This window comes from Lepidochelys kempii, chromosome 9, assembly GCF_965140285.1.
Source record: "Lepidochelys kempii isolate rLepKem1 chromosome 9, rLepKem1.hap1, whole genome shotgun sequence".
Taxonomy (NCBI): Eukaryota; Metazoa; Chordata; order Testudines; family Cheloniidae; genus Lepidochelys; species Lepidochelys kempii.
Genome location: NC_136388.1, coordinates 76,275,625 through 76,343,390, shown reverse-complemented (window position 1 = coordinate 76,343,390; position 67,766 = coordinate 76,275,625). Strand labels below are relative to the sequence as shown.

At 41.7% G+C, this 67,766-nt stretch overlaps 1 protein-coding gene across 2 annotated transcripts; it reads right to left on the bottom strand.

The window, feature by feature from the left end:
• Nucleotides 1-8,375: 8,375 nt before the first annotated feature.
• On the bottom strand, nt 8,376-25,333 carry ITM2A (integral membrane protein 2A). 2 transcript variants are annotated; one of them, XM_073360937.2, is made up of 6 exons: nt 25,152-25,333; nt 19,949-20,080; nt 19,451-19,639; nt 16,100-16,210; nt 13,961-14,111; nt 8,376-10,612 (listed from the first exon to the last, which is right to left on the bottom strand). In XM_073360937.2, exons 1-6 carry the CDS (start codon nt 25,221-25,223, stop codon nt 10,524-10,526), a joined length of 744 nt encoding a protein of 247 aa, XP_073217038.1. In that variant the 5' UTR covers nt 25,224-25,333; the 3' UTR covers nt 8,376-10,523. The 2 variants fall into 2 exon arrangements, with proteins under 2 accessions (XP_073217038.1, XP_073217037.1); XM_073360936.2 differs by having other exon boundaries at nt 25,140-25,332.
• Nucleotides 25,334-67,766: the final 42,433 nt, after the last annotated feature.

Below are 67,766 nucleotides of genomic sequence, written 5' to 3'. Positions count from 1 at the left end.
ACATCAGTGATTGCATTGGCTACTTGGATCACAGCAGTCCCCACAGTAGATTTGCCCACTCCAAATTGATTCCTGACTGACCGGTAGCAGTCAGGCGTTGCAAGTTTCCACAGGGCTCTCACCACTCACTTCTCAACTGTCAGGGCAGCTCTCATCTTGGTATTCCTGTGCTTCAGGGCGGGGGAAAGCAACTCACAAAGTTCAAGGAAAGTGGCCTTACGCATGCGAAAGTTTTGCAGCCACTGGGAATTATCTCATACCTGCAACACTGAGCGGTCCCATCAGTCTGTGCTTGTTTGCTGGGCCCAGAATCAGCGTTCCACTCTATCAACCAGCCCACTGCTGCCATGATGTTCCAATTATCACAGCCCATGCTTTCAGGAACATCTGTGTCCATGTCCTCCTCCCAATCATCCTCATGCTGGTGTCTCTTAGCCACGTTCTGCACATACTGCAGGATAATGCACGAGGTGTTTACAATGTTCACAACAGCAGCGGTGAACTGAGCAGGCTCCATGCTTGCCGTCTGCACGGGTAACCCAGGAAAAAAGGCGCAAAACAATTGTCTGCCGTTGCTTTCATGGAGGGAGGGAGGAAGGGGAGATTGACGACATATACCCAAAACTACCCACAACAATGTTTTTGCCCCATCATGCATTGGGAGCTTAACCCAGAATTCCAATAGGAAGTGGAGACTGTAGGGACTGTGGGATAGCTACCCACAGTGCACTGCTCCATGAGTTGATGCTAGCCACGGCATTGAGGACACACTCCACCGACTAAATGCGCTTAGTGGGGACATACACAATCAACTGTATAAAATCGATTTCTAAAGATTGATTTCTATAAAATCAACCAAATTTTGTAGTGTAGACATACCCTAAGTCAGTTTTGCTCTGCAAAAGAATGATTTTCATTTATTCAATGTTTGAGAAGATTTTTATAGGAAATTTCCAGTCTAGAATATTTTCCCCCAATTTGCTACTGAATGGGAGGGAGGAAAATAGGAGAGGAAAGTTAGAGGTCAGGGGGAAGATTTTTTTTTAAAATAGACAAATTTAGAACCATTTTTTCATGAAAATGTCTGAGTTTGAATAAAAGGTCTTTTTTCAACAAAAACCTTTTTCATTCAAAAATCTTTTGATCAGCTCAACCCGGTCTTGTGAACTTAATGAGAGGAATCTCCCATCAAATCTATTTATGGGTTTCCCATTTCTCTCATCACCATGGTCTCCCCGAGGGCTTGATCCTGCAAAGTGCTGAGTACTCTAGTCTTGATCCAGCAAATCACTTAAGCATGGGAGTAGTTCCATTGAAGTTAATAGGACAGTAGGCGTATGAAATAAGCATATTGAACATTAAACACATCAGTAGATTAAGGGCTTGGCTACACTTGCGAGTTAGAGTGCATTAAAGTAGCCCTGGGTGCCCTAGCTCGCTACCAGTCCACACTGGCAAGGCACGTAGAGCGCTCTGACTCCACGGCTAGAGCGCTCCTGGTACTCCACCTCGGTGAGAAGATTAATGCTTGCTGCAACTTGGCTGAAATGCCTGGGTGTCAGTGTGAAGGAGGTGTTGCTTTACTGTGCTCTGATCAGCCTCCGGAAATGTCCCATAATCCCCTTAAGTCAAGTGGCCCCTCTTGTTATTGTTTTGGAATCGCTGCAGGAATGCGGATATGCCCTTTGAAAGCTCCCTTTCTGACAGCCAGCTGCTTATCTGCTCCGAGACAAAGCAACCATTAGTGTGGAATGCTGTGTGTGAGAGAGGGAGGCGGGGGAAGGGAGGAGGAGGGTCTGCTGCTGTCTGAACTTACAAGACAGCATGCTGACATGCTCTCAGCCCCCCAAAAACCCAGTCTCTCCCCCCCATACATACAATACATTCCCTGTCACACTCCACCCCACCCCAATTTGAAAAGCACATTGCAGTCACTTGCATGCTGGGATAGCTGCCCATAATGCACCACTCCCAATGCATATTTAAAAAAAAACCAATATTTTAATAAACAAAGTAAGCTCCTTGGGCCAAGGGTTGTGATTTCTATAGGTTTGTGCAGCATCTAATGCAATCAGGACCCATCCTTGATTGGTTCCTGAGAGTACAATTGTCCTGCTCATAAAACATCCAAATTTGCGAGTAGAACCAAATATCAGTTTTCTCTTGGTAGGTTAAAGATATGGAAGTGATACTAGATAAACATGAGATGATCATACTGAGATACTACCCTAGTGAAAGCTCTTATTCAAGTAAGTTTTATCTTCAACCCAGAATTGTAACATTACTCTCCTCTGTTCAAAACAACATTCCAGATACTGTTCTTAACTAAGCCTGACCTTCTAGCACTTCCCTGACGCATCTGACAATGTTCTTTACTCACTGATTTTTTTTTATGTGCATTGTACAAAGGTTAGCCCATTTTTATCTTTTGAGCATACTCTGTAAGTGGTTTAAATAGGAACATAGAGTCTTTATTTAAAAGCAATAACATGCCCGAGTTTCATAACTTCAGCTAGTTCCTCTTAAACATCTTTCCAAACAACCTCTCTCTCTTACATAGTACTTTATCTTAAGCTTAATTATGATGAAAAGAAATTCTTTAAAGAGGCTGCCGCTTGCAGGTGAGGAATTTTCATCTTTTTGGGGGTGATCTGTGTGAAATTATCCAGTGTGACAGTCGTCTTCATTAAAACACCACTTATTAAAAAGAGAGAGAGCGCATGGTGGTAAAACAGAACAAATGCTTGGCATAACATACCTCATCAGAATACTCTGCAAAACCCAGTGAGGTTAGATCCCTTCGCTTAATCACAAAGAAAAGCAGTAAAATATTACGTCTCAAAAATTAAGACCCCTCTGGCCATACTGATCTCATCTTCACTAGGAAAAAAGTTGTGTTTTTAACATGTGTTAACTTCCTAGTGTAGACAAGGCAGTTGTAGGCACTGTATCCAGAGGTACAGACACTCTTTTCTTAACCTGTGTATTATATAAATTTTATATTGGCTTTAATAATTTTAAATCTATTAACATGTGTTAGTTGGGCAAGGTAAACTCTAGGCCTCCCCCGCCCCCACTCCCCAGTCTGTGTCTTCACTAAAAAAAAAAAGCAGAGTTAATTAACTCAAGGCAAAATCCTAGTGAAGACATAGTGGTTTGTAGTTTAAACACATTAGCAGGTTGAATTAAAGACTATGGGGGAGTTTATGGTTTAACCTTGATTTGCTAACTCATGAAAATTACTGACTGCTTTATCTTCACTAGGGTTTTACCTTGAGTTAAGAACACACCTTATTTTGCTGAGTGAAGACAAGGCCATAGGGTTTAACTAGGCCAGCTAATTACAACCTTTTGTCTGGATGAGGATTTTAGCCCATTAGTTAACATGTAAGCAACACTATGTTTAAAAATCCACCTTTTTCCAACTGTAGACCGTGTTCAGCCTGATAGTGTCTCTTTGCTATTAAGAAGTCCCCCTATCCTTCACCCAACGTGCTTATGAACAAGTCTCAGTTCCTAGAATTCATTATCCTACCAGGGTGAAGTTACGTCACCATTTCCGCCAAGGGTATTTTATCAGGAGTAACATGTAAAGGCCAGTCTGTCCCCTATGCAAGTACTATTGTCACTCCCATTATTTCAGAGAGGTTCCTGCATCTAGCATTTCATCAGCTACTTTGATCTTCCCGTTGCTATACATTACTCACTTGTCAAGATCACTGATTTTAGTTGTGTCCCCATTGTTCTTGGCTATAGGAGTTAGAAACTGAACATATCTTGCAAGAGAGTGTGATCTATCTGATCACAGAGGTAGCATGGATTCATCAATTTTCCTTTACTAAGGCAATTTACTTTTTAAAAATATGATAATTATGACAGGTTTCAGAGTGGTAGCCATGTTAGTCTCTATCAGCAAAAACAATGAGGAGTCCTTGCGGCACCTTAGAGACGAACAAATTTATTTGGGCACAAGCTTTTGTGGGCTAAAACCCACTTCATCAGATGCATGGAGTGATGAAGTGAGTTTTAGCTCACGAAAGCTTATGATAATTATGTTATCTGTAACCCCCACTATTGCCTACATGGTATTGAGGTTAAAACTCATGCTGATGAAGGTACAGATTCACACACGTAACTTTAACAAGTGCTACTAATAGCACATGCCTGCCATGGCCATTTACAAGTAGATGTTAAGTGGAGACTTATTAGAGGCTTCACAAAGGTCAGTAGTACCTCAGCTACATAAACTATTTTAAGTTTGCCACAAGCAGCAGCTTTCTTTCCTTTAGTATACACAGAATAGTGCAAAAGTAGGTTTCGAGATCATGAGTCATCTACTACATGGGATTTATGAGCACATGAGGTAGTTTTCTTGTCAATTTCATAATATTTTCCTCTCTTGCACATAGATTTTCAAAACTTAGCACTAGTTGAAGATATTTTTAAGGGGTCAGGCATGTAGCCTGCATATTAGCTTCAAGACAACTTGTCAACAAGCAAGTATCCCAGCCTATCCCCTGGACAGTGGTTTCACACTGACAGTAGATGTTTTGGTGGACACAGATCTACAATATAAAATAATGACCGTGACCAGGAGTAGAGTTTTCATTTCAGTTATAAGCTTCACTTACTACACTGATTTTTGAAGAATGTCTCAACCACTGAAGTAAGTTATATTGTAGTTTACATTCACTCTACAAAATATTCTTTAACAGGGATAAAAGACTAAACACTGCTAAAACACTGTGTAAATGTTAGATACAAGCAATTTTCTTTTAAAAACCAACAGTGTACCAAATGGTTTATATTATGAGAGATCACTATACTTTCAGTATATAAATAGGGGTGTTCATGTTATTTCTTTTGCTAGATGGTTTGTAAAGCAGAATGTCTGCACTGAGACATTATATAAAGTACTTGAGGTTTGGGAAACCTTGAAGTACATAAAACTAGACTATTACTTTCACTGTTATTTTAATAGAAGACTTCAAAATACAAAAATTAGCTTAAAGAGCCATCTACTGGTCAAATGTTTACTTACTACTACATAAAAGTTTAGTGCACACTTTAAAGTAAAGCAAAACTGATGCATTGGTTGCAAACAAGAAATCCTGAGAGAAGGTTTATCGAGACTAGAGATAGACAATTAGACATTTCAGTGCCTAACATTTAGGCTTTTTGTCACCTAGTGGAACTGACAATTCCCAGTTATTTGCTGTGTTGTTGTAGCTGTGCTGGTCCCAGGAGACCAGAGAGACAAGAGAGGTGAGGTAATATCTTTTATTGGACCAACTTCTGCTAGTGAGACAAGTTTCAAGCTGTAGAGCTTTTCTACACAAGCTCAGACCTAAAGAAGAGGTCTGTGTAGCTTGAAAGCTTCTCTCTTTCACTGGCAGAAGTTGGTTCAACAGAAGATATTACCTCACCCACATTGACACTCTGAACCCAAGGTTAGGTGCCCAAGCTCCTGGTACAATGCAAGGGGAGCATTGGTACCTAAAACAGGGATTCCCAAAAGCCAACAAAATAACTGAGAAATCCCCTAAGCTAGCCAACAGGAAGTGCCTTAAGCCCACACCTCACACAGTGTTAGACATCTATTGTCACTTGGGATGCCTAGCTGGCAATCCTCTCCTGGAGTTAGGAGTCTTACTCAAGATCAGTCTTCCCAAGAAAATTGGGGTGCTGCCAGTACCTTACCGTTCAAACGTTCACCCAGGATGTAGGAGACCCTGCTTAAAATCTCTCCTCTGCCCAATTCAGAGCAGAGACCTCAATCCCTGTACTACCCATTGGGTATAGTCTCTCTCTCTGGCTCAGTGACTATTAAGTATTTCACACAAAATGGAACAGTTCAACAGGAGAGTGCTCTAACCGCCTGAGTTGTTGGTAATAAGGAGGCCACCCCCCCTTCCTGTCTTCGGGGTGGGGGTTAGGTGGGCTCTGAGTACACCTACCAGGTCAGGCCCCACAGGGGAGGTTAGGGGGTTCACAAACTAGGCATTCCTCCTAGGTGGCTTTGTCCCTGCCCACCACCAGAAACTGAAGTGCCTAGGGGATTTTACCAATGGAAAATTAGGTGCTTAAGGCGCCTACAGGGTTAGCTTAGCAGCTGAGCAGTGGTTTTGTGAATGCCAGTGGCTTGATGCTGAATTGAGGCACCTCAAGGGACAGTTAGACATTAAATTCCCTTTGTGAATCTAGGCCATAGAGCCTAATCCTCCCATCCTTATACCTGTCAATACAAAATGGGCAAGAGTTGTCAAACATTAGGATAAGCTCCAGCCTCATTTTGAAGTGTACAGCTGAAATGTCAATTAATCCTGCAAAACAAAAAAAGGGTTAGATAATCCAGGAACTTGGCTGTAGAGGACTATCAGCACCATCTGCTGCACTGCACGTGCTGCAAGCTGGCAGCCCAAAACAAAGCAAGAAGTCTGCCTAGATCTGTAGTTCGCTCCATTCCAAGCATGAGGAAGCTTTAGCTGCCTGGGTATTTTGAGACACTCATCTGCTCTATTATCCTTGCTATGCATTCTAGGTTAGGTGACAAGTCTAATGGATTCAGTGCTAGCATTGTACAACAGCTGTGGGTTTCCATGCTGCTTAAAGCCGGGTTGGAAGAATGTGGGTTATTGGAAATGTACTTAGAATGTTTAATACCAGTCAAGTGGTTACGCAGTACTTAAGTCTCATCTTGCTCTCTGATCAAGATCTTGGTGAAACAGCAATCTACTCCTCTACATTTCTAAGTCCTTCCACACAAGCATGTCAAAGCAAATTAAGAAAATCCATCCTCAGAGGTATTAGTCCCCCACCTCCCTACCCATGAGGAAAAATCAAGGCAGAGATGGAGTGACTTGCCCTAGCAAGTCTGGGCTAGGGACAAATAGAATCCCCATCTTTTGACTCTGTCCTACAGACTTCTTCCCCACTTCAGCAAAGCACATGCTTGAAGTAAGAGCATGATCTCTCTCTCTTCAAAGCACTTTGAAGCACGTGCTTATTGCTTTACTGAATATTAGAGCCATACAGGGCCACATACTCCTCCTCCCTATTGAATGATATGAAGACCTAACACCTGCAGAAGAGAGCTGTGACTCTGTAGCATAGCCTCTGCTTCCAGAGACAGTGATACTTACACCTCAACTCTGGGAGAGTCAATCTGGACAAAGTCACACTGCCCCTTGTCACCACCCCGTGATAGGACCATTATCGCCAGCTCCATGGAACCTGACGGATAAGTCTGCACAACTCATATCCTGTCCCTGCAGAAAGTTATCCCCCTCCTCCCCAGGATCAGTTATTCCATTGCTTAAGCAGCAGCTAAATTCTGCTGATATATGGCTGCAACATCCATCCTAAAAAAGTGCATACTGGAACCACCAATTCAGAATGATTTTCTGAATCACGGCTCTGTCTGCAGAACGGTAACCATTTCATTTTCCAAACAAAGTGAAATGTTAAGTGTTATAGAGGTGTGCTACATTAATCCGTGTTGGTAAATCTTTTTCTAAAGAAGTCAATACCAGGATTGAGTGACAAGGACAGGTTACAAAGCCACCATAAAGTGGCTCTTACCTATTTCTGTACAGCGGAGTGTCATATGTTGTGGCACATGTAACCTCATTTATAGTTTTGGGTTTTGTTAAACTTATCGTAAAAATTCAGGGATGCCATGCTGATCCTCATGCTCAACTGTTAGCAAAAGTTTCTATTTACAAGATAAAAATGAAATTCTGCAGTAACAGTTAAGTGAACTTTCTATTTTGCGCACACACACCTCAATTCAAAGTGAAAACACAAAGTCTACATGATCATCATCAGTACTCATTTACAGTGCTGTTAATTTCAGTAGTATTTGCATTGCCTCCTTGAGGAGCGTGGAATTTAATTACTGAATACAACTTTGTATGTCTCAATGTACCCACCAACATTTTTTAAAAAAAACAAAGTATCTTTATTAACCGTGCTCTCAAAGAGCCTTGTGAAAGGATTTTTATGCTTTAGTTGCACTGGAGCTGTCAACTACAGCCCAAAAAGTTTTCTTCACTACCGAATTGCAGGACACTCACAAAAAAAACACGAGAATCCCTCTTCCCCTACATCCTCCAAAAAACAAAACAAAAACTCGCACCTTTAAGGGAAAAAACAACTTGTAAAGAGCTGGAAACTTCCAAATTGAGTTTAGATACCCGCTAGTACATTAGAGGAACAAGAATGATTAGGCAGATAAAGGAGTTTCCCTCATAAGGCTGCATCCATATTTACTATTTTTTAAGAACTATGCTATGACAGTACACAATCTCCCCTCCTCCATTCATTATGGTATACGCACCTGCCACTTTAAGTGTCAATTAAGACCAACACCACAGTTCTAGAGAAACATTTATTATAAGGTTGCAGGAATAATGCCAATATAAAGTTCCTTATTAAAACAGACTCAAGTTTTGAATCTGCAGCACTCTAGCAACACTTTACCATCTTTATACTGTAGTTCTCAACAGGGAACAATACTCTGACCGCAGTAATAATGCTACTTGCTCATAAAAAGTTCTGATCTAAAAAGTTCGTGGTACAGGCCAAAGTAGTTAAATTTACAGCTACAGTCACATCCACAAGTGGGCCATACCAAGAGAGGTTTAATGAAACAGGCAGTTACAAGATAAACCAATTTATAACCAAAATACTGACACAAACTTTAGAGATTAACAGCAACTAAATCTATGACAACTAAATACCACAAAAATCAAACAAAAGAATTTAAATGTAAACTTAGGGAAGATTCCAAATATACATACGAGTTCAATACAGTAATTGCACAAAATGAAAAAAGCAATGTTAGAGGTTTATAATCACGGAGGTTAGATTTTACATGCTTCACACGTGGAAGTTAAAACAAAACCTTTAACGATAAATGTTGAAAGGTGGAGGTTGTTTGTTTTTTTAAAACCAGAAAATGGAGTGCAGAGCAATTCTATAGAACTACACTAAATGTGCAAACCACAGATTATTAATGTATTAATTTAATCATTCTGTGAAAAATCAAAAGGTGTATAAGGTGATTCTGGCTATTCCTGAGGGCATTCTGGGCCAAAAATTAAGCGCCAAAAAATTAAAAATTCTGTGCACTCTTTATCAAATGAATGTGGAGGCTCCAGCATGGCACTGGGGAGCACAGGCCACTGGCTGCACAGAGGTGGGAGATCACTGTGCAGCTCCCCTTTCCCGGACACAGACTCAGTGGTGAGGTTGCACACAACCCTGACACAGTACAAGGATCGGGCCTGCCCAAAAAATACCCCAGAGCCCTGCCCCTCCATGCACCAGGTGTGGGAAGGCAGGCTCAGAAAGGCAGGATCCAAGTGTGGAGGGAATCCACGTGTGGGTTGAGAGGGTTCTGTGTGGGGCAATCTGGTGCCGGTATCTCAGTGGGGGATCCGAGTGTGTGTGTGTGTGGGGGAGGGGGGGCAGGATCTGAATGCACAGGGACTTGTTGTGGGGTTCTGAGTACAACAGTAATGGGACTCTGCGGGGGGGGGGGGGGGGGGGGCGCGTTCAGGAGAAGGTGGTTGGGGCTCAGCAGAGGAGGTCCGAGTGTGGGGGGGGGGCGGGATAGAGCTCAGCAGAGGGTCTGGGTGTATGTGGGGGGTCCAGATGCTGGGGGAGTGGGGCTCAGTGGGGTTGCAAGCCAGGTGCAGCTGACTGGGGCTTGGTAGGGTGGGGATCCGGGTGGCTCATTGGGGAGGTGCAGGGGGAATGGGGCTTGTCTGGGGGGGGGTAGAGGGGTGAGGCTTGGTGGGAGGGTCTGGGTGTGAGGGGTTCTGGATGCACAGGGGTTGGATGGATGGGAATTTGTAGAGCTTCCTACAGCCCGGGGAGAAATCTGGGGGTGGGTCTGACACAGCCCTGGATGCAGTGCAGGGGAAGAGGAAGTCCCGTCCTCCCCAGCCCAGCCGGGACTAGCAGCTGAGCCTGGCATGATGGTAGGAGCCATCAGCCGGGTCTTCCCCAGTCCCGCCTCACAGCCGGCTGCCCTGGGCAGCCAAAACGTACTGCTCGGGAGGGTTGCATGACCATTTTTGTGGCTTCCCTTTGCATCCCTGTCAAAGTCATTTTTCTGTGGGGAAACAAAGAACTCTGCAGGGGACATAAATTCTATACATGCACAGTGGTGCAGAATTCCCCCAGGAGTAATTCCGACCAAGGAATCAATTAACATTATATATGTATTTTTTTTCTGCCTTTCCCAGAAAAATTCTAAGTCAGACGCAGTCAATGGATAAGTTGATAACACATTTCTTCTAAACATCTCAAATTTCAGTTTTACGTAAGACAACTAAAAATACTGTTATACCAAGGATCAAAGAAAGCTGAAATGGTGGTTTTGTAATAGAAGCAATACACAGGAGATGCATAATAAGGCTTTTGATTATCACTGCACATTTTAATTTAGAAGTCAAACTGTAAAGCTCAGACTTCTTAATGAAGATGTGAAATAGTCACTTTCCATCCAGTGTCTTTCACTGTTGACAGATCTTTGTTTCAATGACAAAAGAATTTTCAAAGTGTCTGATTGTACGACAGTTCTCAGCTGAGCGCTTCTGGAGACCTGGGTGGAAGAAAAAAGTAAATTAGCAAGCTACAACATTGTGTTCTTTACAGATATCTAGAAGTATCTGTATATTTCTTAGGAGATAGCAGTTTATGACTAGCTTAGTCTGGCAATATACAATTAAGTACTCAATAATAGTGTAAGGTCATTCAGTTAGTTATCACTATGATTGTACACAAGCTTGTTTCTACTGTTTAATTATAAAAAGCCCACTATTCTCAGAGCTGTGTTGACATTATACTAGGGCTAAACAAACAGGTGTTAAATACCTCTTATGAATAAACGTAAATTTCTTTCTTTCTGTTTCCAGTATCCCCTCAGCCCTTCAGACTGTAAGCTGCTGTCTCTAAACTAATTAAGGTCATGCCATAAGCCTCTCTACTAAACCATAGCCCCTCTTAACCCTTCCATGCTCCTGAAGGCAATTCTCCCTTTGGCTCCTCTTTCCCTTCCTGGGTTCAGAGAATTCTGAAGTGGCTGCAGAGAGGGTGTTGCAGAACACAATCCTTTTTTGTTCAGCCAGATACATTTACACCAAAACACTGCAGAGATTACTCCTCTGGGGCCCAATCTTGGTCCCAGTGAAATAAATAGCAAAGCTTCCACTCACTGATAGGAATAGGATCGTGCCCTTGATTGCCACTCTGCTGACAATGGATAAAATACATTAAAAACTTGACAGAGCATTCTCAGTACATGTCAGCAGCAGACCCCTACCATACCCAAATTGATTCTCCCACATGGTTTTAATGAAAACAGATTAGACAGAAGGACAAGCGAAATACTGTAATCAAAATGGCAATACTGTAATCAAATCAATAGTTGATCAAATTCAGTCTCCCTAGTGGAGTGCTCTCAGTGATGTCAGATACCTCATGAAAGCTAAGAAGCTGACTATTAGCATTAGTTTTGTTTGGGTAGTTTAACAGAACACACAGAACAAGAGTTTCCAATGAAAGTCTCTTCCAGAGTAAGAGGAAAAGGAGTACTTGTGGCACCTTAGAGACTAACAAATTTATTTGAGCATAAGCTTTCGATGAAGTGAACTGTAGCTCACGAAAGCTTATGCTCAAATAAATTTGTTAGTCTCTAAGGTGCCACAAGTACTCCTTTTCTTTTTGCAAATACAGACTAACATGGCTGCTACTCTGAAATCTGTCTTCCAGAGTACTAGCTGCTAACAGTCTGTTTATACTGTTATGATAAACTGACGAGAATGTTGGCCTTCACTTTGAATTTTTGCTTATTTTAAAATAGCTTTTGTAGAAAGTTTATAAAGTCAGTGGGAAGTTCTGTAACTGGGTATAAAACTGCCCTGTATATGGAGTCTCAGTTAAAAATTTACTACATGTAAACAAAAACAAGCCACACACTACTGTCCTTCCTCCTCTGTTCCTCAAGCCCAAAAAACTTCCTGTGAAACAACTTGTCTGAAGTGTCCACAAATTAGTGGTGAAAAAATCCAGGACATAAACTCCAGAGTCGAGGACCTCTAACTAAAGGTACCGTGTCTTCAACCCCCAATATCAGTTGCCTCTTCCTATTATTTTCTCTTCTCTTCCCCCAGAAGAAGTGTTTGCAAAATGAGAATATACCATTTAATTTTCATCAGTTTTAGTGTCACTGGTTATATAGGGCATGGAGGCATTTACTACATATTAACAACAAGACGTTATCTTTTAGACTAGGATTTTCTATGGAGAGTTTTAGACCCAAGCAATTCTCTTAACAGTATAATTACAAAACCCTTAAAAAAAAAAGTAAGGAAAAAACAGCTTAATTACAGCAACATACTGTAGCACAGTAAAGTATTTTTACTTATTTCCTGGAAAAGACTTACATGCAACCAACTCATGTAAATGGCAGATTTGAACTCCTGCTGTCAGTGCTAATGCATTAGCATGGCATGTCAGCGACACAAATGGAGGGTTAATACACTAGAGCAAACAAAACTGATTACTTCGTATTTAGGCAAGTGCAGTACACTACTCAAAGTCTTCAGTGCATTGACCACTCACTGGAACAGAGCATCTATCTGAACTAAAAAAGTGTGTGCCTACCAAGGGAGTCAATATTAACAACCTCCCCATCACTGCTGTAAGCTTCTCAGGGGGACTGAGAGATTCCCGTTTCTGCATATAAAAGCTTCCCTTCTGCTGTCAGAAGGACAGAAGCAGAAACAAATCAACTGATCCTTCAAAGTTTTATTCTGCCAATAGCAACAATATCAAAGAAACACGCAAAATCCCAGTGGATTTGGAGCAGGAAGACGACAAACATAAATGTTGAGACAACAAGGTGGAGTTGTACCAGTTACCTAACAGCAACACACATTAGTAGGGTCCCTTACTCCCTGGCAAGCCCAGGCTAGAAGCACCTGCAAATTTAAGATACAAAGAGCAGCACCAACAGGCTGTGAAGGAATATCCTGTCAGATCACTTCAGACAAGAGGATCACTGTAAAATGGAGCAGGGAGGAAAAATTGGATAAGTTCACTGTTTGGCAAACAACTTCCTCTAACCAACCCCTATATATTAGGGTGCAAAGGTTTAATTTCTAGAAGGGACTGACTTAACTATACTGTGAACTACATACAGTAATTCTAGTATTAAAAAACCCCTTGAGTGCTTTAAAGAGCTGTGATGACCAGAAAGCACCCAGTATCATTAGTGCTTTGGCAGCATATTTGTGTATTCAGACCCACTTCAAACAGCTTAGATACCAAATTCATTCCTGAATAGACGGCAGTGCTCTAGTTTGGTTGCAACTGAATCTTGCATCAAAATGTTTAGGATTAAAGTATGGAAGTCAACTGGTATCACATGCAGATCTAGGCATCTGTATTTCAGATTTCCTTTTAAGATTCCCTTGAAGCATTCATTACTTGTGACAACAAGTCTCTAAAATAGATTCTACAATTTGTCAAAGTGTAACTAATAAAAGAGAAATCCCCTATTATCTGAAGACCAATTATCCAAACATTAGACTGTTAAATTTGGATGTCCCTCCCACCCTGCAAACAAGATTTCTATGTAAGCTAGTTTCTCAAATTCCAAATACTCTACTGCCTCAGGATCTCTGACTAAAATGAAAGAGTGAAAGTGAACTCATGTTCAGGTTGGTGTTTTGGGCATATCATTGAGGGTTTTGTAAGTGGTAATAGACTATGTCTCATTGGAGAAGAAAAACTTCAGACTCAAAGAATCTAAAGGGGAACAAAACTACATTAAAATAAAAATGTAGGTAAATGTAGTAACAGCCTGTTTAGTGGGGCATTAACACCTACGTGTTTCTGGAGTGAAGTTTTTAAGTTTCCTATTTCCCATACTGGAAGAAACACTCACCTGCTCTCTGATCTCTGCGCTGCAGTCTGAAGGTCTCTTTTCCTACACAAAGCTGGTAAATGAAGATGCCCAAATCAGACACATTATCTATTTCTTCTGTTACCACCATTTCTTCACGAACTAGATAAGTCTGAGGCAAGTAAGAACCAGTCTAAAAAAAGAGACAAGGGAGTTAAATTCCTTCATTAATGTTCTGTTAAGAAATGATACTAGTCTTCTGGATGGTCACATAAAGAATAAATAATTTTGACCCCCTACTGGATTCTATTCATTAGATTGTTAAAGCAAAAACAGGATTCATTTTTAACATTACCTACCCATCATTAAGGGTCACACTCAAGTTGTTAATTCAAGCTAGTTGGGGTACTATATTAGGAAAGTTGTAGTTAGAAGCTAGACCCACTCACACAACCCAAGCACATGAAGAAACTAAATCTAACAGTCTAAGTAGACGATTCAACCCCCACCATTATTCAAAAGTGGTATTTCTGTATTTTCCTTATTTGAGACAAACTATCTCCAATACCATGAATACACAAAAGAGTGCAGCTACTGCTTCCAAATATATTAATGATATGGCAAATATGAAGCTGCTGCTTCTGCAGCTAAGTTATATGCCCACTATAGCATATGGCAGCGTTTCCCAAACTTGGGACGCCGCTTGTTCAGGGAAAGCCCCTGGTGGGCGAGGCCAGTTTGTTTGCCAATGGGGGCTGCGGGAACTGGAGGCCGGTATGCCCCTCGGCCCGCGCCACTTCTCGCAGCCCCCATTGGCCTGCGGCAGCAAACCGCAGCCAGTGGGAGCCGCAATCGGCCAAACCTGCGGACGCAGCTGGTAAACAAACCAGCCTGGCCCACCAGGGGCGTTCCCTGAACAAGTGGCATCTCAAGTTTGGGAAACACTGCCATATGGTATTGTAATGTTCATGACAGGAAGAGCAGTGTGCATTATGCTAAAACATGATCCTCTTCCTTCAGTTCAGCTATTAGACACTATCATGCCTGCTCCTTTTCAAAACGCACATACACTACATAGGAAAGGATTATAAAGTCTGCTTCCATGGAGATATGGGCACTTCCTAGCAAAAGTTATTACTGTTTCCAACACAAGTAACTAAACCTAGAAACCATCAGCCTTTAAGTTTCTCTCTCTGGTCAGAAGTGATAACTACATTCTATTGATTTCAATGCTTTGTCATGACACATTGTTTTTCTTTAGTTTATAGGGAGCCTGAATAATATTAGACATTTTAAATAGCTTCAAAAGGCCATCTGATTTTCCGGGTTTTGAGTAAAAAACCCTAAAATTTAAGATCAAGTCAAATAATTTAATAGCGGTTTCCTATTTGGGTTAAAAATGTTTATTTTTAAAATATAAAATTTAGGTTATTTGAAAGTTTAATGTCTTCATGAAGCTGAAAAATTATTATATTGCTCTATTTAACAAGCTGATGTATGGATCAAATTTCACAAGTCTACATTGGCTTTGAAAAAATATTTACGTAAAAACACAGCCAGGGAAAGTTTAAACCCAGTTTTAAAATCTCATTTGGAGGCAGAAATCAGGTTTTTCTTACTTTAACTCTAAAAAAGTAGAGTCCCTTGAAAGTGCCAATTCGTTTCAGAATTTAACAGTTGCCAAGCCACTGGTTTTGAGTCTGTATCATGAAAAGCTCACAACTGCACTTCAGTGAATGATTTGAGGTCAACAATTGGAAAAGCAAGTGAATACAGTTCGTTTGTGAAGTGTTGATTTCATAGAAACCAACACAAACCGTTACAGTAACTTCCAGTTTCAGACCTTTGTTTTCCGAAGTCTGCTGCACGTTTCTCCATAGTGGCCAGATCTGATGTTATTTGCAAGTACTTAGCTTTCTTAAAGCTAGATATTTAGTATTTGAGAGCTGCTATCCTGAAAACTCAAGTTCGTTATCCATTCAACAGGTACAAAATGTACTGAAGAATGACCATGAAGCTTTACCACAACAACACAGTAAACTGAGGAACAATACCCTTGGGAGCAAAAAGGTTCACTGTGGGAAGGTTACTGCTACTGAACTTTTTACTTGCAGTTTCATTTATTAACAGAAATCACTCCTTTAGCTGTACTATTGAAAGTAGTGAAGAAGTTGTACATACCGCCAGTTTTGCGAACAGGTCCATCAGATTCCTTGGTGGCATAACAATGGATGTGTTCAGAGGGATCACATAGCAGTTACCCAGTTGTAAGTCAAGATAAGCAGTCAGAAGCTATTATGGAAAGAAGTTTAACAGCTGTTCTCAATAAATCAAGTGTTATCTTAATTTGTGATGATTACAACTGACTGTTAGATTCTGTGAAACAGAAAACTCATTAAGTATCTAGCAGGCCAAGATCAGTGAATATTAAAAACATCAAAACAGAATTAGTGTTTTTAGACCAAGCAGTGATGGAACTAAAAAAGTTTATTGTAGGTAATTTCAGAACATGAAAAAGGCTATAGCTCTACCTCATGTAAGAGAGCCTCCTAACAGGAAGTGAAAGACAGACCACAGGAGTATAAGCCTTCAAACTTTAAAAAGAGAGTCTTCCTACCAGGAAGGAGCATCTTATGACAGTTAATATCAAGGAGAGGGCTTGGTATACTGAAGATGTGTTCTTGTAATTATAGGAGCCAAATTAAAATGTGGCTCTAGTCAGAAATAGCACATCCATGTTCTGGCTTTGTTTTCTGGAAACATACCCTGATTTGTTTCCACCATCAAATTAGGCCTGAATAAAGACTGTGAGTGGATAGGTCACTACAAAAAGTAATTTCCCCTCTGCTGATACTCACACCTTCTGTCAACTATTAGAAATGGGCGACGTCTACCTTGATTGCACTGGTGTTGTTAGCACTACAAAAGTAATTTTCCCTCTTGATATTCGCCCCTTCTTGTCAACTGTTGAGAATAGGCCACTTCCACCTTAATTGAATTGGCCTCATTAGCACTGACTCCGCACTTGGTAAGGCAACTCGCACCTTTTCATGTGCTGTAATATTTATACTGCTTAATGTATTTTTTACTCCATGCATCTGATGAAGTGGGTTTTAGCCCATGAAAGCTTAGGTCCAAATAAATTGGTTAGTCTCTAAGATGCCACAAGGACTCCTCGTTGTTTATACCCCGATTTGTCACTTTCCAGGTACTTTCCTTTAGCTAGAAGATAGAGAATCCTCATGGGACAGTGTAGGTACCAATATAAACAGCTAGACTAGAGTATTTGTATGAACTATAATTTAGCAAAATACTTTGCAGAACCTCACTAAAAAGTTACCATAACCCACTTAGTCTCTTCAACTGATGGCAAGGTTCTGTCAAATTAATTAATTTTAAAACAAAATCTATCCTTAACTGTAGATGCCAACTCTTAGTACTCAAAGTAATTTCTGTTTATCGACGTGATATGTTTATACATAAACAATAGTGAGAGTTTCAGTACTGGTTAGAAGAGAAAAAAAGTGTATTAAGTTTTTAGTAAGTAGTAATTCCCTAGGCATTTCAACATGAGTTTTTTGCACTCAATAAAGGTTCAGCAGTAGTCCAGGTAGACTTCAATCATTACACAGAAACCCCAGTTGTAGCCTTTTTCAGTCTCTCTTTTGACATATGACTACGAAAGACTCCCTCAAATCCAGACAGAAGAGGCAAACTGTCTCATATTATCAGAAAGTCCTTTTTATAGCCAGTTCTTGGAAAAAAAGTGTTTGGCTTGAAAGCACTAAACTGGCCTGCTAAACCTAGCAGGTCATGAAACATCTTTAAAACACCCACATCATTCTGATTATCTTTCTCCTTCCCTCCCCAACCCTAACATGATTTTAGCAGCCAATAGCTGCTAACTTCATGGGATTAAAGAGGGGGAGAGAACAAAGTTAACCAAATTGTCAGTTAAAATGACATTTCAAATTATAGTAAGGAAGGAAAAAGGCTTCATTACTCTCCAGCACAAGTGATTTCTGCTTCAGGACTCTGGAAATATATTGTTTCCAGTGAGCAGGGGCTGATTTATAGCTTCACAGCCAAGGAAAACTAAGGGAAGGTTTTTAAAAAGAATTGCCTTACAGCAATGAATAACTGCGGGTAGATAGGCAGAAGCATGCACATGCTCTACATGTGGGGAGGAGTGTGGTAAGAACACAACTTAGGAAAAAGAAAAGTACACAAAGGGCATACAGGAGGGTGAAGAAAACAAGAAGTAAAAAGGAGTCAGCAGAAACTTGAAATGTTAAACATTAAGAAGAATACACATTTTGATGTTCCGTTTATTTTATATGTAGGCAGTAGACTTTGAAAAAAAGGACACGCACACCAGTTTCCATTCCAGAGATGCCCTCCCCAAAATAAATTGAAATTTAATCTGTAGAAGTCTTGGACTGTCCAAAGATAAAAACAAACTTCAGTATACACTTCTGAAAAGCAATTTAATGTTTGTTGTTGTTTTTAACTTCTGAAATCCACCTTGAGAAAAATATTTGAAAATGCCTACAATTTAGTGTAATACTCTCAGAGTTGCTTTCCTTCTTAGGAGGTCTTTATTTCCCACACCCTATCCTTGCAAAATTAGGGTTAATCTTCAAAAATGCCAATTTTGATTGATGTCTGAATAGCTGACAAGACGACCAGTTTTGGAGAAGACTGACTGGGATACAAACTTTGAGGGCGGTTGTTCTCAAACTAAGTACCTAGGCTTATTTTGTTATGTTTTTTGAAAAAGAGACTTTCATCTCTAAGTGATCTTTATATTTGAGGTTAAATATAAGTTTTGGTTACTTTTGCAGCAATGTTTTTACACCCCAGCCCACCCCACCGAATTCTGGCTCTCGGACGTCATATATGACTAGCCCAACAATGCTGTCAGTTCCTTGTTTTCAACTACTTTTAAATACATTTAAAAATAGGAGTTTGTCAGAAACTTCCTTTCTGCCACACCCACAAAATAAATAGAAGTTGATATTTGTTTTGCAAACTTCCCTCAGTTTGCATTTTACTGTAGTATGCAACTAAAAAAGATCTTGTACAAAAGATTTTATTTTTATTGGCAATTTTTACTCTCCTGTCCCAATTCAGGTTCAAAACTCTCATTCCTTTCCCCAGTTCAAATTGCACAATTCATTCCCAGGAGTTACGAAATCTACCATGGGCAACATTGTCAAATCACACAACAACTGATGGATCCATTCTGTTAAATGAACCGGTTTCATTTAATTTATGGTTGAAAAGACTTCCAGTTTTGAGAGAGAGTAGTGTAGCTAGAGTTTACATCTAGACTAGTAAGCTTTGTTAACACAAAGAGACAGATTATCAACAGACATTTCATTACTAGAAGTGTGAGATGCATAATTGTTGGTGCCACACTGAAAAACAAAGTCACAGAAAGCTGACATTTAAAGCTATCACCCAGAGAACACATCAGTAGTAAAAGCCATCCATTTTTTAAAAGCATTAAAACGCCCCTTTTAAACTCACCCTGTCAAAATCATGGACAATAGCTGCTGGGTCACTATCTGAGAACTTTGGAACTGGAACATCAATGATTGCTATGTTATCATCTTCCCGAATATCAGCTTCTTCTGCAATGGGCAGGAAGTACGGTTCTACAGCACGATCCTGATTTTCATTTTCAAAGTAACACATTTCCCCACGGTACACCTTATGCTAAAAACAAAAAAAGCCAGCTGTGTTATTTTTTGGTGTTGCACTTTATTTTTAAATTTTAATCTAACACTAAATCAGAAGTTTAGTTTGTAGTTTAGTTTAGTTCTTTTCCATCCAAGCTTCAAGGGTCAAGGCCTGTAACACATTTCAGTTGTTAAGCCTGAATTTTTTATCAATACCATGACAGAAATCCTGTAATAAATCTATTGCTTACAATTAGTTAATATTTTGATTTTGGGGTTGTCAAAATAGGAAAGTTAACAAAAGCAAACATTTATTCTGAACAAAACAAATAAATATTCACATTACCTTAGGCATGAAGTACTTGTAGATGCAGGCTCCACCAACTACAACCCCTGCTAAGATGAACGCAAGACCCAAAAGGGTCAATAAACATCTTCCAGATGAATTTTCATTTCCATGTGTTGCAATTTCTGGATCCTTTATAGAAAAAGGAATGAAAGATTTGACACAATTTGACTGGAATTTACAGTCATCGTTCTTCTGCTACCTGTCTAAGTGCTCAAGCTTGACTTGTGATCCACACGGGGTGTCACTTTGTCTCTTGGGGAAAAAGAGCTCTATCTGAGAAAGGTTTTCCTGGTATGATGCCATGGCAACTTAAGACCAACTTTTTAAAAAACAAGTACAATGAAAGTGTTGTTAGTGTAATAGCAATTTCAAAAATCCTTTGGAATTCTGGCCCATTCTTGGCCAGAATTTGGCAAAAATGGCATGTCCTATGAAATTAAACTGTCCCATTTCAGACTATTAAAAATAAATAATTGCTCACAGTAGACTCAAAGTACAGAAGAACCCCCCCCACACACACACATTTCCACTAGCCTAAAGAGTAGCCATTTTCTAACTCAATTTTAAAAATATGCAAAATTTCATTGCTATGTCTTACGTTCAAGATACAGCAGATTTAATAAGCTTGAGGCCACCTCTCAACTGTCTATTTAGCATCATGTGTATAACTAACTACCCTTCTTCAAATATCTTAACTGAAGAAACTCCAGCAAGTTTCAAAAAACTTTTAAAGCAGCAGACAAGATCATTTTTATTTCATCAAAGCTTTTTTAAAAGCTTGTTTTTGTGCTTAATACAATGACCTCCTTTCAGAAGTTATTCCTGACAGCAGAGAGTACATCAAAACAAAGCCCACCAGATGCTATGTAAATATCTCCGTGTCATCCTATTACCCCCAGTCCCACGCTAGTTTTTGTAGTTTTACAATAACCTTTTCAAATTCTTTAAGTGATCATCTCCCTCTGTTGCTGTGTAAGAAGCCCATACAACCAGGAGGTGGGCTCTAGAGTGTTGCCAAATACACAACAAATGAGAAAAATATTTTTATTCAAAGAAGTAACAGAAGGTGTTACTTTTAAGAAATGGAAGCTAACGTCTCACATAAGTGTTATCTTAAACTGACTGTGTGTCCCTTAGCTGTGTTTGTCAACTGCACGCACATCTAACAACATATGCTGAGCAAACGGAGCATCAAAACATCAGAAAACAACTATAGGTTGGATTTCCCATGGCACGTTAGTGCAGGAAGAGATTACTATTGACTTAGATTCCAAGTTCTTTGGGATAGGGGACCATCTATTGTTTGTGCCTAGCACAGTGGGACCCTAATTCATGATTAGGCCCCCTAGGCACTACTGGAATACAACCAAATAAGCACATTAAAAGGGCCTTTTGTAAGAATATTACTGAATTCCTTTTTAAAAAGGGATATCCATGTTTTGCCAACCGCAACCTTGAAAATTCATACACCGAAGGAACTAGCTCTTAAGTAATCAGTTTGACACAATTTTGTCCTGTCACTGAACCCCGTCAGATGCTCGTTCATCTGACATTCTGCTAGCATACTACTGGTATAACAAGTATTGCTGCAGCAAAACAACCACTAAAAGGTTGAAAAATATTTCAAAATTATTTAATTTTACGTGTAGTGAGAATTTGTTTCACCATACAGACATTTAGATTGTGGCACAAAATAAAACATCTTTTAAAGAAAGCTTACATTTATTGAGGCCAGTTTTATTTTGCCCCTGCCTATCTTTATCATGATACTGTACCACATATTCATATATACCATTAAATAGTTCCACACCCTTTCATATGATTACTTAAATCAAATGTTGGTGTGCTACTGAATACTGTGGTTCTAATTGTTAAGGTACCCTAGGCAGTCTAGATGGGTGCTTATTTCAATATGTAATAATAGAAAAAAAAACTAGCTATGTTGGTTTGTGATGACTATACACAAGTCATGAGACATTTACTGTTTGCTTATTTATCTTAGAAAAAGATTCTGTGTGAACTCAGACATCCGAGTTAAAATGTTTTCTGCACAAGTATTTTCTGGTGCTCTCTTAAATGTGTTGTTTCAGCAAACATTTGAGCCAGTAAACTGGTCTGCTTTCTACTATTACAGCAAATGCAAAAAGGAAGTGAACATAGCCAAACTGAAAAGGAGTACTTGTGGCACCTTAGAGGCTAACAAATTTATTTGAGCATAAGCTTTCATGAGCCACAGCTCTCTTCATCGGATGCAAACTGAATTCACATTTATTTAAGTGGATCTGCGTGGCATTCACCCACTTCTAAGACCATCTGCTACATTGCACTGGAGTTGGAGTGAGGAGTTTGTCTATAGGTGTATGTTGTTTAGTTTGAGAGAGTATTTTGAAAGGCATAATATAGTCAACACAAAGTAGCTCAGATCACAAGCTGCTCATCTTATTTTAATGAGAAAGCAAGAAAAAGGGAATGGCATAACGTACAAACATGTGTACACTGCAACATATTTAGAACAGTGTTAAGAAACTTAAAGAGAATAATTAAAAATATACATCCACAATGCTATTTAAGGACAAGAGGCCTCAGACATTTTTTGGCCAAATAGAAGAGAACCAGTTGAATATGCTGCATATATAGTCCCCATCTCGAAACTAATATGTATTTTCCCCTTAAGGTATGCAAAAGCCCAGGATAGATGGGAACTCAGCCTCTGAACTGTTGTGTCTGTGTCAATTACCAGGTGGTAAATTAGCCTTCCAGAGCTGCCAGTTCAGTTACATAAAGGGGAGGGATAGCTCAGTGGTTTGAGCACTGGCCTGCTAAACCCAGAGTTGTGAGTTCAATCCTTAAGGGGGCCATTTAGGGGATCTGGGGCAAAAATTGGGGATTGGTCCTGCTTTGAGCAGGGGTTTGGACTAGATGACCTCCTGAGGTCCCTTCCAGCCCTGATATTCTATGATTCCATGACCAGAGATTAAGACTACAGTTAACTAAAGCAAAAGCATGGTGTAAAATAGTCACTAATTTTTCTTTATAGTACATCATTTAAGAAAATAAAGTCTTCCCACATATTTAAATGGCTGTAGTAGAATAAACCATATTAATAACTCATAAGGGGAGAGGCAGGAGAACCCAGAGAATACATGCCTGGGACTTTAGAGGTTTTCAAGGTCAGGCTTGACAAAGCCCTGGCTGGGATGATTTAGTTGAGGATTTGTACTGTTTTGAGCAGGGGGTTGGACTAGATGACCTCCTGAGGTCCCTTCCAACCCAGATATTCTATGATTTACTTAAATTAAGAATTCCTTCTAAGAAGAGTTTTAAGTCAGATCTGTCATAACCCAGGGGTTCTCAAACAGGTCGTGACTCCTCAGGGGGTCACAAGGTTATTACATGGGGGGGGGGGGTCGCAAGCAGTCAGCCTCCACCCTCAAGCCCCACTTTGCCTCCAGCAATAATAAGTGTTAAATAGAAAAAAAAAAGTGTTTTTAAGTTATGGGGGGGGGGCACACTCATAGGTTTGGTGCATGGAAGTGGTCACCAATACAAAAGTTTGAGAAACACTGCCATAACCCTAGACAGTTTACAACAATTCCATCTTTCCTAATAATTATCAACAACGCTTTCATAATAGCAGTTGCGTGTTCAGGCAGAATCAATTTTGAGTGACAAAAAGGCTCTGACCAGCAACATGATTTAGATAAAATATACAGAACTGTTTGAGCTAGTTGAAAGAAGAAAAGGAGTACTTGTGGCACCTTAGAGACTAACCAATTGATTTGAGCATGAGCTTTCGTGAGCTACAGCTCACTTCATCGGATGCATGCCGTGGAAACTGCAGCAGACTTTATATATACACAGAGAATATGAAAAATTACCTCCTCCCACCCCATTGTCCAGCTGGTAATAGCTTATCTAAAGTGATCATCAGGTGGGCCATTTCCAGCACAAATCCAGGTTTTCTCACCCTCCACCCCCCGATGATCACTTTAGATAAGCTATTACCAGCTGGACAATGGGGTGGGAGGAGGTAATTTTTCATATTCTCTGTGTATATATAAAGTCTGCTGCAGTTTCCACGGCATGCATCCGATGAAGTGAGCTGTAGCTCACGAAAGCTCATGCTCAAATAAATTGGTTAGTCTCTAAGGTGCCACAAGTACTCCTTTTCTTTTTGCGAATACAGACTAACACGGCTGTTACTCTGAAACCTGCTTGAGCTAGTTGGCTCACTCCTTCCAGAATACTTTCTTTGCCAATTTCACTACGGATGCTTATGCAAGAGTGATATTAGAGTTTGAAATCAACACTCAGGTCAGCTGGTTAATTAAAGTGTAATCATTCCCCAGCAGGAAAACACACTGTGTACTGGGAGCCTGCAGAGGGTTTTAAAGCTAACCTCGGAGCTGGCAGAGGACGGAACACAACGAACTCTTAGCTGTTGAGGATTCATGGCTCACGAAGGGTGGCACAGAGCAGAAAGCAGGGCATGGGCGATTCCATTTCCATAAGTCAGCCCCGTCCCCCATTAGCTCCAGAGCCCGGAGCTGGCTGCGCAGCAGAGCTTTCATTGGTTAAGCGCGGAGCTCACCGCACGCGGGCTAGCGCGGGTCCCTCCGGGGGTGCCCCGCAATCCGTGACGCCATCACAACAGAAAGTGGGTTAAAGGACAGAGAGTAGCTGTGCAGAGGGCCCTGCACACCCCGGCCGGCCTCCATTAGAGACAGGAACAATAACACACTGCCGTACCCTCCCCCGCGACACACACAAAATGGATCCCTCCCCTCCTCCTTTTCGCTCCCCGTGCGCTTCCCCGAGCAAGCGCAGGAGTGGCCCGGGCAGCACAAGGCCACCGCAGAAACCAGCGCCCCGCTCCGCGGCGGCAGCTCAGCAGGCAAGCCACTGAGCCTCCGCCCCGCCGTGGGACTGGGGGGAAGGTGACCTGGCACCTCCCCCGTGCAGGGACCGAAGGAGGCCCCTCTTCCCCCTACGGCGCCAGGGCAGATGACCCCCGGCAGGCGGGAGCCCCCTCCCTAGGGGGCGCCCTCGGCCTCCGCCATTTTAGCCCCTAGCTGAGAGCGCTATATCCGCCAACAGACGTTATGAGAAGATGGCGGCGGCGGCCCGGTTCCTCTCGTCGCTCCCCGCCGGCGGAGGAGGCTCGCTCCCCGCAGAGCCCGTACCGCACCTTGTCAGTTACCAGTGCCTCGGCCGCATCCTTCTTGGGCTCGTCCTTGTGGGCGAAGAGAGAACTGAAGGCGATCTTCACCATGGTGCTGCCCGCTCCGTGCTGCGCAGCGTCCGACCGCAAATCTCCCTAGCGCTGCCGAGCGCCCGCCCCTCAGCCCCGGCCACGGGGGAGGAGCCCGCCCGCGCGCGCGCGCGCGCGTGCGCCCCGCCGCTATGCTCCGTGCGTGCGCGCGGGCGGGCGGCCCGGGGCGTCCGGCGACTCAAACCTCTGGCTCGATCGTAGCACTGACGCGAGCGGAGCCGCGCGGGCGGGCGCATCACAATACTGCCGTCTGCTGTGCAGGAGGCTACCTTGGGAGGCCCGAGAGGCCCGTCCCCATGGCGAAGAGCCCGCAGGAGGCGGTGGCTTTCCAGGGGCGCCACCCAGGAGTCGCGCCGGCTGCCCCATGGGCTCCAGACTCCACAGTCTAGTTAAAACCTCCCAACGCCCCCTCTGCCTCCTGCCCGGGCTGCTGACACGGGCGGGGCTCCCCCAGCGCGGGCTGTAAGACACCCACCTGCGGGGGAGGGGTTTCGCTTGTTTGCACGTCCCCGCCCGGACCGGCCCAGGACACTGCCAGCTGCTGCTCTCAACCAGGGCCTAAGTGCTGCCATCTGCCTCCTTGGGGAAGGCCTTTAGGCCCTAACGGCAGCCCCACACTGCCACCCCTTTTGTCCCTGCGCCCTTCCCACCCCCCCACCCCAGAAGGGGAAATTAATAACAAAGAAAACCTTGCTCCAAGCAGAGTTTTGACCCCAAAAGGGAGATGGGCTTGGGACTCCATGAAGTCCACTAGGAGTCCATGAAGTCCAATACCCACCTGCAGAAGTAAAGAAACAGATTGACAGAGCCAGAAGAGTTCCCAGAAGTTACCTACTACAGGACAGGCCTAACAAAGAAAATAACAGAACGCCACTAGCCGTCACCTTCAGCCCCCAACTAAAACCCCTCCAACACATTATTAAGGATCTACAACCTATCCTAAAGGATGACCCAACACTCTCACAAATCTTGGGAGACAGGCCAGTCCTTGCCTACAGACAGCCCCGCAACCTGAAGCAAATACTCACCAACAACCACATACCACACAACAGAACCACTAACCCAGGAACTTATCCTTGCAACAAAGCCCGTTGCCAATTGTGCCCACATATCTATTCAGGGGACACCATCACAGGGCCTAATAACATCAGTCACACTATCAGAGGCTCATTCACTTGCACATCCACCAATGTGATATATGCCATCATGTGCCAGCAATGCCCCTCTGCCATGTACATTGGTCAAACTGGACAGTCTTTACGTAAAAGAATAAATGGACACAAATCAGATGTCAAGAATTATAACATTCATAAACCAGTCGGAGAACACTTCAATCTCTTTGGTCACGCAATCACAGACATGAAGGTCGCTATCTTAAAACAAAAAAACTTCAAATCCAGACTCCAGCGAGAAACTGCTGAATTGGAATTCATTTGCAAATTGGATACTATTAATTTAGGCTTAAATAGAGACTGGGAGTGGCTAAGTCATTATGCAAGGTAGCCTGTTTCCTCTTGTTTTTTCCTACCCCCCCCCCCCCCCCAGATGTTCTGGTTTAACTTGGATTTAAAATTGAAGAGTAGTCAGTTTGGATGAGCTATTACCAGCAGGAGAGTGAGTTTGTGTGTGTATGGGGGTGGGGGGGATGTGAGAAAACCTGGATTTGTGCAGGAAATAGCCCAACTTGATTGTCATGCACATTGTGTAAAGAGTTGTCACTTTGGATGGGCTATCACCAGCAGGAGAGTGAATTTGTGTGGGGGGTGGAGGGTGAGAAAACCTGGATTTGTGCTGGAAATGGCCCACCTGATGATCACTTTAGATAAGCTATTACCAGCTGGACAATGGGGTGGGAGGAGGTAATTTTTCATATTCTCTGTGTATATATAAAGTCTGCTGCAGTTTCCACGATATGCATCTGATGAAGTGAGCTGTAGCTCACGAAAGCTTATGCTCTAATAAATTGGTTAGTCTCTAAGGTGCCACAAGTACTCCTTTTCTTTTTACTAGGGACTTTGTCACCCTTGATTTTACTTGGCTTGCTATGGGAAACCCTCAGCTAGGTAGGTAGGCGTACTAAACATTAGTTATGTAACAACACCATTTGTCTGTGTGTTTAACAGTTTAACAAAACAAAATTTTGGCTTTTCTCCTCCCTGCCTTGAGGAGTGCATACTGTTGTGAGCCTTCCACCTGCCCTACAAGCCACTCAAAAGGTCCTCAGTGTCCTGTCTAAGCAACTTTCCTCCCATGCAGGAGTGTTTTACAAATGTTTTCATCAGTATTAAGTATAATTTACTTATATAGTGCCATAATTGTGTGTGGCACTTTACAGGCAAATATGAAGACAAGGTTCCTGTCCTGACGACAACAGGCGGAAGACACCACTCATTGGGAGTGATACTGCTTTTTGGTATCATATTGTTAGGGCCCTACCAAATTCATGGTCCGTTTTAGTCAATTTCATGGCCAGAGGATTTTAAAATTGGTCAATTTCATGGTGCAACCATGGGGGTCTGGACCCAAAAGGAGGTCATGTGGGTCACAAAGCTGTTGTGGGGGGAATGGCGTGATTGCCACCCTCATTTCTGTGCTGCCTGAAGGGGAGGGGAAGGTCCCTGGAGATAGGTCTGATCTCCCACCGCAAGAGCGGCCGTGCAGGGGAAGAGAAAGTCCCATCCCTCCCCAACCTGGTGAACTGGCAGCTGGAGCCTGGGAAACAGTAGGAGCACCCGGCTGTGGTGCCCCTAGCCCTGCCCCTTCCTCTCACCTCCAATAGCTACATTTCACATGGGAGGTCTGATTTCACAGTCTGTTACATATTTTTCAGGGTTGTGAATTTGGTAGGGCCCTCAGTATTGTATATTAGTGTATATATATATAGGTAGTCAGTATACACACACACATATATAATAAGTTACTAGGACATAGACATATAGGTATTACATCACTCACCAGTGAAAAGCAGACACCTCGGGCATGCGTGGGTGGCAACCAGAAGGGCACCATGCTGCACAACAATGTAGAGGAGGGGTGAAATTTTGACAAAATATATCTGTGACACCCCTTCTCATTAAAGGATCTTTAATGGCCACACAGGGCAGACAAGACTTCGGTGTTCAATGCCTCATGCAAAAGACCCTCACAGAGCAAGCCACATGGAACTCCTCTACTTTAGACTGATGAAGGTCTGAGTCAATCCTGCTGGAATTTGACCCTGGTTCCAGCAAGGAGTCTAAGTATTTAAAATCTAACGCTTAGATCACTGAACCATCCTAACAAGTTAATCATAATTAAACAGAACTAATTACTATGCAAATATTGCAATCATTAAAGCCTACAAATAAGTGTAAACAAAATGAATGGTGCATTCCAACAGGCAGACATAGATGGCTATATCACTGTTATTTCCATTCAAGGTCCTGGGCATAATGCTGTTTCCTTTTATATCTATAGAAATTTTGCCTTTGACTTCAATGGAGGATGATAAAATCCTTCATATCTGTTTAACCTGTCCGGGTCTGCTCAGCGCGCCCATCACAAAATGCAGTCTTTCCTCGTTTTCACCAGGTAACTAGCTAAGGATTTATTTCTCATTCCTAGCTTTAGCATGGCAGGAATTGGTTCAGCCATGTTCCCCTCAAAGTTTATAAAAAAACACAGCTCCAAAATCAGGTTAGATAAATCTTGTTACAGAAAGGTACCACTGCCATGTTCATTTTCCTTTTGCAGCAACTATGATCTGCACAAAGCCTCACTTTCATGTACTTTACTTTTTATTTTATCCAACCATTTCACCCATCTTTCATCTTGACACACGCCTAATAATCTTTCTCTACTCAGCCACCAAATCCTACTCCAATCTGAAGCGATGTTTACACCAATTAATCTAATCAAATTTTGTAAAGCACTTGCAACTGACAATAGCACTAGGGCAGTCAAGCCCATGCTGAGGAACATGTACATTAAGACGAGGGTTCTCGATCTTTTTCTTTCTGAGGCCTCCCAAACATGCTATAAAAACTCCATGACCCACCTGTGCCAAAATAACTAGTTTTATATATAAAACTGCATATAAAAGCCAGGGCCTGCTTTAAGGGGTAGCAAGCAGGGCAATTGCCCAGGGCCCCATGCCACAGGGGGCATTGTGAGGCTAAGTTGCTCAGGCTTCTGCTTCAGCCCTAGGTGGCAGGGCTCAGGGCCTCAGGCTTCAACCCCATGCAGTGAGACTTTGGCTTTCTGCCTTGGGCCCCAGCAAGTCTAACACTGGTCCTGCTTAGTGGACCCCCTGAAATCTGCTTGTGGCCCCCGAGAGGGCCCCGGACCCCTGATCACTGCATTAGGAAATTCAATTCTCTGGTGACCTTAAAGCCCCAAACTACTGTATTAATTAATATTGGGGATCTGACTTTAATGTGAAAGATCTCCAAAGCCACCTCTTAGCACTTTGAAGGAAAGTGGAACCAATGGCTAGTAGAATTATCTGATTCAACAACAGTTTTGTAGTCAAACTGTCCCAATTTGTTGGCTCTAATCCAATCCTGGAGTCAACAAAATCCGACGATAACTAGATCAGTTTTTATTTCACTAGGAGGGTGGTGAAGCACTGGAATGGGTTACCTAGGAAGGTGGTGGAATCTCCATCCTTAGAGGATTTTAAGGCCCGGCTTGACAAGGCCCTGGCTGGGATGATTTAGTTGGTGTTGATCCTGCTTTGAGAAGGGGATTGGACTAGATGACCTCCTGAAGTCTCTTCCAACCCTAATATTCTATGATTCTATCATCTGTTTTTTCAAACTCCAGATTATCTTGGGTTTTCTTTCTACCAAATACCTTATTTCTAGTTTTACTGGTATTTACTCTGAGATCATTTTTATCCCCTTGAAATTCAAGAGAATCTAACTTATCTCTTTAATCCAACTGGTATTCGTGATGTTAGAGTAGCATTGCAATATAAAATACATAAAACTGATTTTATTATGCATTGTAGGCCAGTAGCTTACTGCTTTTCTAACTCATTTTTCTTTGGCACCATCCACAGTGGGATGGGAACTGAGTTTCTTAAGGTGATTGTAAACATTGTCATTATCTAAGTTAAAGCGTGGTTTTTAAAACCAGTTGAATGGGATTTGGCCCATCCTTTTTGGTCAGCCTAAACAGTGTTAAAACTGTTTTAGTGTGAAAGGGTTTTTACACTATTTTTAGAAACCCTTTAGGACACATGCCTTAAAACTCACTCTTACTTATTCTAACCCTTTCCCTCAGTTTCCCCATCTATAAAATGAAGACATTTTCTTACCTTACAGAGATAGTATAATGCACCATTTGTTAATGTTTGTAAAATACTGAGATTTTGAGTAGAAGATGCTATATAAATACATAATCTTGATTAATTTTTATTTTTATAGTTCAAACAAAACACTGGTGAGTAGGGCTCCAGTCTGGCAAAGCTCTTAAGCACATGCTAAACTTTCCAATGGGATATTCACATGCTTAATGTTAAGTGTGTATTTAAATGCTTTGCTGGAGTGGGGCCTCGATATTTAGGTCTCAGATTGCTTATTCAATCAGTATGGAATTGGCATCCATAATGCACATTACACATGCAGTGGCTAATGTTTCTTATAGATCAGTACAGTGCCCAGCACAGTGGGAGCTCAATCCAGCTCTAGGTGCTTTCACAAAACAAATAATACACATTATTATAATAATTCACAATAATAATCATTTTAAAATGTAAGATATAGCTATAATTTGAAAGTCCTTAGAAGTGGAATAATTAGCAAAATGTTAAACAATGATTAATTTGCATTTGCCAGTTACTGAAAATTAAAGGGACACTGGTAAGCGTAGCAATGGGAGACCCTCAAAGATTTGCTGCAAATAAGCTTCAATAAATATGGATGATTCAATCTGTGCTTATCCAGACATTCGAGGTTTCACCTGTCTTTGTCTCCCATCCTTTTCCATCCGTCTTTCCAGGCCTTTCCTCTTTCTCTTTCCTGCTTCATCCCCTCACTCTTTCTTCCTGCCCGGCTCTGATAGGTTCTCTCTCTATTAATTACCTAACCAATGACTCTAGACCCTTTCTCTCTCTCTCACTTATCCAAGACTCCCAGTAAGCATTCCATCCATATTTTTAGAATCTGAAACTGATCATGGTGAAGGCTGCCCATATAAGCTATTTGCAGTGTTGTTGTAGCCATGTTGGTCCCAGGATATCAGACAGATAAGGAAGGTGAGGTAATGTCTTTTTTGGACCTACTTTAGTTGGTGAAAGAGAGAAACTTTCGAGCTTACACAGAGACCTGAATATGAGCTCTCTGTAAGATCAGAAGCTTGTCTCTTTCACCAACAGAAGTCTTGTTCAATAAAAGATATTAGTCACCTACATTGTGTCTCTAATATAAGCTATTGTCAGGGAAGATTACTTCCACTGACTTCAATGAAGCTATGGACTGGAATGAATTTGGCCTATTACTGGCCCACTCCAGATGTAACTATTACTGAGGATATCTGCTTCCAGTGCTTAATTTGTGCCAGGGCTTGCCAGAGCTGAGTTCTGGCACCTCTAGGCTTGGCAGTTCATAGACCCACCACCTCTGGACTTGCCACATCAGTTATGAATATAAAATAATTGCTTGAGCCCCGGCACCTAATTGCTTGAGTCCGGCACCTTTTCATTACAAATTAAGCACTGTCTGTTTCTGTATAGTAATTACTGAGTGTCGTTCACTCCACCTACTCCCATTACCGATTGGAGTGTTCTTCTTTGTTGCAGTGGGAATGGATTCATATTTTTGACAAAAAGCTTATGATTATTATGTTAAGGAGTTTGTGGATATAATTTGTACTGATTGTCTCTTCATAAAAGGTTGTAGGTTTCTTTTGATTCTTTTTGAAGCACAACAGAAAAGTAAGTTAAAGAGAAAAGAACCTATTTACGTTTAGAGGAGAGTCACAGGAGTCCATTTTCCTCTGTATGCAGTGACATACTATGGAATTGTTTACCAGAAGGGCAAGTTTGAAGGAGACTCAGAAGAAGAGGTGGTTACGGATTAAGCAACAGAGTGAAAAAACAAATCCTCTAATTACTGTGTTCAGATTCAAGACTGGATAGGAACTCTGCTGCCCACACAGCAATTGACTCACAAGATAAAACTCCACAAGATATTCCAAAACTCCCAAAAATCTTCAGAAAAAGCAGCAACCAGGAATGATAAACAGGGTCAAATTAGCCTCTGATGTAGTTCTAATGAAGTCAGTGGAATTTCATCAGAGTTGAATTAAGTCTAGAATCTCTTCTGGCAATTCAAAATAAACATTGCTAATGTTATTCTTAGAGGAAACCCAAGAAACACCAAAAGATCAAGATCTCTCCTGCTGAACTGATCAGATACACATTGGTGGATGCATATTGTTTTTTACCTTTGCATTGTGGGGTGTCTTCTGAGGTCCCCCTTTTTTTCTCTCATTTACATTTCCCCCTACAACCACCCTCAATGGCTCCATGCCCCAGTAATTCTCCCTCTGGCTGAGGTGGGCTGGATGCGGCTCACTCCATGGCTCGTCAACACCATTCTGTGTGTTGACCAGGGTGGGGTTTGTTCTAGACTGACGTCAAGTGTCTCTCCACCCCCTGGCCGAAGGGCTGAGCAAAGGCCTGTCCTCTTGGACTCCCTAAATGGGAAGGAGAGTGGAATTAACCCCACCCCTTTATCCGTGGACATCTTTTTGCTCCACTTGCTTGAACAACTGCAATGTGGTGTCTCACCTTTAGTCCAGAGAGTGGATACTTTGTTTAACTGCTGCACAAATCACCTGGAATGTAGTGCAACCCAGCGACAAGATCTGCACTCTACCACTACAGGTATTTGCAATCTCCAGCCTCTTTTGTCTACACAAGGAAAATTACCTGTTGCTGACAATGCAATTGAGCTACTAGTGCAGCTTGAACTTGGTTTAACTGCAAGCCTCGAAAATGGCAAACCAGTTCATCGCTGTATGACGGCATTTTCTGAAACAACCCTGAACACGGTTTGTGCTTGTTAATTTTCTCATTGTAGACAAAACTTTACAGGCAGCCTGAATAATAAGAACTCACATTTAGTCCGATTCTTGTATCTCCCAGTTTTCTGCACAATGTTGCTTCTTTTGCATATTGTATAGCTCTATACCTGTTAATATGGCGTTAAAGATGGACCTATTGGTCTGCAACACTTCACACTCAGTACATCCTCATTTACAAGTACAGCTGAGAAACAGTCTACGAAGTAGCCCATTCTGTGAAGTCTGTGATATGAAGCCAGTGAGCTGGAGAAGTTTGCAGAACTTGGATGAAAAGTTGAGGAGAGCCTGGGTAAATGTTTTAGTAGAGTTTTGTGAGCCCTGCAGAGCTATATTTGAATCAAAAGGATATAGTTTAGTGGAACATATTTAATGCAATTGTATGATTCTGCTAACATGAATAAATTCCCTTCCACGTGCAGCATATGTTACTGACAATTTTTCCGTGTCTCCAGCTAATTTTTGGGTAGAGTTTTCCCACAAAGTGTTTGATTGTATTTGTATGATACCTAAAAATGTGTTTGCTTTTCTTCAATTTGAAGACTTTTTTAAAGAATATTTTTAATTCTAAAGGCAATTTACGTACCAAATTTCAGTCTATTAATGCCTTCTTATTTGTAGCTGGGTGAGAATGCACCCCCAATTTATTGCAATCAGTTACATTGCATTTCTGCTTTGTTTTAAACAATGAAATGATATGACCCCCCCTAAATAAGAAACCCTGATGGAAAATGAAGGGTTATCCTTCTCAGCTCCTGTGGGCTTTTTGTAGAGTGCAGGTGGCTTTTGTATTTAATCTGTTTTAAATCTGAAATGTCAAAAATAGAAATACCACAGAACACCTGTCATAACAGCAGCTTACAGTACAACCATTTTCAGTTAAAAGGATTTGTTATCTTTTTGTGCACACGTCGTAAAATAAGTTGCACATGAGGTGCAGATCTTCTGTTAAGGAACAGAACACATGATGGCTTCACTCTGGTGTGATATTTATCTCCATGAGTGAAGAGACTCACAACGCTATGAGTGGCAAAGCCTCAACAAAATCAGGTTTCTGTTCATGAGTAAGGATAACAGTTGTCTAAGACCTAAGCTATCATGCATGGCTCAGGTTTCCTCTCTTCAGTGCATAGGGGAAAGAACAGGTCTTTCACCGTATTTTGTTTTGAGTATAAGCCTGTGTATACTTCCAATTTTAAAAGAACGTAAAGTTCTCTCTCTGCATCATTTTAGGCCACAAAGTTTAGTGTGGGAGGAAGTGTTTTGAAACCATATGATACAAGATAATGATACAGGAAGTTACTTGTGGCATCTTAATTTTGAGTTGAAAGAAATCTCTTCATAGAATTTGTTTTCATACTTAGGAGACACCTGGTGATTTAAGAAGTCTTTGATGAGGCCCCTTCAATGCTATCTTTAAAGGTGTTGCATCTCTAGCAGAAAGCATAGGGTATAATATTTAGGTTTTTGAAGGAGTAGAATTAGAAAAATCTAGAGCATTTTTACTGTTTGCTTCCATCATACTTCTGCATAAAGACCCTGATTCAGGAAAGCACCTCTGTTAAGGACAGCGCTTGAAAACATATGTCAGTCTCATTTAAGTCAATGTTAACCACATGATTAAATACTGTCCGGAATCGAGGTCAAAAGATAGAATGTGTATGAACTTTGCAGAGCAATGTTGTCTTAGTAGACTAGTATAAGAGCAGGAGCAAGGAATTCTTGGGTTCTAATCTCACCTCTGTCACTGATTTGCTGTCTGTTCTTCAGCAAGTCGTTTAGTCGCTTCATGGATAAAATTAAGCTCCAGGGCTGAATGTGGCCCAAGTTGTCATGGGTATGTATTATTGGAATATATGCCATGCTGAAACCAGCCATTTTGAGAATGAGGTCATCAAATGTGAAGTTCAAATTACAATATTATTGCAGTCATCACTTAATAGTGGACCAGGTATTAAAATAAATAAAAAGAGCGCTCCTTGGAATAGGGCTGAATCACTACGGTATGTACGCCACCTCATATTTTTTTTACAAGATACTAAGGGCTGACCTATATTATTTAACCCAGCAGGAGCTCAGGAGTTAATGGCAATGCCTCCCATCGCTTCAAGCTCTATGCCACCTCTTAAAGTAATGCAGCATATGGTCTCTTCTCTGATATGATTTACTCTTCTTTCATGCCTTTATACATTTTAAACCCATGCCCACTAATGATTGCAACAATCAGTTTTTAATGTGGGTCTGAGGAAGCATCCTTTCCATCTGGTATTAGGGCAGAATTTTCTCATCTACCAGGGAACTCCTTCTACCAAATCTGTAGAAGCTGTGCTAAGCTGGATGCTGGATCAGTCTTTGCCTCATTAAATTACAGCTGCTCTGTGGCATCCATTCCTCTGAATTGACTGTATTTTGCTGATTTGTTTCACAATCTAAATCATACTTTTAAATACAGGATTTTAGTATTGAATATACATGTATATAATTCAGTACAAAAATCCTGTATTTAAAGATATGCTAGTGTGTGTGTGGGGGTGGGGGGTGGTATACATACACTTCATTTTTTTGAAGATTCTGAATGCATATATTGTGTGGTCAGACTTGAACTCCTAGACAATTAAGAGTCCAAAGGCCATGCAATATATCGGACAAAAGTTACTTCTGGATATGCAATAAGGTTTTGACTTTGGCTTATGACTTTGCTGACATGAGGTGTATGTCATCTTTATTTAGTCAATATACAAAGATCATACAGAACCAGATTGTGCTTGGCCCTTACCTTACGTGGGTGTGCAGTGGGGAGAAAGCGTACAAGTGGATGTCCCCTCTACTGTAGAGTCTGTGTAAGGGTCAGGCATAACTGCAATCCCTACCTTCCAGGCAAAGAGGGACTGCTCCCTCCCTACTCCCCTGGGGGCACACTGTGCTCTCTAAAGGGTGCAGGGATGAGACTGTGCAGTGCCGTCTCCCTTCCACACAAGTTTTCAGAGTGGGAATGGTGCAGTAGGGGGAATAAGCTACATCTTGGAAGGGGTGTAGCAGGGGCCATGCTTCCCCGTTTGCCGCTCTGCACCACTTCTAACACCAGGATCTACCTACATGGCACAGTTGAGCAAATAGAAAATATAGAGATCATATACTGGAGATTCCCTATTTCTAAAGAAAGTACCACACAAGGTTGTTAGAATGTTTGTGCTTTTCAGTCTCTGCAGGGATTTCATCATCACAAAATGCTTCTGAGCGCTCAAAGCAGCAGCTGTGTTGTAATATTTTCTACTGTGGTTAACCCTCAGATAAACGGAGCCAAATTCTGCCCTGACTTACACACAGAGAAGACGCAAAGGCCTTCAAATTTGCACAGCTCTTGGGGATTCTCTGTAGATACAGGGCCATTTACACAAAGGCCTTGAGCCTCTGCAATGGCTCCAGGATTTCTGCTGCTCTCCAAAGCCCTTGGCAGTGTGGCTTTGGTAGAGCCATTCCAAGCCTACAGCTACTTTTGGTATATGATGGGGATTCCACAGCCCAGGGAAGCTCAGCAGGAAAGTTAAAGTCATCTAAGCATAATTTTCTCAGATTCTCCAGGAGGATGGCTTGAGGAAGATTGAGTGTCACTTTACTCCTCCCTTCCATGTCTTTCCTAAATATAGATTTTCAGATTTATGGAAGGCATTCTGTCCCCGTGGATCCATCCGCATGTTTTATTGCATATCCTGTCCTTGAGGTACTGATAGCATGCTATCTTGAACCCTAAACCTTTATTATGACTACTGTGTTCAGATATCACCACTCTCCTGCTACCTGCTGGTCCTGTTTTCTAAGAACATGCTACTGATTCATGTCAGCCTGTCCTGATCGTGCTAGAAAGCTGACGGGGAACTTGGATAATTGTCTCTCTTGTGCCAATTGTACAATTGTACAATTGTCTGTAATTGTGTCAATTACAGACATGAAGGTCGCTATCTTACAACAAAAAAACTTCAAATCCAGACTCCAGCGAGACACTGCTGAATTGGAATTCATTTGCAAATTGGATACTATTAATTTAGGCTTAAATAGAGACTGGGAGTGGCTAAGTCATTATGCAAGGTAGCCTATTTCCCCTTGTTTTTTCCTAACCCCCCCCCCCCCGACATTCTGGTTAAACTTGGATTTATGCTGGAAATGGCCCACCTTGATTATCATGCACATTGTAGGGAGAGTGGTCACTTTGGATAAGCTATTACCAGCAAGAGAGTGAGTTTGTGTGTGTGTGTTTTTGGGGTGGGGGGGGGTGAGAAAACCTGGATTTGTGCTGGAAATGGCCCACCTTGATTTTCATACACATTGTAAGGAGAGTGGTCACTTTGGATAAGCTATTACCAGCAGGAGAGTGAGTTTGTGTGTGGGGGGGAGGGGGCGGAGGGTGAGAAAACCTGGATTTGTGCTAGAAATGGCCCAACTTGGTTATCATACACATTGTAAGGAGAGTGATCACTTTAGATAAGCTATTACCAGCAGGACAGTGGGGTGCGAGGGGGTATTGTTTCATGGTCTCTGTGTATATAATGTCTTCTGCAGTTTCCACAGTATGCATCCGATGAAGTGAGCTGTAGTTCACGAAAGCTTATGCTCAAATAAATTGGTTAGTCTCTAAGGTGCCACAAGTACTCCTTTTCTTTTTGCGAATACAGACTAACACGGCTGTTACTGTGAAACCCGTTTAATATGTAAGTGTCCCTTATGATAGTACCTGTATTTCTAAAGAATCCTCCTTATACGGAGCATTTGAAACATCTATATTAGCTATTTTCATTCGACAGGGTTGGGCATTCCTTTTTAGTCTGAGAAGCTGCCACTGAACTAGGTATAGCATTAAAGGGTCTCCCACTGTCTCCAGTGAGAATACTAAAGTGACAGAGGGCAATGAATAGGAATATCTTTGGGACTGTTTTCTAGGAGTACAGTTCTAGTTATTAGATACAATTGCACTTTCAGCCTAATGAGCAGAAATGTTTCTGGCCAATTTCAAAATATTTTGGAGATTAATATTAACTGAGGTCAGTTTTTCTTCAATTACTGAGCTGAAAAGAGAAGGTGCAGCTTCAGGCCTGGGTTCCGTCATGCAGACATTGAACACAAGCACTCAGCTGAGGATATTGCACAGACTTCTTTTGTTTTTGTTTTTTAGATGAAGCTGCTCGACAAGTTTTATTCAGTAGGAATAAAGAGAAAGGAGGTGTCAAAGAGAAGAGGAGAAAAGAGAACCTGGAAGCTCTTTGTGGAGAAAGAAAGACAACAGAGAAAATGGGCGTAGAGTAGGGAAAAGGGCCTAGCAATTAGAGAAACAGTATGTGCCACCCTTTTGACATTCTTTCTGCCCCTCTGTTTCCTTGTGCAAGTTATTCCAGTTGCCCAAACATCACTTGAATGAAGAGATTTTTCTGAGTACTTATTTATACTATTTATGTATTTATGCTAATAAATTATTTCCTTGGTAGTTCAAAAGTTTGGAACATTGAGGCTGTGTCCCACCAAGAAAACACTGACATTTGGCATTATAAAGGAGAGAGTACAGAAGATAATTGTTTACAACCTCCAAAAGATACTTTAAGAAACCTATGAACCCCTCATTCTGTGTAGAAGACTGGGGAGTATTTACAGCAAACTCAGTGGAAATAAATGTGTACGTGTGTGTGTTCATGTCACGTGCACCATATCCAGGTGAGTGTGCTGGCAGGAACTTCTTTCTCCAGGGAGCTCCTGGCCTAACACTCCCCATCACATAATCTCAGCAGTTCCATCCACTCAACCTACAACTCCTTGGACTCCACCCTGTGTCTCTGTGCATCCCCTGACTCACCTAGAACCCACCTTCCACACTCAGCGCCCCCCCGCCCCACACCACTCACCAAGCATACTCAACAGTCACCCATTTAACCCAACACTCAGCCCCTTCACCACCCATGCCTGAGCTGGAATGGGGGAGAAGAAAGGCTCTGGGCCAGCATGAGCAGGAAGCATGTGATTGCTGGGAGTCTATTTCCTTATTCCCTTTCAGTGGAGATGTTAATGCAGTTACAACAGATTTATATCAGTGTAGGTGAGAGCTGGGTTTATTATTAATAGTTATGATGGTAGCCTGCATCATGTGCTAGGTGCTATACACTTAGAAGACACAACCCACTAAAGAAAAAAAGTAGCAAAGAATGGGATTCTGATCCACCTTAGGACATAGTAGTATACAAGCACTCTTACTCCCCAGCCTACCCACACATTAGCGGGGTAAGACTCCAGCTTAGTGCTTTCTTGAGTGCTGGGTTGAGGAAGCAGCTAGTGCACCCACTGATAGGCCGGTCTCAGGGGCATGGCCAGGCTCCCAGCACTGGGCACATACTGCAGTCTGCAGCTTGCTCTAAGGAAGTGGTGATACATGCTGCTCCTTTTAGGAATAGCAGTCAGCTGTGTTCCCGCCATGTCCTCTGAGCCATCCTGCCCCATGTGAGGGACTTGTCATGACTCAGTCACTGCTCTGCTTTCCCCTGCAGCTCAGACTGACACAGTCAGGATTTTGCCCATGGTAGAACCTCTGGTGCTTTGTTTGTATTGCAAGCAAGAGCCCAAGCATCACAAAGTAGACAGTAGAAGACAAACACACTGGTGAAATAATTAATTTAAAAATAATGACACACCTATTATTTAAACCAGAAATATAGAACATACTTATCTCCTCAGCAGGCAAATATATCGGGTTATTACTGCTTGTGCACCAATATCTTTGTGAAAAAGACAAAAATCTTTTCATTTTATCCCGTGCCACAATATACCACATGGAAGCATGTGGACACACCACATAAGCGAATACCCTACCCCACATGAAATATTATACAATAACTGCACATATTGCTAGATGTCGCCGGAAGATATTCACAAGAAACTTGCCTAGTCCTGCTCCCACAGATATCAATAGCAACATTCCCATTAACTTCAGTGTAAACAAGACTGGATCCTAACTGAGTAATCCACTTTCTCCATGCAATGCTGGGTGTCTGCACAGTGGAAGGCAACCACCTCACTTTCAATATAAAATACTTTCTAGGCAAACACCTTCCGGAATGGATAATACTCTGTTTACAGGCTTGCTAAATTATGGGAGACAGAATGGTCAGCAGCTCTAATTATAGTACATTTAAAAGTTCATAGTACTAAAGCAATGTATCAGATTCATATCCAATGGCTAACAGGAGATAGTGTCCTGATATGACATCTCATTCTCCCACCAAGGACAAAATATATGTTATATGGCTCTAACAGGGTTTTTGCTGGGTCTCTTTCAAGAGACAGATCAGTTTACAAATCATGGGCTGGGTCCTTCCCCAGAGATCCAAACAGGAGTGCTGAGAGGGGGATGGGGGAACTCATAGATTTGTTAATGCAGCCTCTGGCAGGATCAGACTTTTCATGTTTGCAGCCCAGATGGATCCCTTCTTGTGGGCAAGTTCACAGGAGGCCTGAGGGGCAGTAACCTTGGGGAATTTCTTGTGAACTGTCCCCTAATACAGGAAGGCTTTGAGCATCCTCAGATTGCAGCCTCCCATCTCAACAGAGCCTAGTGAGCCACAAGGAAGGACCTTGCAGAGGGTCTGGAGAAATGATTATTTCCTTCTGCTGCTCATCCACACACCAGGCCAGCAAGTATTTTCCCATTAGGAGCCATGCTGCCGTTGGATGGGTCCCTCTGTGTCTGGTTAGTAGAAGCCGTGGAAAGGATCCTGAATAAATAAATTACTGGCAGATTTTTACATGGAAAAATGACAGTACAACAGAAGATGGTGCCATGGAATGTGGCCAGATCTCTGTTATTCTCCTATCTACCAAGTGCTGCAAAAACACCAGGGACATCTTGTCACATGGAACACCTGTGAAGGGCCTTTACATAGTGCTATGGTAGGAAGAAGAGCTACAGAGGAGACACTTCCCCATGCTATGTTGCCAGGAGATCAACCCATGGAGGGTCTTCGCTGTGCACAGACCCATTGGGGATAATCCTATATCCTTTGGGTTTGATGGATAAGGGCAAGCTCTAAGAGACTTGATAGGGCCAAATCCTGCTCCCGTTCCTCAGGTGTGCAGTCCAGCTCGAATCACTAGAAACACTCTCCTGAGTCAAGTGAGTAGGACTTGCCTCAGTGAAAGTCAGAGAGCAAAGTTTGTTTCTGTTTATTTATTAAAGCTATAATCTTTGCCAATCTATTTGAGCATTTCTTTCCCGTGGAAGACATATATTTATTTGAAACTCCTAAACATGAGAACAAAGCTCACAGAAAGTACATGATCCCCATGCTCCATTCCCTCCTCTGTCTCCCCATGGTATTCCAGGTCAAGTTCAAAGTTTTGGTCATCCTCTTCCTAGTCTTCTATGTGATTGGCCCAATTTATTTGTGGAGCCATCTCTCATCCATAACTGCTGTATTCCACTGGAACGGTGGAACTATAAGTCTCAAGACCGAGATTCACATGCAGATTTTTCTCAGTGGATGGTGTATAATTGTGGAACTCACTCCCACAAACTCTCAGAATGACCAGGAACATCAAGCATCTTCAGAGAGAAATCCACACTTCACTTGTTTTCCCAGCTTTCCCACAATAACACAATCAATCACCCAACCAACCAACAAAGAAACCATACAAAATAAACTGTCCAGGTCCTCAAGGCTGAAGGGAGATGAGACAAAAAGAGAAATATATCCTTATCAGTCTGCTTTATATGTTTGGAGATGCCCAGCTATCCTAGTGATGAGAGCCATGTAAGAACAAAACAAGGAAGGAAAGAAGGAAGGATGCATGGATGTATTGATAGAGCTGAGAACTATTGGTCTTGATTCAAGTTTTATTGTTCAGTAGAAACAACTATGGAAAGATTTACATGGGGTAGAACCTAGTAAACCCTTTCAATATCTGTTTTAATCACTGTTCAGAAATAATAATAGGACATACAAATAGTGCATAATGCAAAATTTAAAGAGAAAAACAAATAGGAAAAATGTCTACTGGATCCCCAAATTTCTCTCTTCTTTATCACTTCTTTATCACTCATTGCTGCCAATTTTGGAGAAGTTTTGTCCTTTCTTCTACCACCTCTCTCTACCCCCAAAGTCATCATATCAAAGCATGATTTGTTGTTAATAAACAAAAGCCACATTGTTCAGTGGTTTCCCTGCTGAATAATCCCACATACTTTTTCCATACTTTTGGAAGAGGCTTTACTGTTTGCCCAGCCTCTAATTTATAGTTTATGGTGAAAATTAGTTTCATGGTTCATAAAGGCACACAGACAGTTATCTGAGAAAAATGAATAAACATTTTCTTTAGTTTAGCTTTTTGAAAATGGCCTTTTTCCTTTGTATAATAATCAACTTTTTCTTAAGCATCTAATTTAATCTGAAGGCTCCATCTTGTGGCAAAGTAGAGCAAATTCACCTAGTATGAAGATCAAAACTTTACATTTTCTATCCCTTTCTCTATAATAATTTAAGACCTGATCCTACAAACACTAACACATGGACTTAAATTTAAGTGCACAAGTAGTCCCACCGAAGTCAATGAGATGTGAGTCCCGAGTCCTGCACAGCTTCACATACGGCAGAATCTATAGTAAGGAGCCAGGGAATATGGTAATGTGCAGTAAATTTTCCTCTTGCATTCTGATATGCACCCACAATTTGCAGACGATTCCTATCTGCTTAGGCAGTAACAAAAATATTTCTATTCTGCCATATCAAGATGTGGATTTTTGTTGATAGCAAGTTAATGTGGTTTAGAGAAGCCCTCACTAAGGATAGGTCTTCACTGCAATCAAAGGTGTGATTGCAGCATGTATAGACATGCACTAGCTAGATTAAAGCTAGCGTGGGTAAATTCCACTAGCAGTGAAGCTGTGACATCATGGGCTTCAGCACAGGCTGCACAAGCCCGCCTGGGACCCTGGGTATTTATGAGGGCAGCTAGCCCACCCTTAAAATGGTAAGTCCTATCGCACTGTTTTGGGGTAACAAAAACCAAGCAGCTATTTCACAATGAAATTAAGCATTACTTGAAAACAGGGGCCTATGCTCTGTGTTGCATCAGATTTATAGCTTGTAACTCAAATAAAAAATTTACACCAAGATACAGCTAGTTTAGCAGAGTGGGGAAATCAGGCTCAGTGTTTTTGGCACTTTATTGTGATTTTGAAAAGTGGTTTTGTTTCTGCATGAAAAGGACAACATTTTTAATGGTCAGATTCTGAATCTCGGATGAAAATGAATTAATTTTTCAGACACGGGACATTTTATGGAACATTGAAAATGTAGTGAAAATTTTGTAAGACAGCCTCAAATAAAATGCTGAAAAAAGTTACTGGACATTTGTCACTTCTGAACAACTCAGATAGTCATTTTGGCTCTAATGCTGTAATTGGAGAATTGGTGGGAGGTCCCAATTAATTCAGTGGGGCTCTGCACAGGTGGATCCCTCTGCAGGATCAGGATCTTATTTGTTTTCCAGAGCAGGCTGTATAATACTTTTGTGTTCACCTTCACTCTTCCCTCATTTCTTCAGACCACACCCCCTTTTCCAGGCATTTGCAAAGATTTTTATCATCTTCAGGTTGGGGCCACTTTGTTGCAACCAATGGCAATAACCTAAGCAGCAGGAGGCTGTAGCTTGTATGTAGAATGTGGAGGCAGCCATTCTAGCAAATAGCTCCATCCTTATCAGCATGTCATCCAAGGGAGCCTGTGGCCATAAACTGTTAATGCAAAAATATACAAAAGATTTTTTGTAGGCAACAGCAAAAACCATCTGTCCAACCAACAAACCTCTGGAGAATCCCACGTAATGCAATTCAGTCAAATATGATTACGTTTGAGTGCACTTATATGATAGTTCTCTTACTTGCATCTAAAATGTGAGTTTTGTTGTCCAGTGCTGGCAGGGTTCTCTTGTCTAACATAATTTATGTCCATTTTAAAATTACATCTGTGCTGCAAAGCAAAGCGAGCACCAGAACAAAATAACTATTCTTATATTTGATTTTAGGTCAGTTGGCAGAGATGTCAGTTCCACAGCCATCTCTGTGCAATAGCTTTTCTTGAACTAACCGTGCACTTCAGACTGACCAGGGTAGGATTTTGTCCGTCATCTCACGCATTCATCAGTTAATGTGACTTAATTTCCTCTTGAACTTGATGACTGAAGAAGCCAAGAGGAGATAGTCAGCGGCTCCCCAGAACATGTGGGAAGAGTGAGTATATCCAGAGGTTTGGATTCAAAATTGGTTGATTTAGAACTGGAAGATGTTTCACATTTTTCAACTAAGTTTGAATCAATTTTAATAACACAAAAGAGAGAGAGAGAGAGAGAGGAGTTTTGTTTCCAAAACTGGTAAGAGCAACATGCCTCCTCCCATCACCCAGTCTGGTCCATGGGTAGACAGCTGTGAATGATGACTTCTACATTTGTGCTTTTGAAAACCTCCCCCAGACTGCACGTGTAATATAAGGCACCATGCACAATCCTATTTAAGTAATGGAAATCTGTGTAGTGTCATGTTAATGCATAGCTCCCTGCTAGTCACTAAGCAGGAGCTGGATATTTGTCTTGGGCATTTGTCCTTGAGGTTTATTGTGCTAAAACAACTTGATCCTGCTGCCCTGTTACCACTCTCAGCTATTCCATATTATTAAACTGGCAATTTGCCTCATAGGGTTTTTTTCAAAGTGAAATAGACATTTCCCCCTCTATTTCTACAGCAGCCCTGCCCCAGTCAGAAACACATGAACAATTGGTTCTGTCTTACAGTTACCCTCCATTCCCTAAGGAGAGGTATTGTTTCCAGTCCAGGTACTCATTAGATGTGCTTTCAAAGTTTGACCCTATGTTGAATCAGGCTTAGTGCCACAAATGAGTGGAGAGATGCATGTTAACAGAGTGCTCACTCCTGCTGTCTCTCAGACAAGCCTCAGGGAGCTAGCTGTAGTAAACTGACACTGTTGGGCTGACTTTCTGCTGAACAGTTTGATAGGCTAGAAAACCAAGTTGTCTTCTGCATCCTTTCGTGAACATGTAAGGAGTATAAAACGGTTTGCTCAATAAGGCCTATTTTTAATAAGGCAACTTTACATATAGTACACTGAACCCTCTCTAAAGCAACGACCTAAGACACTAGTCAAGGCTAGCTGCACAGCACAGATGATCCATCTATCTATCTATCCAGCCAGCCATATATTTCCAATGTGCTTATCTCTGTAGTATTTGAATACTGAAGATCTTTATATGAAGGTTAAAACAAAAATGTTCTGGGAACTTTGGGGCTGCTTTAAGGTGCTGGCTTAATGGGCACCAACTTTAGGGTGTCATCCTTACAGCTGGTTGTATTCTATTACTCTGGTCTTTGCTAACGCTGTTGCTTCTATATAACATGGGGACATCTCAAACCATTATAATCTTGGTTTCAGAGTAGCAGCCGTGTTAGTCTGTATTCGCAAAAAGAAAAGGAGGACTTGTGGCACCTTAGAGACTAACCAATTCATTTGAGCATAAGCTTTCGTGAGCTACAGCTCACTTCATCGGATGCATGCATCCAATGAAGTGAGCTGTATCTCACGAAAGCTTATGCTCAAATAAATTGGTTAGTCTCTAAGGTGCCACAAGTACTCCTTTTCTTTTTTCATTATAATCTTGTCTCCCTCACCAGATCAACATTGGTCTATCTTAGATATTTATACATTGACAGTCACTGTCATATCGAGGAGCTGAGTATGAGCCCCCATGAGTCCTCCTTCCCTTCTGTGGTTCCTGAGAACATAAGAATGAAATATGGATGAGTGCAGGAAGAAGCAGATGCTCAGCTTAATTAGCATGTGGAGAAATATTACAATTGTTTTTGTTTGTAGTTGTAACAACTAGGAAACATTTAACATATTGAAATATCATTCTTTCTTTGGGCCCATTTTATTTTTTCCCCATACCAGCTGCAATACTGAGTTACTAATTAATGCAGCATGATGTGGTAGTAGATTTAAGGTACTATATTCCCATTGTTATTCCTTAATAATTTTGGTAGGAACTACTTACTTTGAGGATTTAGTTTGCCTCTAAATATGCCAAGTGATCGAAACCAAGCAATGCATGTATGGCTCTGCATGGACTCATACATGATTTCACTTTTGGAAAGAGACAAGAACAAAATCTTACTTTCCAAATGAACATAAATCATCTTGTACATGAACATTATGTAGTCTAAGGGCTAAGGATGATCCAGACCTCCTTTCTATCTCAGACAAGCTTTCCTTGACTTCACCATGAGCTTGGTTGAATAAAGGAAGAATAAACACTGAGAAAAATGAGGCCTCCTATATGGTGGTGCTGGCATAGGGTTGCCAACCCTCCAGGACTGGCCTGGAGTCTCCCAGAATCGGCCTTGAGCTCCCTGTGACTATTGAAAGCAACCTAGGAGATTTTAATTGGATATTTTAAGAAAATGACATTACATCATGTTGGGGGAAAAAAATCTCCTGGAATAGCTTCAGTCAGAGTTGGCAACTCTGGCAGTGTGTGCATGTGCTATGAGCATGTGTGTGTATGCACAGTGTGAGGCTACCAACAAGTCTGCATGCAAGAGCAGGCTGAACACAGCCTGCTTTGCAAGGTTTGTGTTTTAACTTTGTTGCAACCCTGCAGGCACCTTCCTGCAGCCCTCCTTGGCCCCAAGGCTGAGAAGTGATTCTCTAGATACTCAGGGACTTTTTCTCTCTTAATATGGTCTCAGAGTTGAATGTACTCAGTCCCTTAAAATAAACAAGGAAGCAACAGCCTTCTGCACTGTAAGACCCAGGAACAATTTTGGCTCATGGTTCAGACTGAAAAAACTCCTTCATGAGTTTGATTTTTTAAATATAGATATATTATTGCTTCTGCTGTTGCCATATCCAAAGCCTGTACAGATTGAACAGCAACACAAATCTTGTATAAGGGATACAGGAACTATATTAACACTTTATACCTCACCACAGTATCATGTATCCCATCTATGACATCATGGTGTGGTATAAAGGTCTAATCAATATAATCTTGGGATGGCAGCATTACTTATAAATGTCAAAGCCATGATGGACTGTGCAGATCATTCCAAAAGAATGGTGATAAAGCCTTCACACCACACCATCCTATATATGGCACATATGGTTCGGAAAAACTATTTTAGAAATGTTTAGAGCATTTTCAAATATTTTATTTGGACTCTTGTCTTTGCAGATCTTTGCCTTTAAAGCCAAGTGCCTTAGTTACCCTGAGTCCAGTTGTGCAGGGCTCTGGGATTGCCATAAAAACCTCTTAGAAATGGCCTAAAATAACTGTTCTACTTTTAAAAATGTCACAATTTAAAGATCAGCCATCTAGAAGCAGTTGGGGGAAGGGAAGTCTGCAGCTCAGGTTTCGTCCTCCACTGGCATCACTCTACAGGTCCCTCATGCTCTGTTATGAAGAGGGAAGTGAGGAGATAAGGGTTTCAATGTAAAAGAGCTAAGATATTTTTCAAATATATTTGGAGACAGTCTTTGTACACCTCATAGAATCTGTAAAGGGCAAAATCATACTTTTCCTGGGCAGTTCACCCTCCAGATGACTCTGTTGAAGCATCTACATACTTAATGACAGAGTGGCATCTCTGCTGTCTTCATGTGTCAATGACAGTACAGATTTGGGGCACGGAAGACAAAACTGCCAGAGTGGCAGGCTAATGGTTACTTTAAGACACAGGAATCCAGAAAAGCACATAGGGGTTTGGAAGATGATTCTGTGCTGTGTCAATGCCCTGGTTTACTGTAAGAGGCACACGAAGGGAGGAATATGAATTCAGGCAGAGAATGGGAGTTTGATTTGCATTGACCACAGTGAATAGGAGTATTGTGACAAGCAATGGACAGCAATGGTATGTCTTGTCACCGCAATATCAAAAACATGCTTGTGTCTAATGGTGAAGAGAAATTGTTTAAGGAAAACTCATGCCTGAGAAAATGTTACATTTCAGTCTCACCAAGGTCAGAGAGGACTGGCCTCATCATGTTAGCCTAGCCCATGGATTGAGCTAATAGGAACCCAATTGTATCTATGTTTAGTGCTCAGAAACTGGTGTAAACTCTTCGTGCCAATTTTCGCTATTGCTCATTATTCTCCGTTCCTCTTTGAATCTGCAGTTGTGAAAGGGAGGGGGTGGGCTAGTGGTTTAGGCACCGGAGTGGGATTCAGGATGCTCTGTGGTTAGGTTCCAGCTCTGCCATGGATTTTCTCTGTGACTTTGGGAAAATCACCTAATCTCCCTATGCTTCAGTCTCTCATTTATAAAATGGGGGAAGTCCTTCTTCTATCTCAGCATTGTGTCCCTCTTGTCTACATTTAGGCTGTAACAACAACTATACACTGACTGCAGAATCAATGTACTCCAAGGCTGTCAAATACCACTCCGATACACGTTTGGGGGGAAGAAGGGTACCAAGAAGCTCTACTTAAAAAAAAAAAAAGAAAAAAAAGGCCCGAGAGGAACTCGTATGATTGTACTGCTCAGTGCAGTCAGAATTTGGGAATCCCATAAACAGGGTGAGCACCTTCAGTGGATCAGAGACCGTAGCTCTGCAAGGGCTCCTTGTGCAGCACCTCATACCTGGGATTTGGGACTAGGCATTATGGCACTATAAAGATCCACCAGCTGCTCCCCTTGATTGGGAGCAAAGCACAAGTGGCCTCTTTTCTGTCGCGCCCTTTGGTGTAAGTCATTCCCAAAGAACTGCAGGAGCACTGGGCTTCTCCTGCTGCTTCCAGCTCCTCCTTCTTCCCTTTCCAGCTCCTTTGACAACACTCCATTTACCCTCCTCTTCTCTCCTGCTTACAGGGGTGAAAGTAACTGAGGACACTTACCGGGGTGGGGCCTTGGGTAGAAGGGGTGGGACTGGGGGGTCAGCATCCCCCAGCCAGCCCTTCCAGGCCGCCTGGCCCACGCTGCCTGGGGCTCCTGTGTTGATTTAAAGGGCCTGGGGCTCTGGACGCTGCTGCTTCTGCTTCACTGATTGTGCCTTTCTTGAGTTTGTATTTTCATTGCCTATCAAGGTGATTAGTAAGCTTGGGTTCCCACTGGATTCATCTCTGCTCTGTAGCAGACTGTGCCCCTTAATGAGATTTCTCCTAAAGCCAGAGGATTGATAACCAGATCAACTTAGAAGGAAAATACTAAGGATGTGCCAACACCCACTATCAGGGAAAAGCCAAACTAAAGAGGTATTTCTTTAAATGAGACCTACATGTAGCAAGCGGTGCTCTGATGTATCTTCAGAAAGTGACTGCCTCTTATTATGTCTTATTAATCATCAGCTGACATAAAGATTGCATCTTTTTCTTTCTGATGTGGGCCTTACTATGATTATCCATGCCTTTCTCATCTTTAGGCTGTGGCCAACTTTGGACCATCCCTGAATGCCACCTGGAAGCTTCTGTTAGAATACAGCTACCACTGTTTACGTAGACACAGAGTTGACAATTTATTACAGCTATGCTCCAGGATCTGTAGTGGCTGCCCTCACTTCTGAATGCAGTTCAAAGAACTGATTTCCCACAATGCCTGAAACAGTTAGGACCCACTTCTTCCCCATAGTCTATTGATTGATAGGGAATCTGCTGTTGTTGCCCTCCAGGACTATACCTGCAGGAGCTGGAAGGAGGTTGTTCTCAGATGCATGCAGTAGCTATGGCAGTCATGCTCTGAAGATACATCAGAGCGCCATTTGCTACATGTAGGTCTCATTTAAAGAAATACCTCTTTGGTATGGCTTTTTCCCTCATAGTGGTTGTTGGCACATCCTTAATATTTTCCTTCTAAGTTGATCTGGTTATCAATACTCTGGCTCTAGGAGAAATCTCATTGTTAAGGGGCATAGTCTATGTATTGACTACCTCCTTTAGGAAAATGCTGTATTTTTTGTTTTATTACATGCATTCATAAAGCACTCACCACTATCACAGATGAGTGGCATTTAAAACGAAAGAACAATAATTTATTTGAGTTAACCAGGCCAGAGTACAGTTAATCTGGACCTGCAGTCACATCAGCCGTTGCTAGTTTCAATTCTCCAAACATGCTCTCTTCAGGAATCATAAAGGATTCTGAAAGAACTATGGCTTCTTTTGTCTCTGTAACATGTCTGCTAGCCTGAAACAGGATGACCTTCCAGTTTCATTTCTGAATAATGAGGCAAAGAATGTGTTCAGTATGTTGACTAAACCACCCTCATCTGTAACAGATTTCCCATTCATGTGTATAAACGGCCAAAATGACTTTTTGCTGGATTGTTTATGTTTAACAGGAGTGTCTTGGTCTATTATGTTTATCTGTTTAGCTATTTTTATTTTATGTTCTCCTTATCACTTCTCTACTATCCTTTATTTGTTATCAGTTTATTTCCATCACTCTCCTTTTCAGATAACTTAAGATTTCTAATAACTCACTTTACCCAATTGTAGGTCCTTGGATTTCTACAGTCCAGCAGAATATCTTCATTTTGTTAGTTACCACCTGTCATACTGCTTATATTCAGTAATTGTACTGTCTCTAAGACTATAACTTCAAAACTCAGTGCATAAAACTCTTAGATTCAACGTTATATATAGAGAGAGCTTTACAAATATGCCTCAGCATTTAGATCTACACTGTCCCTATACACTGGACCCTGTAGTAGCGATGTCTGATGTACTCATTGAGATGGAATATATGGGCCCACAGAGTCAAAGGTGTTAACAAAAAGAAAAGGAGTACTTGTGGCACCTTAGAGACTAACCAATTTATTTGAGCATGAGCTTTCGTGAGCTACAGCTCACTTCATCGGATGCATACCGTGGAAACTGCAGCAGACTTTATATATACACAAAGAATATGAAACAATACCTCCTCCCACCCCACTGTCCTGCTGGTAATAGCTTATCTAAAGTGATCATCAGGTTGGGCCATTTCCAGCACAAATCCAGGTTTTCTCATCCTCCACCCCCCCACACAAATTCACTCTCCTGCTGGTGATAGCCCATCCAAAGTGACAACTCTTTACACAATGTGCATGATAATCAAGTTGGGCTATTTCCTGCACAAATCCAGGTTTTCTCACATCCCCCCCACCCCCATACACACACAAACTCACTCTCCTGCTGGTAATAGCTCATCCAAACTGACCACTCTCCAAGTTTAAATCCAAGTTAAACCAGAACACTGGGGGGGGGGGGCGGGGTGTAGGAAAAAACAAGAGGAAATAGGCTACCTTGCATAATGACTTAGCCACTCCCAGTCTCTATTTAAGCCTAAATTAATAGTATCCAATTTGCAAATGAATTCCAATTCAGCAGTTTCTCGCTGGAGTCTGGATTTTAAGTTTTTTTGTTTTAAGATAGCGACCTTCATGTCTGTGATTGCGTGACCAGAGAGATTGAAGTGTTCTCCGACTGGTTTATGAATGTTATAATTCTTGACATCTGATTTGTGTCCATTTATTCTTTTACGTAGAGACTGTCCAGTTTGACCAATGTACATGGCAGAGGGGCATTGCTGGCACACGATGGCATATATTACATTGGTGGATGTGCAGGTGAATGAGCCTCTGATAGTGTGGCTGATGTTATTAGGCCCTGTGATGGTGTCCCCTGAATAGATATGTGGGCACAATTGGCAACGGGCTTTGTTGCAAGGATAAGTTCCTGGGTTAGTGGTTCTGTTGTGTGGTATGTGGTTGTTGGTGAGTATTTGCTTCAGGTTGCGGGGCTGTCTGTAGGCAAGGACTGGCCTGTCTCCCAAGATTTGTGAGAGTGTTGGGTCATCCTTTAGGATAGGTTGTAGATCCTTAATAATGCGTTGGAGGGGTTTTAGTTGGGGGCTGAAGGTGACGGCTAGTGGCGTTTTGTTATTTTCTTTGTTAGGCCTGTCCTGTAGTAGGTAACTTCTGGGAACTCTTCTGGCTCTATCAATCTGTTTCTTTACTTCTGCAGGTGGGTACTGTAGTTGTAAGAAAGCTTGACAGAGATCTTGTAGGTGTTTGTCTCTGTCTGAGGGGTTGGAGCAAATGCGGTTGTATCGCAGAGCTTGGCTGTAGATGATGGATCGTGTGGTGTGGTCAGGGTGAAAGCTGGAGGCATGCAGGTAGGAATAGCGGTCAGTAGGTTTCCGGTATAGGGTGGTGTTTATGTGACCATTGTTTATTAGCACTGTAGTGTCCAGGAAGTGGATCTCTTGTGTGGACTGGACCAGGCTGAGGTTGGTGGTGGGATGGAAATTGTTGAAATCATGGTGGAATTCCTCAAGGACTTCTTTTCCATGGGTCCAGATGATGAAGATGTCATCAATATAGCGCAAGTAGAGTAGGGGCTTTAGGGGACGAAAAAGGCTGACAAAGGAGGTGCTGTTGTCATCATGAATAGGTCGGAATATGAACAAGAGGCTGCTCGGCAGCTCTCCAACACGAGTTTCTACAAGCCATTACCCTATGATCCCACTGAGAGTTACCAAAAGCAACTACAGCATTTGCTCAAGAAACTTCCTGAAAAAGCACAAGATCAAATCCGCACAGACACACCCCTGGAACCCCGACCTGGGATATTCTATCTACTACCCAAGATCCATAAACCTGGAAATCCTGGGCGCCCCATCATCTCAGGCATTGGCACCCTGACAGCAGGATTGTCTGGCTATGTAGACTCCCTCCTCAGGCCCTACGCTACCAGCACTCCCAGCTACCTTCGAGACACCACTGACTTCCTGAGGAAACTTCAATCCATCGGTGATCTTCCTGATAACACCATCCTGGCCACTATGGATGTAGAAGCCCTCTACACCAACATTCCACACAAAGATGGACTACAAGCCGTCAAGAACACTATCCCCGATAATGTCACGGCTAACCTGGTGGCTGAACTTTGTGACTTTGTCCTGACCCATAACTACTTCACATTTGGGGACAATGTATACCTTCAGATCAGCGGCACTGCTATGGGTACCCGCATGGCCCCACAGTATGCCAACATTTTTATGGCTGATTTAGAACAACGCTTCCTCAGCTCTCGTCCCCTAAAGCCCCTACTCTACTTGCGCTATATTGATGACATCTTCATCATCTGGACCCATGGAAAAGAAGCCCTTGAGGAATTCCACCATGATTTCAACAATTTCCATCCCACCACCAACCTCAGCCTGGTCCAGTCCACACAAGAGATCCACTTCCTGGACACTACAGTGCTAATAAACAATGGTCACATAAACACCACCCTATACCGGAAACCTACTGACCGCTATTCCTACCTGCATGCCTCCAGCTTTCACCCTGACCACACCACACGATCCATCATCTACAGCCAAGCTCTGCGATACAACCTCATTTGCTCCAACCCCTCAGACAGAGACAAACACCTACAAGATCTCTGTCAAGCTTTCTTACAACTACAATACCCACCTGCAGAAGTAAAGAAACAGATTGATAGAGCCAGAAGAGTTCCCAGAAGTTACCTACTACAGGACAGGCCTAACAAAGAAAATAACAGAACGCCACTAGCCGTCACCTTCAGCCCCCAACTAAAACCCCTCCAACGCATTATTAAGGATCTACAACCTATCCTAAAGGATGACCCAACACTCTCACAAATCTTGGGAGACAGGCCAGTCCTTGCCTACAGACAGCCCCGCAACCTGAAGCAAATACTCACCAACAACCACATACCACACAACAGAACCACTAACCCAGGAACTTATCCTTGCAACAAAGCCTGTTGCCAATTGTGCCCACATATCTATTCAGGGGACACCATCACAGGGCCTAATAACATCAGCCACACTATCAGAGGCTCGTTCACCTGCACATCCACCAATGTAATATATGCCATCATGTGCCAGCAATGCCCCTCTGCCATGTACGTTGGTCAAACTGGACAGTCTCTACGTAAAAGAATAAATGGACACAAATCAGATGTCAAGAATTATAACATTCATAAACCAGTCGGAGAACACTTCAATCTCTCTGGTCACGCAATCACAGACATGAAGGTCGCTATCTTAAAACAAAAAAACTTAAAATCCAGACTCCAGCGAGAAACTGCTGAATTGGAATTCATTTGCAAATTGGATACTATTAATTTAGGCTTAAATAGAGACTGGGAGTGGCTAAGTCATTATGCAAGGTAGCCTATTTCCTCTTGTTTTTTCCGACACCCCCTCCCCGCCCCAATGTTCTGGTTTAACTTGGATTTAAACTTGGAGAGTGGTCAGTTTGGATGAGCTATTACCAGCAGGAGAGTGAGTTTGTGTGTGTATGGGGGTGGGGGAGATGTGAGAAAACCTGGATTTGTGCAGGAAATAGCCCAACTTGATTATCATGCACATTGTGTAAAGAGTTGTCACTTTGGATGGGCTATCACCAGCAGGAGAGTGAATTTGTGTGGGGGGGTGGAGGATGAGAAAACCTGGATTTGTGCTGGAAATGGCCCAACCTGATGATCACTTTAGATAAGCTATTACCAGCAGGACAGTGGGGTGGGAGGAGGTATTGTTTCATATTCTCTGTGTATATATAAAGTCTGCTGCAGTTTCCACGGTATGCATCCGATGAAGTGAGCTGTAGCTCACGAAAGCTCATGCTCAAATAAATTGGTTAGTCTCTAAGGTGCCACAAGTACTCCTTTTCTTTTTGCGAATACAGACTAACACAGCTGTTACTCTGAAAGGTGTTAACATAACCCGGTCACTGTCTAACATTAAGCAGTTTTAAACAAGGTCTGGAGTTTGGTACAGAGAGACTTCCGGGTGTTTACTATCATGGCAAATACACCATTAAAAATCCTTTAAACCTTTTATTAAAGATACAGAAAAGGAGGGGGAAAATAGTAAAAGCATTTCATATGTAAAGTATTAAGAATGGCTTTTATGCCTTGTTCACTTTCCCTTTAGCTGTAGAGAGTCTTTACAAGGAAAAAAAATCCCTTGTTTGACAGTCTCTTAGAAGGTATTAAAGATGGTGATAAACCATCTTTTGGGTAAAAGAGAAGTTAGTTGAGATGGGCTGGAGCTGTTGTTATTACAGTCCAAACCCATTTCCTAGAAGACAAAACAAGACAAATAGGAAAAGAAGAGCAACGGGAAAAAATACAGCTTCTGTCTCTGGTGTTGACTCCCACTTGCAGCCTCCGAGTTGAAAAAACCCAGGCTCAGCACAAGCCACTCGAAGACCTGGCAAACTTATACCATATCAGGCATTGCTTTTAGCTGCCTTTTTTTGGTCACAGGAAGTGCTTCAAAATATGCAGTCTTGGCCAGCTAAGCCAGACTCTGATTAGACAGTAGGCAACAGAGGAGAGATGGGAAAGAGAAGAAATAAAGTGGGCAAGGAAAAGAACACAGGGTCAGGGGAGACATAAAGTCTCACATCCCAAGAAGTATTTGGTATTCAGCCAGAGACGGTGGAGGTGGCAATATCATCTGGGTCCCTCTCTCTTGCCCGGGCTGGTCAAGATGTCTGTCAGGATTAGGATAAAGATGGTTTGGGGTCCCAGGAGATGGTGGGGGTGGTAGCTATGGTGGCGAAGCTTGCTCCAATAGACAATTTTGCTCCCCAAAGTCTTTCTTTAAAGACCTCAGAAAGGAACGATGGGTGGAATAGCCCATCCCCTCATTAATTTCTTCACCAGCCAGGCCTAATTTCCGATACACCAATTTTGGTTTGCTGATTTCTGATCCCACACTTCTCTGCTTCACCAGGCATGATCTTAACCACATCCGTGAACCAATAGGCCTTTTTGTTTGGACTAAATTGGTCTGTCTCACTTTTTCATCTTTCCCCATCAACATTTGTTGTTATAGGTTATTAGATCATTTTATAAACTATCACTCACTTTTCACAGCTGAGCTCACAATTAAGATAAATGTGTATGCGCAATTATCACCCCATGCCTCCAAGAGCAGAGAGACAGCATGGCTACTACATCACCTTCAGAGCACGTGTCGCAAGTCCTCCTTCTCCTGTGCAGGCCTAGTTGCCTGGGCACATCTAGAGATGTAGAACTGTGACCCGCCGTGTCACCACCTCGGAGAGTCGGCTGCCAGTTGAGGTGCTAGACTCACACAGTGCTTTAACTCGGGGACTGCACTCCTGATTTCATACAATATTACAGTATCAAGCCATTAAAGTTAAACATGTGCATCCATTTTGTAGACTCGGGGCCTTATAATCCCTTCTTAGGGTGAAATTTACCCCTGCGCAAAGGGCCAGCCTAAACCCTATGCAGCACTTAAGTCCTGGTTAAGCCCAATTTTGAAGACTTTAGGGGTGAATTTCATGCTTATTGAATTTTAATCTTACTCTGCAGAATTGCCCATAAACCACAGAATTAGTTACATATACATGCTTCCCTGAGGCAAGCCCCGCAACCTCACACTGTACTGACGCAAGCCCTCCCCTCCTTTCAAAACAAACGATATGCAATTAAACATTTTAGTGGTGCTTTTTATTGTTTATTTGTGGTTGACACCCAAAGCATCTTTGTATTCACACCATACACACTATTGTAATCATCTTTGTGCAAAATATGTCTTGAGGTATAATTTAAAAACTAATAACACACTGATCCTTAATGTTCTTGTGTAATGTCTGTATTAATGCATATTAAGAGCTATGGACAAAAGCTGAAATTATAACTAAAATGTGTTTATCAGACAAGTCTGGAGCGGCGGGTGGGGGGTGGGAAACTGATTTTCCAAAGGCAAAGAAAGGACAAAGCTGATGCTCTAGCCTGGTGTCGTCAAAGTTGATTGGCAATCATCCATCAAGTGGCCATTCTTTAGCAATGAAGGGGGGCAGGAACACATTGATCTGAATTTTAGCAAACAACCACATGGAAGTTCTTTCAAACTGAGACTTGATGTCTCTGTCCTCACAGCTGGAATGAACTCTTCTTAGGGATAATCCCCTCAGGAAAATGCATTTGAAATAGTGACTGCACCATAAAAGTGAGGAGCAAAAACACCCCCAAGCTCTCTTTCCTGATCTGTCCCACTGTCAATCTCTCTTTCAGCTAAGAAGAGAAAGGAACCAGCCCTTTGATTTTGTGGGAATTCTTGAGGAGAAAATTTGATCAGCATTGTTGCTCAGAACCTGTGGTAAGGATTTTACCTTGAACCAAGTCTAGCTTGTTAAGCTTTAGCTACTAGAAAGTGTTTTATCTTTATTTCTCTTGTACCCATTTCTGACTTTAATACTTATACTTGTACTCACTTAAAATCTATTTCTTTGTAGTTAAATACACTTTCTTTTTAATAAAAACTAATCCAGGGCTGTGTTTAAATTGAACTATCGGTAACTCCAGTTAAAGTAGCAAACTGTTGAATATTGACCCTTTACAGGAGCAATGGACCTTTAATATCTGAACTGGCCAGGAAAGGGCTGGACAGTGCAGAACACATGGCTTGGGGAAAATTTTGGGACTGGGAATATGTTGAGAATTAGTTGTTTTGTAAAATCTCCAGTGCCATTAGTTCTAGAGACAGGCCACAAGTAAAACATCCAGTGCCTGCTGGTGCCCCTAAAATATTGATATACTTTGTAATTACACTGAAGTACCACACTGGACTTCCCTCTCAGAAGGAGCCCCTCTAGAAGTTTGTTCTTCTCCAAATGGTGTCCTGGCAGCAGGCAATCAGTGCTTCTGGTGGTGAAATACCATCATTGGAACTACTGCTTCTGAGGCAGAAATTTTGGGACTAGTAAATAAAATAAATAAAAATCCTGGTAGCACCTGTGGTTCACAGATAGTGATACAGCTAACATCCTCACCTCATCTGTAGGGGCTCCAAAAAGCCTCCAATTGCTCAATAATTTCAGTTGGATATAGATTAGTGTGTCCTTTGCCTCCTTCTTCCACTCATGCAATCTGCATGTCAGCCATACACTTGGCATAGTACCTGTGCAACAAATTAATTTACATTCCAAATCCACTTCTCCCATCTAGCCTTCTACCACTGGAATCATTCTTTGGTGCACACTGATTCCACTCTTGCATCTGTATCTTAGACCACTGCATTTTATTTATTTAAATCAGATTGCAAATGCTCAGAGATTATATGCCCTCTTGCTAACAAATTGTGAACCATTTGTTTATATTTTTAAAGGCATTTATAGTTAGGTACAAAGGAACCTTGCTAATTAGCTACATGTAAATGCAGAGGTGGATATACAGGTCAATGTTATAAATGATACACTCTTTCTTTTGGTACACTTCCTTATATGCAGTGAGGTATATGCAATAGTGCAACATTGTTATAGCCTAACAGAAAAGCATGTTTTTGGTACAGCCTCCATGTAGGTGTTCATTAAGATATTGTTATCTACAGGTAACACCACAAGTAGATGCTGGAATTGTGTATGTATGTCACATAGGTAGAATGTGGTTTATTGGCTGAAGAGCCATCCGATCAGATCATATTCTGTTTGGGCGTGGTGCAATGTGGTTTTAGCTTTGCGCTGTTGCTACATGTCCATGTCTTGGCTTAGGATGAATACACCAATAAGCAGGACTTTCAAGACTGACGTGACAGGGCAGCTTCCTGTGGGTCATGGCTTCAAGGGCACTGTTAGACAGCAGAGTGATTCAGGAGTTTTAGGAGTGCTCACTTTTAAAAGCAGGGTATTTTTCACTCTGAGGAAGAACGTCCTTATTTGTCATTCACAGGAAACATCTCCCACGTACCTAGAGATGGGCCTGCACCAAAACCCTCCAAACTTGGGGGACGTTCAGCTCCAGGACCAAACCCTGCAGCAAGCGGAAGCAACCCCTAGAGCCAGACATCTCCAACTGTCGAGAAAGTGCTGCTGTGCATCCAAATGAACTTTATAGCTCCAGCTTCTCTCTGCTTTTGTGGCACCAAATCCATCTTTGCATTTTCTGCACATTCCTCTCTCACCAAAGAACAGATCCATCGACAAGCTGCATACAGTTCTTTCTGTCCCGTGGCTCATCTAGCTGCCGGACTGAGTTTACTACGCTATCTGTCCATCTCTTATCTGCCTTTCTTCTTTACCTTTAGCTGCAGTTTTATGCTATTTCTCTGCTTTACACAATGGCCCCCTTTTAACAGGCCTCTCTTTATTTGAAAAAGAGTTTGCAGTTTATTTTTTGATTAGACTGTCAATAAACCAGCAGGTCATAATCACACAATGAAATGATGTGGACTTGAATGCACTGTGATCACTCCCTTGTTCTGTGTGAGCTGTAATTCAATGCAAAACCCTCTGTCATTTTACATTTTCCAGTTCTTTCATTCATTCCTGCTTAGCAATTAAAAATGGCTTACAAATAAACACTCGGGATGATTTCCGAAATGTTCTGTATTTACTTGCAAGACTGGTACTTCTGTCATTGGCCCACTTAAGTGGTTTTGAAAGATTGTATACAGGTTCCTTTTACAATATATTTGAAGTTTGTAATCCTGCTTAAATACACAGAAATAGGAAGGATTAGCAAACTGCCATGCTGAGGCCAAAAGGAGAGAGAGCTAAAGGCAATCAAGGAACAACCTATCAGATGCATAAAATATATTGGAGGAAAAGTGGAAAACTGTCAACAAAAATAATACGTTATGGATCCTCAAGCCTTTCCGTTTATGCTAGAGGAAGCCTAAAATAATCTGTGGTTTTTGATGCTTGATTTAGTTTTCCACAAGCCTAATTAACACCAGATTAAGTTTGCTGCCACGATAGTTTATTGCTGAGATTGACAAATACTTGCTGTTTATTTGTTTTCCATAAAGAATGACTGGAGTCAATAACAGTATGACACTTTTAATAATCTTGAAAACAGTGTGGTAATATTCATGTATATTAACTCTGGTCCTTACAATAAAAAGAGCCCTGCAAATTAAGGCCCTGAGCCTCTACCCTTTAGCCACAAAAAATTCCCATTGATTTAACTGCCTCTGAAGTTAAGCTTAAAGTTAAACACGTGCTCAAGTGCTTTGCTGAATAGAGGCCCGAGACTCTCCACAACTGATTCATATGAAATAATGACTTGCGCAGATACAGGAAACAGCCTAAAATGAATTCCATATGTATCAAGATGAGAATAGAGCCCTCACTGTGGATATTCAATATCAGAGAAATAGTGAGTCAAAATCATTCCTATTGCTTGGCTTCAGTGTCATTATATCAACGGGTAATTTGGCCTATTGCCTTTAAGCACCTGACTCCAACAGAAATCTTGAAAGTACACAGATACACTCTGTACAACCATATGTACTAGATAAGGTCCCAATCATGCAAACGTGTAAGAAAGAAACTTTACTTAGGTAAGTAGACCTATTGAAGTCAATTGAACTACTGATGTGAGTAAAGTTACTCACATGTGTTTATGGGATCAGATCCTATGCCTGCAGTTGGGGTTGAGATCCATTCTAGGGATGGTCAGACACCCCATCCAGCCCTATTTATTTGTGAAAATATTTGGAAATAAACTTTATAAATTATTCAATCACATCTGGTGGTTTGGTGCTGCTGCTTCTAGGCTGCATCAAAACCACGAGATACAGAGGTTGGCAAGAATGGATTACAAAAGTTAACCAAACTCTTTCAAACCTGCCAGAAGTTTGTGCTTGCGTGCAGTTGGAGATCTGGGCAAAGGTTTGTCAGGATTCGGTATTTGACTGGAATTGATTCACCCACTCATAGTTCCCATTCATTATACAATGCGAGAACCAGACAACATTTTTCTGCTGATATTTCCCACCAAGAACCTAGTACAGCATGAAATATCAAATGGTCTATGTGCCAGGTAAGTCTCTTCCCTGGGACATACCCTATATTCTGCGGCTCTACTGCACTGGGTGAATTTTCCCAGAGACATATAAACAGTTTATCTCCAAGGTCAAATGCTATAAACTGATCTGCATGTGACCCTACAAAATATTCCCTTAAGAAACAAAGAGGCAGCAGCATGCTTTCTGACACTTAGGGCCTGAAGGTCATTGTTGCCAGTGTCACAGGTCTATGGAGTACTGAGTTTCCATCTTCTCTTCACCAAATAAGCAAAGGCAGAAATGTTACTGTGTCCGTGCTGAATACATGAAAGGGCTCTGAACTGACAGAGTTACTGTTTAATAATAGAGCCTGAGGCTCAGCTCAGAGATAAACAGAAAACGTTAAGCCAGCCCAAATGTGAGATAAGAGCAAAATCAAAAGATTTAGTGGCTACACTGCTCATTCCAATTAAGCTAATACAAAACATTGATTGGAATAGTTTACTTGAGGTATGATGTAAACTGAATGACATTCCATGCAAGGTACTGCTCACACTTATCCTTTTGGCAATGAAAAAATCTGGTCAACATTTTTAAGAGTCAGACATCAGTTGAAATTGGCCTGCTAAACCCAGGGTTGTGAGTTCAATCCTTGAGGGGGCCATTTAGGGATCTGGGGCAAAAATTGGAGATTGGTCCTGCTTTGAGCAGGAGGTTGGACTAGATGACCTCTTGAGGTCCCTTCCAACCGTGACATTCTATGATTCTATGAATACCTAAAGATACTTTCCAAGTATGCAAAGCACAGCTCTGAGCCCACCTTTGGTAAGATCATGGCAGTAAATTCTCCTGTGTTTGAGAAAATAAGAAAAGGCTCCCAGGTCTCAAGAGAGAACTTTAATTTAAATTCTCTACTGACTTTAAAGTGAGAAAAAAATGAAGACAGCTGGAAATAATAACAACACTAGACGCTGAAATCAGCCCAAGCAAAGTCAAAGGAGCCTGATGCTTGTCACCATTCATTCAAGGGATGGGATGTGCAAATGAAAGAGGGTGTAATGTAGAAGAGGAACAAAACTAAGACCACACTGGAGGACCAACATCTAAGAGCAAAATAAACTTATTTTGCATGTACAGCCTGATCACTGACTTGTTACTTGGCATTATTGACCATCTATGATGCCACCAATAAGGCTTATGAGTATTATAAAAGCCCACAGTATCCCTTTTGAATACTTCATTAGTCCCTCCATGGGATCTGTTTTTAATGGATGCTGAACATCTGCATTTAGAGTCAATGAGAACTGGGAGTGCTCAAACCCTCTGGAAATCAGGCTCACAACACTTACTAGCTTTGGAAGATTTTTCCCAGTAGGGAAGCCAAGAAGGCATTGTGCAATTCAGTGGTTAGAAAACAAGAGAATAGGATTGTTTTCCCAGCTCTGCCACAAAGTCATGCTAATCTTGAGCAAGCCACTTAGCCTCTCTGTGTGTCAATGTATGACTCTGTAAAATATCTATCTGGGTACAGTAATTATATGACCCCATCATCATAGTATCTAAGTACCTTCTATCTACTTAAACATAGGGAGAAAAAACATAGTAGTCTCTTGCTCTGTTCCTTGACCAGACTGTAGTGTGAGTAGTTTATACAGTAAATTTTGTTTTGTGTGTGAAAACTAATTGTGGGAAAGCTGCATGAAGCCTCTAGCCATTCTTATCTCTTGTGGGACTGAGTTCCATAGCCTAGATTCAGCACTCCCTGAAAGTTGTGTCTTTCAAAACTCCCTGAGGTGGTCAACAGTTTCACTGTTCTGATGGAATGTAGGTGTCTTTAGAGGTCATGGCTGTGGGGGTATAGACAGTATTTCAGGGAGTTAGAACCAATCCTACAGGGCACTTTTACTATCAGGAAAGAGAGATCTTTAATTGGACTATGTATCAACTGGGGAGTCAGTGTAGAAAAGAGAGAATGAGGGTGACAGACTACAGTTGGAGCTTTTTTCAGGGCACATGTCTTCATTACAAGATATACTGAGCCATAATACTCAAGCCTGGGGTTCATGAACGCATGGGGATCCTGGCAGATGTTAATGACTGATATAATTCACAGACTGGGTTAAAGTTGAGGGGTGTACTAATCACCTTTCTTTCAGGCTAAATGGAAGGAGCAATGTAATGCTCCTTTATGTAGCAAAAACTGGAAACCATGGAAAGCCACCACCCATGGCAAGGCTGATCAGAAGCTAAGCTATGTAGCAGCGTGTGTGTGTGTGTGTGTGTGTGTGTGTGTGTGTGTGTGTGTGAGTGAGTGAGTGAGAGAGAGAGGAAGAGGGGTTGGGTAGAAAGTGAGAGAAGCAGCCATGAGCGCGACCCAGGGAGGAAGCCAGGCACAGTGCTTACTGGAGAGGCAGTCTTGGATTCGTGAGCAAGGAAACTGCCTACTGTTTGTTTCTAACATGTTCAGGGAAAAGGGCTGTGTGTCCATTCTTTGTAAATAAACAGGATTGCACCAAAAAATCCTCAATATCTGCATATAATCAATTTCTCCTTCTAACAGAAACAGCTCTGCATGATCTTGAATCCTGGCTAACCACTCACGCTAAAAGGGGCAATAATACTTACAATAGCTATTTCACAGCAATGTTGTATATAAAATGCACACCAAGCTCCCTGGACAGTCTTAAGAGGGTGAAGCTAGGATCTGCTCACTGCGGGTAGGGACCCTGCCTTATTACTGGTTTGTACAGAACCTAACACAATAGGACACACTCCTGACTGAGGCCTTTGGAGGCTACCACAATGCAAATCAATTAATAATAATGAATAGCTGGGTTCCTAAATATATAATGAGCCAAACTAAACCTCCAGATCCAAACTTGGAAAAGTTTGACTCAGGATCCAGGTCTGAACTTCGCCACTTGGGCCCATCACAGCTTGATTAATTAATGTTTGTAAAGTGCTTCGTGCTCCTCATACGAAAAGATCTCTTTTTGGCAAGGACTGTGCTTTCCTGTGGGTCTGGGCATACTGTGGACATTACTATAGTGTAGATATTAAATAATACCAGTACCAATTATGTTATTTTATAAGCCTGGTGGTGATTTAATTTATACTGAGTGAAATTCACCTCCTCTAGTCACCATAAGGGTTAAGTGGAATTCGTGTGGTACATGGGCCTCTTTCATGCTGGCCCTCTGCACTGGGTGTGGTGTGTGAGTTAATCAGAGAGCACTCAGGAAAGTCAAGGATATTAAAAGGCTGCTGTTATGCTTGGAGACTAACGTTTAAAGGGTTTCTTCTTCAATATGTTCTAGCTTCTTATTCTGAACTGACTTACAAACCTTTAATCAATATCAATTTTGGAAGCCACATCAGAATCTGAAGGAACAATTCTGCAGAAGATATGGGAAGTGAAACCATGGTAACGGAGAATAAAGGAGAAGAGAATAGGCTTTTAAAATGTAAGAAAATTAAATAGAAGAAAACAAAATCCACCTTCCTGAAGTTCAATTAGCTTCAGGCTAAAAAATCCCACTGAAAAAAACCATCACTTTATTTAGGAGGGTCTTGGGCAGTGGTTCTCAAACCTTTGTACTGGTGACCCCTTTCACACAGCAAGCCTCTGAGTGCAACCCGCCTTATAAATTAAAAACACTTTTTTTTATATTTAACACTATTATAAATGTTGGAGGTGAAGCAGGGTTTGGGAATGGAGGCTGACAGCTCATGACCCCCCCACCCCCACGTAAAAACTTTGTGACACCCTGAGGGGTCATGACCCCCCAGTTTGAGAACCCCCGGTCTTGGGGAACAGCTGTTATATTGTTACAGTATGTTATACACCATGATGTTGTTAATTTTGCTAAAGAGTGAGCAAGACAAGCATTGGATGTAGAGCCATTTGGATTGAATAATACACTTCCATACCTCCACACCTCCAGATTTCTCAACCAAATGTTTAAAGATTTATCCTTTGCTAACTGTAACTGAATTATTACAGTGTAACAAAACCTCTGTTGGAATGCAGTGGAAAAAATGATATCTTTCATATGGTCAGGGAAGAGTATGACTATCGAGAAGGTGCCAAAATCAACCTTTGGAGAGGGCACCCCATTGTCCTGTGCAAGCTAGTCAAAGTCACATCGGCATTGCTTGTGGAGGAAACAATTCCTTTATTCGTCTTCTCCAGCAAACACAGACTCTGGGAAAGGAGAATAAGGTGGGCAGAAGCATCAAAGAAAAAAAAAACAGAACAAAAAAACAGGGGTTGGGCAAAGTTACACAAAGGAACAATTTTGAAAATTGGCGATGAAGACCTCACAAATGAAATGGATGGCTTGGGTCCAGTGTTGGGTTCATGTGATTAGTTCAAAAATGAAAAATGCTCAGAATGCAGGTAAAAATCAGCTGGGAAATTTTCTTCTTGAACCTGTATGTTTAACAGCTTCTGCTTCTGGTTGTCTAACTTGCTTCACAAAATCAGTTGGAATTTTATCATTCATAGATGTTGGAGCTGGACAAGTTGTTTTGTATTATCTAAGCTGGTGGTCTCCAAATTTATCTGCATTGATTAGGTATGTGGTACTAACTCTCCTCCCTGTTACATTACATGACAGATAGCTAGAAATACATACATTCTTTCCTAATATTTTCTACCTAGTCAGTTACAAGGCTGTTGCACAACAGCAAAGTGGAGGGGAAGTGATCCACACTATTCAGAACTGGAGCAGGCGACCAGGAGATTGCCTCTCAGTCAAAGTGTGGACCATGCTGAGAAGCAGTTAAGAACATATTATTATTATATGTTCATCCCCTAGGAAGCAGCACACGATTTGAAAACACACTGTACAGGAAATTACAATGGCCACTTCTAAAATTCTTATAGTCTTTACTCTTCAGCTACAAAAATATAGTAACAGAGCCACATATAGGAATTACAGTAAAATTTCCCTTCTTTTTTTATCCTAACACCACCTGTCACAGAGCAAGGCATGATGTTACAGGCTTTGCTTGGCTGGCAGAGGGCCCAGAGTTTGTAGCACACTCGGGTTATACTCCTTCTACCAGTAGAGACGAAGGGTCAGATTTTAATCTCAGCTGCATGGAGTACAGGCATGTGCTGGTGCATTATTGTTAGGGGTTTTTTTTAATCTACTTGGATATGTAATCTGTATATATGAGATTAGAAAACATCCCCTAAATATGTCATAGCAGAGATGAGCTGCCCAGTCTTTGGACGGGCTGAAGATCCTGTAAAATGCTCCACCAGTGGCTAATCTCTAAAGTTAATTCAGGCCAGATACTTCCATTTAAAGGGCCGAGCAACATGGGATCAAAACGACCACGGAGACAGAGAATCCTCATGAAAAAAAAAGAACATCGGAAGGAAGTTAATTTGGAAAATTCTCTCAAATTCAAAAATGGTAAGTAGTCAGGGAGAAAATTAGTTCTATGTTTTTATCCTGAAGTACAATACCTCTCACTCCCCAGAGCCACTGGTTCTAATCCTGGAAGTGTTGAGTCAGACCGTCACCCTCCTCAACACAGCTGGACAAAATATTTTCCAAGAATATTCTTTCAAATGTGTAAATGAATTCACATTAACTATGTTACATCTTCACTTCCCATGACTATTTTAGCAAATGAATGTTTGCTGAAATAGAGTTCTAAGCCAGGCAGCAAATTCACAAACAGTGAGTTTCCAATTAATAATCAAGAATATTTGCACTAGAAACCTGATCATAAGAGTTACCCTCATCAACTCAGGCAACAGAAACAGATCATGTGTTCCATCAAAATTGGGTTAAATTTTGCAGATCTATTGCTTAGAACAAACTGCTCAGAAATGAGTTACAGATCAAAAAACTAACTGTAGAAACTGTTTCAAATAATTTTGAACAACAAATATATTTAAGAAAAATTACAGTTTGCAGACAGACAATTTAGGAACAAATAAGATGAAATTTGTCATATAAATTATATTCTAAATTATTCATGTCGCTGTGCATTTGGGGGGTGAGTCCTCAGCTGGAGCTATCCATTTGTATGGAGAATTGCTGAGGACCTATAAATTCTGTGCAGTTTACTGTTTGCAAGTATTTCAGATGGGATCTTTAAAAAATGAAATCCTACCTGCTCCATACAGCTATTTAAGGTAAGGCCCATACTCGCATTCTGTAAGAGCAGCAGTATGATCTGTGGCCAAAATGTCTCCTCCCCATTGTTGTGCATTGGGCTGTCCACCTATCCAACCCAGATGTGGCTGCTTTTCAGTGGTACAGTGGTTCCAGTTTGTGTATAGTTGTTATAGCACTTTGCTATGGCTCATCTTGCAATAGCTCATCAATTGCCACAAGCTTCTAACCACAGCGTATCCTACCTGAATCCTCATATCCTCTGGACACCTTCTGTCCCACGTCCAAAAACAGAACAATGTTTTCACTACTGCTGTGCTACTAGGTAACTTTTGGCTTGTCCTGAGATACCATTTACGATTTTTTAAAAAACACAACTCTACAAATTGCCTCATCAGTTTCTAGACACTTACCTGAATGCTTCTGGTTTTGCTGTGAAAAAATGTGCAAAGACATTCTGCCCAGCTCTGGTCTTGTCCGGCATCCCACCCCACATTCCCAAAACAATGAAGATTTTCCTGGTCTTGGGGC

Coding starts and splice junctions, on each gene's coding strand:
- ITM2A (XM_073360936.2), bottom strand. CDS start 25,223: ATGGTGAAGATCGCCTTCAGTTCTCTCTTCGCCCACAAGGACGAGCCC. Junction 16,211..19,450: donor TTGTCCATGATTTTGACAGG/GTGAGTTTAAAA, acceptor TTTCCATAATAG/CTTCTGACTGCTTATCTTGA. Junction 10,613..13,960: donor GCGCAGAGATCAGAGAGCAG/GTGAGTGTTTCT, acceptor TCTTCCACCCAG/GTCTCCAGAAGCGCTCAGCT.